General features: G+C 38.7%; 1 protein-coding gene across 1 annotated transcript; it reads right to left on the bottom strand.

Moving 5' to 3' along the window:
- Positions 1 to 17,246: 17,246 nt before the first annotated feature.
- LOC146000498 (uncharacterized) lies at positions 17,247 to 40,675 on the bottom strand. The gene is made up of 3 exons (XM_083138227.1): positions 40,586 to 40,675; positions 21,725 to 22,942; positions 17,247 to 17,694 (listed from the first exon to the last, which is right to left on the bottom strand). Exons 1-3 carry the CDS (start codon positions 40,634 to 40,636, stop codon positions 17,419 to 17,421), a joined length of 1,545 nt encoding a protein of 514 aa, XP_082994353.1. The 5' UTR covers positions 40,637 to 40,675; the 3' UTR covers positions 17,247 to 17,418.
- Between the last annotated feature and the right edge of the window lie 31,414 nt (positions 40,676 to 72,089).

Raw genomic sequence — 72,089 nt, 5'->3', positions numbered from 1 at the left:
TAAACGCACAAGAACAAGAAACACCCTCAAACTGAGTGATTCTGCCTATTTCAGAGCAGAATCCTGCGTAATTTCCGACCTGTTGTGTGCGAAGTTTCTGTGTGCAAAAGTTCTGTACGTAATATGTTGGAAGATATGCATTGGGCCCCTTATAAGGGGTGTCAAATGAGAACTGGATGGGCCCTGGCCCCTCTGCCCCTCTCCTTCGGTTTCGGCACCGTTGGTGATGTAATATATATATATGACATTATTTTCTCACACCTGTAGAATGATACATTTGTTACAATCATGCAGTCAAAAACTGTTTCCTAATTTAAGGTAGCTAGGTTGAAGAAACCTTCACCACAGCATTTCTCGTGAAATTGTAGTCTGATTTGATCTAAGGTCGGAATTTTTCCAGCTTTCTCCCAGCAAAAAGCTGATCCAGGGTTCACCCAGCATCAAATCAAATTGTATCCTTTAGGGGTTTAGGGGGGGATGCGGTCGGAGCGTGGTGCTGATCACATCACCTCCAAGATGTCCGGCATCGAAAATATGTAGGGCCCTGCCTCCTCATATCCTAAATGTGCCTTCATGGCACTGTGCTACATGCACAGGGAACTTTAACTTTACCTTTACCCGTGTATATTGTATTCGTTCCTGTATCTCTGAGTAACTACGTTTATTTTTTGTATGCGCATATACGAACCCTCTACTATGTAAATGGCTGAGGGTCCCCCTAAAGGCTTACTTGTCTCTGGGCCACCCCGCACTGCGGGGTTTTGCGGGTTGTAGATCCGGCACTGTGTGGGACCCTAACCCCACACCTCCTATACGCCTTCATGGCGTGGTGCATAGCACAGGGAGCACTTTTATAAAACGGGACAAATTGTGGCTTTTTAATAATATGGACGGGACGACCAGGACACACTTCTGAAACGGGACTGTCCCGGTCAAAACGGGACGTATGGTCACCCTAATTATCACTTGACTTTCCATCCAGAGCAGAATGGTCCACCATCCTTTTACCACCCGAAGCAAAGTGGGAGGGACGAAGCAGAGCGTGCAAAGGGCTGCTTGCTTTTTTGCAACCGCCCGCGATCGAACCTTCCCCCGCGGCTGAAATGCAACATGATTTCATAACAATATCGTGTCAAATGTTAAACGGCTTCGCAACACCCGAATTGGAAAGCGTATCGTACCGCTGTGGAGAGTTTTCGCACGAAACGAGAAACGCTGATTATGATAACGAGGTCGTGAGCAGGGCTGGACGGTTGCTTCGCTTCTTTTTTCTCTGTTTGCTCCTTTGCATTTCTTATTAGGAGAACTTTTGTTGTTTGCCATTCTTACTTTGGAACGCTGGCTACGAAAACAAGGTAATGAATTTACCTTGAACAAGTGAGGAACACTATCCCCGTAAGAAAGCTGCCTGTTTGAGCCAGTGGCGGCTCGTGGTCTGACTTTATGGGTGTGCACTTCAGCATCGTGTCCAGAAGAAGTGTTTTATAACCCTCTCAAATACTAGCTTTTTTCCCCGTCCATAATGATACTAAATGTATTGGTAACCCAAGTTATGAACACCTTTTACTGAAAAATAAGGCTATAGGAGAATTTTATTTCATAAAAAAATATTCATTTTTACAAATTTGAAATACCGCAGCGAATTTTCTGTCGATCACGAAAAGAGCGATGCTATTGGATAATGCACATTAGGTTGGGCGAGGGGGAACAGTTGCCCCCACTTTTTGCCAATATTGTCCAGCACTATGCTAAACCTTATCTACCAAGGGAAAGTAAACTGTCCTTTCAACCCCCCCCCCCCCTTTTTGGCACCTTGCCCCTCCAGTTTTGGAACCAATTGCCGCCACTGGGTCGAGCAGCGGATGTTGTAGATGTGGAATAGAAGTATCTCCTGTTTCCAGTTGTTGAACAAGTGTGAGTATTCCTTCGTATTTTTTTTTTAAATTGACAACAATTTTCTGCTAAGCAAACACAATATGCGAAAGATTCCCGCCATTGATCGAAATAGAAATATTTTATACACAATTGTTACACTCCATTGCCTACATTTTATGTTTTCTGAATAGTTTATGCTTGGAAGAGAGTAGAGGAATTGGTTGAAATATTTTCAGTAGATACAAACTGCAGAGCACTGCTTTTAACAAAGGACCTCTTAACGTACCCGTAACTTAGCAACATGTTAGATGTTAGGAAAGCCACAGTGTGTGGTTTATCCAGTGCAGATAAAGCGCATTGGTTCCTATCGTAAGTTCATTTCTATTATCCCAATGAATGGAGGGGGAGCACTGCATCATGAGATCAAAAGCATTAGAATTAATAAAGTCTTAATTTTAATCCTAATAGTATTTGCATCTTTCCAAAAGTAATAATTCGCTGTTCCTTTTCCAATCGGTAGGACGTTCGGTTATTACACTGGAGAGCTGGTTTCGATTCCCAGCTTGGTATATCTCGAAATATAGGATATTCCATCGAAATATCGCTCGTCCTCTCATAAATGTATACATGAGAGCGACTCCGTGGTGGTAAAGTTGGCCTACGAGCGTGGAACGGATTCCACTTCTTTCAGTATGGTGGAGATGTAAAATGTGTGTACCCCTCTCTACACCTACACGTCTGTCCTTCACGGAACGGTGCAAGGCGGATGGAAGAATTTTACTAAGGTAAGTCGCAATGACATTCCCATTTTTTTTAATTTAATTTTTTTTGCAACACAGGTAAACACAAGAAGCAGTGTTTTTTTTTAAGTAAATGTACAAAATTAGTAGAAATTACATTACAATGTGTTTTCCACGATTAACTTGTCACACATCAAGTTGTTACATTCCTCGGTTTATTCTCAATGGATCTACTTACTTTTATTCCTCTACGGCGAGCATGAGACTTATCAGCCTACTATGAAGCCCTCAGGTTGTGGGAAATTAGATAAGGATATGTTTACTTAAACCTTACTAACTCTCGCACACAAAAAATATATATAGATGTCAGTTAATGATAATATATTACACTTGCACTCGCAATTAAAATCCTTATTACAAACAAAATTGTATTAAGATCATAATTGTTCTTGATTACACAAATTAACACATTCACATTTCCAAAATCACTTTCATTATCCAGCAATATTCATAATATCTCTCACCTCACAACCAAGGTTATTAGAAGTATAGGTTGGGCCAATCCGTTGTTTACTCGTGATGACGAAACGACGGTAAGAGGTGAATTTATCCATGAAATAAATTCCAAATCTATGTGCTAATAGAATCCATCCGAGATTAAACGTAACGATGGACCTTTTAATTGACATTAATGTTTTTTTTTATTCCTTATCGAGGGGTGACGCTATTGTTAATTAATCAAGCGCCACGTGTCGGAGGTGGAGGAGGAGATGAGTCATCGATGACTCATGCACACGTGTGAGTTTGGAATTAATGGTTTTCCATTAGTGCACAAAAGATACTATTATGTATCTCGTTATTACCCTAACCTAACCCTATTATTGTACTTTATATATGCGTTACAGCCGGATATGAGTTATGGACGATTCAGGCTTCCGTGGGAGTTTGGAATTAATGGTTTTTAATTAATGTACAAAAGACACTATTATGGAGTTCGTTTTTTACCCTAACCTAACGCTATTGTTGTACTTTATATATGTGTTTCAGCCGGATATGAGTCACGGATGATTTATACAGATGTGGAGCTTGGTTTTAAGGGTTTTCCAATAATGTACAAAATACACTATTATGGTACCCGGTTCCGCCCTATTCTAACCCAAGGAACTCAGTTCCGGCCTATTCTAAGCCAGTTTATTCTTTTCTTATACTCGTTACGCCAGGATATGAGTCACGGATGATTTATACAGTCGGGGTACTTGAAGTTAATGCGTTTTCAGGACACGTTTTTTGGCCATTCTAAGCCAATTGATGGCGTCAGGCAAGGTTTCCAGGCGTCAATGACGTCATGTGGCGACGGTGCTAGATCATATTAGCTATAATTAAGAATCTGGATTTATCCGAATTCAATCGGTCCCGATGCGATCGGAGGTAAAAGATATTATAACACAATGTATGGCGTTAGCCTATTGAACGATGTAGCCTATATGAAAACGAAGTATACGGGCAGAATGCATGTTATTAATAATAATTGCTCTTAAAAAAAGGGAAGAATACCTTGACCGCAAGAAAACGCTACGAGGTTGCGAACGAAATTTGCACCAGAAAAGAAGAATACTTCATCCATCGTCACCCCAAACCGCGAGCGATCATTGACGGCCAAAGGGGGAGAAAATACTAAATTGTTATGTTCCCACATCGGTCTTCTTCCGGAGCTGAATGGAAGTCAGGTGCCGCCAATATTTTAACACGTTTGTATTGATTTTATTTGAGCTTCCAATTTTATTTTGTGGAAGTAATTTACGCGGCTTTTTTTCTTCCCCCTTTCGTAACATTGCAAAGACTATTTGACCTAAAGCTTAAGGAATTTGGCTGAACTAGGAACAATCAGTTCCAGTATATACAGGTTAAAGTGGATGCGATCCACTATTTGCCCTTATTTCTAGGTTGCGATCCACGGACCCTTTGATTATTGCCTTATAAACATCAGGATTCACGTAAAATTGACCAGATTTTTTACTGTTAGGGCCAATATTTCACATTTTTCGCGCATATTTACTCAGAAAACGCAATTTGAACGATTCAAGCAAGAGTTTGCATGGCAATTTATACACACAAACTGTGTTTCTTCAACTTTAGTTGAAGTTTAGGTTTATTTTTACTCTAATATCACAATTTCATCTATTCAGGCAACATTTTTTATTAAATTTTGGACTCACAAAGACATTTTTTCAACTTTTAACTTGTTATTTTAAAAGTTTATTTCCATTTTTTACTCAAATAACACAATTTAAGCTATTCTGGCAGGAGTGTTTATTACATTTTGCACTTACAAAGAGATTTTTTCAACTTTTAACTCATTATTCACAAGTCTATGCTTATTTTTTACTCTAATATCACAATTTCATCTATTCAGGCTACATTTTTATTGCAGTTTAGACTCGCAAAGATAATTTTTTCAGCTTCTTTTATTAATTTTTCTATTTATTGCCTTTTGTATCTTATAGTTATTAATTTTTAACTTTGAGTTTTGTTTTTTATTTTAAAAAAATCACTAATCACTAAGGAAGAAGTACTTTTAAGTAAAACTTTAGCCACAAACTTTATTATTACTTGGTGCGTACTGAAAGTCGTGATCAACTTTTTACTTCAGACGTAAATGTTCACGTAGAGCGATGCGCTGTATAAGACAGTTAGAACCATCTATTGTGACAACATACACTTGAAAGTGGGGTGATCGGCGCAGTACGTATGCGCATTAGCGAGTAGCGAGTAATGGCTCCGTTTGATACGTCGTTTCGCCAGCGTGCAGTAATTGAATTTCTGTTGAAGGAAGGTGCATCGGCATCAGATATCCACCGCCGATTGCAGGAAGTGTATGGTGATCAGTGTATGGCTGCCAGTAGCATCAGGCGATGGATAAAACATTTTAGAGGTGGAAACACAGACATCAGTAATCTCCCTCGCACAGGCCGCCCGAGAACTGCCTCGAACAACAGGAACGTGGCTCGCGTCCAGGAAATCATCCAGGGGAACAGGCGTGTTTCGGTTAGGGAACTTTGAGAAAACTTCGTCGTGCTATTCGTGAAAAACGTCCTGGCAGGGATAGTGTTATCCTCCAACACGACAATGCCAAGCCGCACACAGCACAGCTAACGAGGGATGAAGTTGCCAGATTTGGGTGGGAACTCCTTCGACATCCTCCCTACAGTCCAGATCTGGCTCCTTCTGACTTTCACTTGTTTTCGTTTCTGAAAGAATACATGCGGGAAAACAGATATGACACCAACAAGGAAGTGGAACTTGCCGTTAGGAGAATACTCAGACGTGCCCGAACGGAGTTCTACAACAGAGGAATTTTCAAACTTCCAGAACGTTGGCAAAAATGTGTCGATTTAGATGGTGATTATGTTGAAGACTAATAAAGGTATGTACTTTAACAGGCATATATTAGATTCTTTTTTGTACAGTTTACTTCCTTCTTGTAACATGTTGATCACGACTTTCAGTACGCACGATACTATTATTATTATAATTATTATTATTGTTTTTTTTATGTAGTTGTTGAATGTTGTTGTTGTTAGGGTTTATTGACTTACACTAAGCTATTTTTGGTTTGCTTCGTAGGAAAGTTTGTTTATTTTAGAGTTTCATCGGTATATTTTTACTGTTAGGGTTGGTATTGTTTCCTAAATATATGAGTAGGGTTCCATATATTTTTGTTCTTGCATGTTTTTCATATGATGTGATCAGCACGACTCTCCAAGTGTTTTTTTACTCTATTTTTCCATTTTATTGAGGCTTAGTGATTCCTTGAGCCACTTTATGCATGAGAGAAAGCTTGAAAATTTCGATCTCAGATAACCGTCAACCTTATGTGAGAGTATTTGCGAGTATATTTTAGACTTATTAGGTGCCACTAGAATATCTCTGCTTGCTTAATTTTTAAGTATGTTGCGCAGTTATTGTATTTTTTTCTTTTGCTTACTAGATAAACTGCACGAAATGTTTAATATTTATGCTTTTTTGCACTTATAAGAGGCCAAACTTTTACTGTAACTAAAATTATTATGTGTCTAAGGACTGAAACCCCTTTACCAAGAGAACTATAACTGGCCGTTTATTAATATTGTTTCTTTCTTCCCTTAAATATAACAATATAATGACAAATCACAGGCCAAGTCGATGTTAGCAGACGACTACGTGGCTTTTAAGTCCACCTGCCAAACTTTTTTATCCTAGAAGAAATATTTACCCTTATAGTCTTTTATTCAGGATACTTTTCAAGTATTACTGACTTTTTGGAGTGATAGACTTAATATCATGGGTTATTTGTATCTGTTATATTATGCGAGTCTTATTTTTGCTACAATCAGGACTAAATTCCACTGAATGAAGCTTAAAGCTTAGGCTCTATAGCACGTTGAATGGTTAATCACAGCTCAATATGAACTTTACAGAGGCTTGTAGGAGGCATAGGAACACTCGCCAGAGCCTTATTAGAGTGCAAGAATCACTTTCAGGGAGTACTACGAGGAAACGAAGTACAGGGTGGCTCAATAAGTCACTTAACACCCCCAGTACAAGGCCACTGCAGCGCGCAACATGGAAATGGTGATGACCAATCGTTATCAGGCCAAGGGGGAACCACATTGATGCCACCCACACGGTCGGCGGCCATCTTGATGTCCGCCCTCTTGAATGCAACTTCAGAATTTTAAATGGGAAGGGGGTCGTGTGACATATCAAAATGGGCTAGAATTTCACGAGAAATGCAATGGTGAAGGTTTTTTCGACGTATCTTTAACCAGTAAAACGTTATGACTGAATTCTTGTACCAATTTGCTCCTTTTCGAGGTGTTAGAAAAATGCCTTTAAATTTGTTTAGCGCTTTGGTAATGCATCGAGATCAAAGTGACGTCTATGGAGAGACGTTCGCATGCCATTGCACATTATTTTAATCGGATACATCCATGAAGAGCTGTGCATTATGAATGGTTGTCGCGAACAATTTACAGTGTGACGCTTCCATTGAATTAAAAGTCCTTCACAGTGACAAGGCTAATGTTTATGTTCATAAGGAAGTTTATAAACAGAATATTCGATGATTTTTATCTGATAACCCATTTTTGACAGATCAAAGCTGAATGGTTAGTGTTGGTAAGTTAATGGTGTGGCGTGCTGTGTGGAACACGATTGGTTAGTCAATTTTCCATCAACGGAACCTTAAATGCTTAGGGCTACTTGGATTTGTTAAATAAACAGTTTTTTCAGCCTTGCTTATGGAAGAAGGTACTTTTTACAGAGTTTTTTCAATAGGGAAGAACACCAGAACACTTATGGGAACGTTATGAACCAGTTTTTGTCCAAAGTTAGTTATCAGATGACAAGGGTCACATATTCTGTTTATACACTTCTTTATGAACATAAACATTAGCCTGCTGATGTTGTTAATTTCCTATTCGCAGGTGCTATGTATGATGTAGCTTATTTGGGTAATTATAATTCTGTACTGTAAATAGTCTTGGCTGTCCCTTTTTTTCCTATGTTGTTGAGTTTCTCCATAAGCATGCCCTGTTTTACTCTATTCTATGCCTTGTTGTGGCTCGATATCTGAGGTATGTTGCTGGTTGATATCTGACTTAGCTTGTTTGACTGCCTTTTATTTTTGCTATGGCTGTGGCTATTGATGTCCCTTTCTGAATTCCATGTTTGTTTCTGTTTATCCTTGTTGCTGCTTGTTATCTGAGTTAGCTTGTTTGACTACCTATTATTTTTGCTATGGCTGTGGTTATTGATGTCCCTTTCTGAATTCCATGTTGGTTTATATTTATCCTTGTTGCTGCTTGTTATATGAGTTAGGTTGTTTGACTTCAGTGCTATCCTTTTTTAACTTTATTGTTGATTGCTTTTTGTTTATTTCCTTATATGTTTTTATTTGTTTAATGAATCTATTTGTTTTGTGCCTTGTAATATTATTTACTATAGTAACAAAATTATTTTTAAAAATTGATATTTATCAACAAGCTTGTAAATTTCTTGTTCAGTATTGTCATAGTTAACTTATTTTGACTGCTATCTTTAGCAAGTAGCACTATTTTAGATTTTAATATATAAATTCATGAAAATTTACTGCAATTTTATATCAACTAATATATTTATTTTAACAACAATACCAAAATTGTACAAAAGTTCAAATAGCAGAAAAATTGTACTCTTAAAATATTAACTTCGAAAGAATTGTACTTTTAAAACTTTAACTTTGAAAGAATTGTACTCTTAAAATATTAACTTTGAAAAAATTGTACTTTTGAAACATTCACTTTTAAAAAATTGTACTCTTAAATAATTAACTTTGAAAAAATTGTACTCTTAAATTATTAACTTTGAAAAAAATTGTACTTTTAAAACATTCACTTTGAAAAAATTGTACTCTTAAATTATTAACTTTGAAAAAATTGTACTCTTAAAACATTTACTTAAAAATAATTTTGTTACTATAGTAAATAATATTACAAGACACAAAACAAACAGATTCATTAAACAAATAAAAACAGATAAAGAAATAAACAAAAAGCAATCAACAATAAAGTTAAAAATAGAATTTTTCGAATTACCGCACACCACTTGTTATTATTATTTATTTTAGTTCAGCACAAGATACATCTTCCAAGTACGTTGAACATAATATACTGTGCATACCAGAAAAGAAAAGTTCAAATGAGCATATATGTACGCTATATTTACACTAGGTTTGGTTTGAGTTGTTGTTTTAAGTCCAATTTATGCACAGTAAGGCTAATCGGGACTGGACCTACAGTTTAAAGTGGGATCCGAACCACTTGTGCCTCCACTGGGTATCGAACCCAAGACCCCTTGATTATATTTACACTAGGCTATGCACTTGTATTTTTTCTTCAGTGCACAACATGTTTCCGCGAATATATCAAAGTTTGCCTAACATGAAATTAGAATTAGAATTAGAATTAGAATTAGAATTTCTTTATTCATGGGCGAAGTTCAGCCTGTGGCTGCTCTACCACTTAACCCTCAAAATCTAGTACACTAAAACAAACAGAATACAATTACTACTATAACATAAAAATTCCATTACATTTTACTTCTAACTATTTCAGTAATTAACACACTAAAAAGATAAAAAGATAAAAAGATGAGATAAAAAGATAAAGATAAAAACAATTTTTCTCATTCACACACATCAAAATGTTCATCTTGGGTTCAAATCTGCTCATTTTTTGTTTAGATTTCAACGTAAGCATGCTGAATCTAGTCATGTGTACTGAGACTCTGTCCTTGCTCATATAGAAGTATTTTTGTTATATGCAGAAGCAGCTTTGAAGGATGACAGGAATATGGATTTTGAGAATCTGTCCAGAGTAAGTTTCTTAGAGTGTCGAGTCGTGTAGTTGTGTATGTCGTGTAGTTGTGTATGTCGTGTCTAAATTGGAGTCTGTCGTATAAGTATGTCGGTGTTTTTGTTTGCAGAATTTTGAATATGGTGCAAGCCAGATGTAGTTTTCTGCGTCGTGTCATATTCAGCCAATTAACGTCATTTAAGTAAGGCAGTATGTGATCCCTTCGTTTCAAGCTAAATGCAAAACGTATACAAGAATTCTGTACTTTTTTGTGCAATTTTAGCATTCTTTTTTGTTGAATTAACACCGTAAACAACGTCACAGTAATCGAAAATGGGAAGAACGAGAGCTTGAATAAGACGCAATTTAACATCAGTCGAAAGTAAATGCGATGATTTATAGAGTGATCTAAGTATACCATAAGCTTTTGAACTCTGAGACGTTACGTGGTTTTGCCAGTCAAGTTTCTGATTAAATATCACACCTAAGTTCTTAACAGTTGTGCAGTGTGGGACCCTCACATCATTAATATTAATTGATAACCCATTTATTTGAATTTTATTTAAGGCAGCGCTAGAACCAATTAATGTAAAGCAGCATTTACAGGGGTTAATTACAAGACCATTAAGTTTACACCATTTATAAATAGCATCAAGGTCACGGTTCAGGAGACCAATTGCTGGTTTTGAATTTTTGGGGTCTACTGGCATCATCAGCTGCGTGTCATCTGCATAACAATGAGGTACACTGCGTCGTACATTTAGGGGTAGGTCGGCGGTGAAGAGGGAATATAGAAAAGGGCCTAGAATACTTCCTTGCGCAACCCCTGAGGGTATCGTAAGGGGAGTCGATGTAGCTCCTGAGGGAAGCGTCACCGATTGCACTCGCCCAGTAAGGTAAGACTGGAACCATTTTATTGCTCCCGGCGAAAAACCGTAGTAACTCATTTTCGAAAGGAGTAGCTGATGAGATACAAGATTAAACGCCTTGGACAAGTCAAGCAAAACCAAGACTGCAGCCTTACTTTCGTTTAGCGTTTGTAAAATGCCGTCTGTTACTTTCATGAGCGCCGTTGCAGTGCTGTGGGAAGGTCGGAAACCAGACTGTACTGCAGGCAATATTTGATTTTTGGTAACAAAACTTTCTATCTGCTTGTACACTGCTTTCTCGATAACTTTTGATAAGATAGGTAATATACTAATTGGTCGTAAGTCGTTCATGTCGGTCACGTGTCGTTTCTTCGGCAAGGGCAGGATTCTAGCCTCCTTCCATGCAAGGGGAAAGGTGTTCTTATCTAACGAGAAATTTATCAAGTGAGTCAGAGGTGAAATAATGTGTGGAAGAATTAGCTTTATCATTTTTAGGTTTATGCCGTCTGTGCCACAGAAATTGGAACGGATTTTGGACACGAGTTGTCCAATTTCTACTTCTTTGACGGGTCGAAAGAAGAAGGTGTCGCCGTTTTCAGTAAATGTAGTTGTAAGGAAGCGTTCGCACTCTTCGAGGATGAGATCGGTTTCTTGGTTAGAGGGACTGGCGCTGTCAATAAAGTGGGTGTTTAACAGATGCGGATCATTTAAAAAGTGTGGGACACTCGGCTCCACCTTTCCGTAAATACCACATTTCTTTATCTCTTTACACATTAATTTCGAATCATGGACGTTTCTATTGATGTGGAACGAGAGGTAGGCTTTCTTCTCCTGTCTTATGACCGACGTGGTGAAATTCCGCAGTTCTTTATAATAATCCCAATGTGACGAATTGTTCGTCAGTTTATATTTTCTGAGAGCATTATTTCTAAGTTTCATTAATAGTTTGGTATTGTCGGTTACCCACGGTACTTTTTTCTTGGCTATTCGTGCAGTACGTATAGGGGCATGCTTATCGAAAATAGTCTTAATACCATTATTAAGAAAGTTTACTTTTTTTTTACTTTTTGTCAATACTCTCGAAATGCTTAATATTGTCCCAGTGAAAATGTTTAGCGTCAGTTTCAAAACTCTCCATATCGAACGATGAGTAGTTTCTGTACGAAATTATTTTGAAACGTTTGTCGGGTTTCTCAAGAAGGACCGTGATGTAAGTCAAACAATGATCTGAATTGCTGATCGGCACCGTTACTGTTCAACTTTGCTTTCACGCAAACTTGGCATGAAGTAATATTTCATTCTCTTAGGCAGTGGCGTGCCCAATGGGGAGTAGGTGGGAGTTATAACCCCCCATTTGGCCCAGTATTCCTAAAGAGAAAGAACGTCAAATGTAGGAAAAGATGGCAAAATGAGGGATGACTACAAAAAATTGTGTACGTAACCCCTCCCTTTCGAAAATCCTGGGCACCCCACTGCAGTCTCAGGTTAACATGCAAAGGCACGTTCGACGATGAGGATGAACGATGATTTGATTAAATACATTTCACAGCAAAGACAAATTCACTGTGCCATGTTTGTTTGTTTTTATTTTAACATATGATGATACTTGCATTCCACTTATGTTTCTGACAAACTGTTAATTCGTGAAAATAAGCAATAAATTTGATATTTCATAACTTGAACATTTGAAGCATTGATTGTATCATTCATTTGCATGTCAGAAGTTAAGTTTAAGATGATACAAGGTATATTTATTTAAAGTCATCCTCATACCTATGTGGGAATTATGTAGAAATTAATGAAAATAAACAGTAGTGTTAATCGTGACAATATATAGTGTGAAGAATTTGTGATATGAAGCCTCGCAGCAGTGGTCCTTACCAATCATATGAAATATGAATTGGAGAAAGGTGGAGGAATTGTGCGCTCCTAAGGATAATTACTCATGACCGGGCATGTAATGGAGTTAATCGAATTGTAAAGACACATAAATTTTGACTGGAATACTTTCAATCCGTCAATACTTTTTCCTTCAGGGCAGAAATATACATAGTTTTCTTGAAACATTAATTTAAAACAAAATCCAACTACAAATATTAATTCCTTGATTTCCATTCACTTGATCATACAAGTATACATTTCACTATGATATGGGATATGTCAATAATATTAATGTCTAATTTTGAATACAAGTAAATTAACCTATAGTCTAGTTATATCTATTAAATTAGTAAAAACAATTTTGTAATAATAAGAAAAAGTTTTAAAGTTAATGTCCATTAATGGAAAATGTGACCCAAATAATCTTCTATAAAACAAATGTTACATTAGCAAGCTCTTTACTGTGGTTCTAAATTTAGATGTATTTTTATTCTTGAATAGATAGATAATAGTAGGCAAATTGTCCATCGCTATTTTTTTTTCTACATCCTGTGTTGTTTTAAATAATGGAAAGCAGATGTTGTCCTCTGCTTTTTTCAATTTGTGATCACCAGATTTGGGAAAACAGACTGGAGGAAAATGGTGATGGGCAATTCACCTACCATTTCTTTTGCCATTGGTGTACAATTCTCTCTCGCTTTTCCCTACATATTCACATAAAGCAATAAAAATACAAACTGCTAAATTTTCATTCTATTTTGGTTATTTATTAAACGGTACGTGTTTGTATTTATATTTGATAAATTTACTATGCTCTTCTGGCCATTTAAGTCAATTGAGATGATGAAAAAGTGATAAAATAGATGAATGACCAATCACAGTTCCCCTTACTTATAAAGCGACCACAAGAAAAAAAACCTTCGTCGAAAAGTCCCCGCGCACCTTTCTTCTCTTCCCTTCCACTCGGACTATAAGAGAGCATGCTCCACTCTCCCCCTCCCCTCCACAATGGAGTACGGTGCACAGGAGTCGCGAGTCTTAGCAGGTTTCTTTGCTTGTGGTACCACTATAATAGTACGCGTAATATAAAATTATATACTCACCTCACTTAGTTCCCCGGCAATTCAATCTATAGGTGTACGTACACTGTATATAACACACCTTATTACTGACTTCCTTGACCCTGGATGTACAGGGTCAAGGAAAACAAAGAAATGAGCATAATTTTCTCTTCGGAGAAGATGTTGAACCTAAACCAAATAGAACGCAAATAATGAATTCGACAATGTAAATTGATAAGATTTAGTAAATCATTTGATGAAGTGAACTAATTATGAGTGGACTAATCGCAAAGGACATAATCAGCTCAGATCCTATTACTTCTTCATGGTATGTGACGTAAAGTTCCCGCCCAACCGTTTGACGGCGTTAGTGGCTATCGTATCTCCTTTTCCACAGCCTGTAGTACACATCCTCATCTAGACATTGTTCTTGTCCTGGTGTTTAATATCTATATACTGCAACACTGTCGTTCTGTCATTTCACGTGACTTCACATTGAAGTGATGCATTCACTTGGCCGGTTATACGTCATCGGACACAAAAACTTCAACCGTTACCATGGATATGGGCCAGGGCTGAGAAGTATCTCACAACCCCACAATCAAATGTTTTAAGGTTAGTCCATAACCATAACAGACTACCCAATTGAACAAAACAAATTACGGCATCATAGAATTTAACATATTAAACATATTAAACACTTAAAATAATACAATAAGTGGGTGCGTATCAAAGTCGTTAATCACACTCCATCCAACTCTTCGCAGCATGTGGGAGTCAGTTTCCATTATGGCTGCTTTGGTGACAGTAACACCGCATGGACTGTGCTTGCACATCATAACAGAGTAGCTAGTGTTAGTCAGTAATTCACACTTGCTACAAGGAGTTTTATTACCGCCTTATTGTGTGTTATACAGTGGCATATTCTCCCATGTTATCTGGTTTACGGCACGGTAAACCAACTTTTATCACATATATAGATATTGCCACACATTTTGAAGTTGTCGGACTTCTGTTTATGTTTGACTTGCAAGACTGCATTGGTGTTTTATTTCAATAAATATATACAATAAATAAGAATTGTAGCAATAAACCAGGTCAAATTTTCAGAATACACCACGATTAAGTGGAGAGCGTACACTGAATCAAAATTGTTTGAAATGTCCTAACAAGTATACGAAACTTACAAAGTTTGCTAAGAAAGTAAGTTTACTCAGAAATCTGTGTTTCATAAAATTTGAGTAAGATGCATTGTACTCAGGAAAATTATTTTTGAGTCACTATGTAAAGATTTGTGTTGTACTATATTGGTAGCAAGTACTAAATTGTGAATAATTAAACATATTTAAATTAATAGGATTTTTATCTCGACAACAAGACATTACAATTAAGGCAATTACATTTCTTGACCCTTTAAAATCGCGATTTCTCTCAGGAAGATCATCATATTGATTATTCAAACATGAAATTATGCGAATCAATTACTTCAATAATCAGTTCACCAGGATAACAAACACGACAATTATTTGGTGCACTCGAGTTCTACACCCTTATAAATGTTAGTGCCACTGAACCGAACCATTTTATAGGCCACAAGTTACATTTTATTGAAGACTGTAGAGGCTTGCATGAGATGCACCTTGGGTGAAAAATGTACACTTACTCTGAGGAAAGATTTTAATTTTTATTTTGAATTTAAAATTTTGGGTGCGTCAGCACTTAGGCTATTTTGCACCCGTCACTTTATACGGAGTCCATCCCCTTACCTGAGCTAAAATGTAACTAATAACACATATGTAACTTTGGAAGACTAAAATATTCTGACTTAGGTTAACATAACTAAAATAAACATAACTAATGTCGTGTCGTAACTAAAATATTCTGACTTTGGTTAAAAGCTGAGTAAAGGGGCACTCAGCACACATAAGGACAACACACAGGACAACACACAGAATTATACTGGCCAGGGCCAGTCGCCAGAGCCTCGTTCGTCTGCAGAATGCAGTCCAGGGTGTACTACGTGGAAGTGACGTTGACAATTGGGCATGGAAGACCGCCCTTTACACCCCCCTCCCCCGAGGGAAGAGAAATCGCCATAACCAAGACGTAGTAAATAAAACATTATTAATCTTTATTCTTTCCCTTCTTCACCTTTTGAGTACATGTGGTTATCCTTTTGACTGAGGACGAAATCAACACGACATTAAATTAGGGTATTCCTTCCTTTTTACCACCTTGTAACCATTCCACTGTTTGGTTCCAAAACTGAAGTTCGTGAGCAGTGGAAATTTGACAAGTGAACCTGACCCACTAGAAATTGTAAATGAAATAATATTTGAATATAAAAAAATATGTTAAAAGATGCATTATTGCTTGAGACTATTTATTAAAACATCTTGTATTAACTTGATATTTTGTATAATTTTAAATATGTTATGTGTACGTACACATATACAGGGTGGGCACAAAGTCGCTTTCCCCAATAAATGTATTTCTTCATTTATTGGGGAAAGAGACTTCGTGCCCACCTTGTACGTACACACATACACACTATGCTCCCTCACCACTGTATAGTGTTCAAATTGAAAATAAAAGTTCTGCAATTGAGCGTTCTGATATTTTTGCAGTGGGATAATATTGAGATATCTTGATTATGCATTTTTGTTTACCGGACGACTAATAAATACTCCACAACCAAGAACGTATTTACGGGATGTCATGGGGGTCCGGACTCCCACCAAAAGACTTACCAAATAATAAAATTAAATAATGAAAATATACTTGTTTAGCCTTTGTTATATAATCAATGGTTATTTATTCCCTCTGAACTTATTGGAAGGCAAGTATTATATTGGGATCATAACAGTACCAAAGATTTGTGCACACTGCTACGTATGATAAAAAAATGAATATTTATTGAGCAACAAAAAATCCAGTTGACGAAAAGTAAAGTTCCTGATTAATATCTTATGCATATAATGCATATCTATTTGACATTACTTTCCTTGCCAGCCCATATTAACTACACATAAGCTAGATAATGAATACCTGCTGTTATATTATTATCCTTTTTTATCTATTTGTATAAATTTAATAATAACAATATAATACTATTTGCATATTTGAATTAATATTATTTTTATTTAATAGTATAATTATTTCAAGTTCAACATTATTATTATTATTTCTGGTTCTCTTGGTTTGAAACCCTCGCCCCCGAAATACATTTCTAGATACGTGTCCGTCCACAACTACATATGAAATTGCATCTTTGAAGTAACAATGGCAAATAAAGGACTTTTACGGTCGGCCTTGATAATGGCCTGCCTGTCTTCATGGCGCGGAAATGATTTTTGTCACGACTTCATTAACCGTTCTAATTCTGGAAATGCAAGGCGATCCGGACGAATGGTTAGGATAAAATTACTTAATAAGCATTGCATTAGAATTTACATAACATTATATTTATTGTACATTACAAAAATAATATAGGTACACATCGTATACAAGATGTATGAAATAATACAAAACTAATGCCAACGAAAATAAATGAATCACATATCATTCTTTATAAAAGAATACATAAATATTTACAAGATGGAACAATGACGATGGATATTTAACCATGATAAGCAGCGCCAACAGCAATGGCTGGCTTGGCAACAACGGCCGGAGCTGCTGCCACCTTGTGGACGGATGGACCGCTCCTCCCAACCACAGCGTTGAAGCCATTATGCTCGTCGGCAGCGTAGTCAACTGTTCGAACGTTGCCATCGGGCTCCACGAGGCTGTAGCGGCCCTTCACGACGCCCCCGTCCCTCGTCTCCCATTGGTCTTTGATGTCTCCTGTGGAAAGGTCCTTCACGCCGTAGTCGAATGCGTATCGTGGGTAAGACTGGAACAACACGGAGAAGAAATGTTTAAATGAACGAATCTGTCGCATAATTTTAACAGGGAAACAGTACAATGCTACCACAATCTAAAACTTTCAAGAATGTTCATGTCCCAGTAGCTATCGTGCAATTATAATAATTTAAAATTCTGAATTTCCGACTGCGAGAAATATAGTAGCTTTCGAATGGGGCTGTTCAGGCAATGCTAATTGTAGATGGCAGCACGATAGTTGTGTCGTTGCGCTTGCGACAGATAATTGTTCTCCTATCAAATTACACGGGAAATTGCATGCAAGATGTGCTGTTCTTACAGTACATTACACGTTATATGTGATTTTAAATTGAGAAATTATGTCACAACATAATTGCTTTAGAACTAGAATTTTTAAAACTATATGTGATCGCAAACAACAAGGAAAATATAGGAACTCAAAGAAAGAAACGTTAATATTTCTATAGTATTTGTTCTTGTTAATTACAAATTTCTAAATTTAAGTGCTTGAGTTAGTATAATTCATAATTATTCATTGCTACTGTATTTTTCCATAGCTGTTGTCAATAATTGACTTTCTTAAGAATAAGTTTTATTTCTTGACATGAGTAGTGAAAATGTTGCTGCCTTTTACACATAAATTTATTGAGAGGAATAGATATTTACAAAGAATCTTATCTTCTGTTTCACGTCCCGTAACCTCTAAGCCGTTGTTATTTACAGGATTTTGAAAGTGCAGCAGACAAAGAAAAGGGAGAAGGTAAAGTACAGAAGAAAATATTTTTATTAGATTGTTTGTATCTTTCGTATTTGAGAAATTTATCCCATTCCAACACACACAGATGAATTTCACATACTTGCAAATCAGTTTACTAGTGTTTGGAACGAACCAAATGACATAAAGTTTACAAGTTCATTGCTCTTTGTGCATCAACATAGGCTATTTATCTCATCCGAGCTACCATGACTTTGCGCTTTAATATACAGGGTGTACAGATGAACCTCCGAACCTGAACACAATGTTAAAAATCAGAATATCAAGTTACGACAATCCAGTATTTTGTATTTGGTTACATATACGCTCAAGTTTGTGTATGTGTGTGTGTGTTTTTTTTACCTCGCACGCGTCATGCTTTGCAGCGCTATCGTCACTTTTGTGAAAATTGCGTCTTCTCAAGTGAAAACACACGCTGTGGTCTGGTTTGCGGAGTCAAAATCAATTGTTACGTTGCAGCGTAAGTCTTTAACAAAACGCCGCCAATGGACAAGAGCATCATTGCATGGTACAGAAGTTTTCTGAAAACGGGGAGTGTGTTGAAGAAGCCAGGGGGGCGGGGAGACACCACTTTTCCAGATCGTTGGGTCGGGCGAGGGGGCCCTATCCCCTGGCCACCACGTAGCCCAGATATCACTACTTGGACTTCTTCCTCTGGGGGTATGTTAAGAACTCAGTTTACTCAACGAAGGTGCGAAACGTGAATGCTTTGCGTGTTCGAATTGTTGCTGCCCTTGATACCATCCCTGACGACGTGCTGTTCCGGGAAGTACTGTAGAATACCGGCTGGTCATTCTTCGTGTCACTAAAGGTGCTCACATAGAAGTGTGTAATTTTTTGTAAGAAACTTTTTAAGTTGCTACTTGTAATAAAATTACCAAAAAAGTTGCAGGTGTGTTCGTTTTAATTTCCCATCACTTCAAAACCCCGGAGATTCATCGTGTACACCCTGTATTATTTCCTTGCTTCATAAGAAACGTATTGACACGCTACATTCTGTTGTTAGGCGAGAAGCGATTCACTTCTGTGAAAAGAAGATTTTAATAGCACTCAGTGAATTAAATTATTTTCGGACGCAAGTACGCTCACTCTCTTACAATATTTGAACAGTCGAAGTCAAATATAGAATACAAATTGTCTATTTTCATTTTCATTCGCTTTTGTTTTGCACCCTATACATGCACAGGGGATGGTTTGCACATATGTTGGAGAGGATTTTTTGTTGACAATTTCTTCTCTCCCCATCCCCTGAAAATCAACATTACCCCAAAGAAATTGAATGATATATTATTGGTGGACAATTTGGGAACACAAATCTTCGAACCTTCTACTATAGTGGACACTAGACATTATTTATTTCTCGTCAATTTTCAGTATTGGAACTTAATTTTAGGGTTCAAAATTGATAGTTGAAGTCTAAAATTGGCAAGTGCCACAATAATTCAAAAACTGTTTTTCACGTTAAACTGTGAAATGTGCCATGCTTTATAATGTGGTAAACGTGAAAAGTGGCTGGTAGCCCTCTAAGTAGTTCAAAGGGCGTGTAAAGAGGTCACTAGTGTGCACATTCTTACGGGCTGATGTGCGGAACGATGCGATTTCCCAACACTTTCGCTTTTGGCACTTACAACGTTTATAACTTTTAGTCCTCAATTATATTATTCATCTGTCAAATGTTTGCAAAAGTAATGTAAATTCTGGATCTGTAAGTTATACAATATTGTATTTAAAAAATGAAATTGTCTTAGGCTTTAAATAACGTCATCATCCATGTTGCTACAGTCACCTTTGGCGTTGGTCTCGCGTCATTTCTCTTTTCCTTCGCCTCTTACTTCGAACTGTCCACTTTCAGCAGTTCTTTTGCTGCATTCCACATGCTGTCTTCCCATCTATGTCATGCATGTCCAGAGGTCGATCTACGAACATCTATCCTTCCAAAGCTTCCTTGGAATACTTGTATTTATTCCGATTGCTTGTCCTGCTTGTTGTAACTTCTTAAGTTTGACGTCTGATGCTACATCTACAGTATATCGTATTTTTGGTGGATTTCTACAGAATAGCTCATTTACCATTCATGTCCTCCTCCTAACAGTTCAAAGGGCCTCCCCGATGGCGCAGTGGTAGCGTCGTCGCCTTGTAATCAAAGGATCAAGGGTTCGATACCCGGTGGAGGCACAAGTGGTTCGGATCCCACTTTAAACTGTAGGTCCAGTCCCGATTAGCCTTACTGTGCATGAAGTGTACTTAAAACAACCAATCTATTAATCTTAACATTTTTTCCGCTCAAATGCACTTATTTTGTTCTCATTACTTTATGTGAGTCCAGGTTTCATATTTTAAGTCGGTATTCGTTTCACCATTGTTTTGTGCAATTTTAACAGGACCTCCTGGGACCACACACTGTTTCGTTTTAACATCATTTTTAATGCACAATTTTCAAATACAAATTCTGGTCGAATAACGCGAGTATTGGATGTAATATTTAGTGGTAATCGATGAAATCAAATAATTTGATAAAGTTACATACACTATGATAAGCAGATCAACGGTTATCTCGAGTACATAATCAACCCATACTTATTTGCTGGTTTAAATGCATGGGGACATTTAGATTAATAGTGATTTTTTATTGATATTGAAAGTTAAATATCTTCTTGATTTCCGTGAATTGTATATTGACTATTGTAATTCAAAAATTTTAAATTAACTTAATGCAACGTCATATTCTAGAAATAACCGTTAGATTTCTTATCATAATGTATCTAAATTTATCAAGTATTCAATTTCATTGACAATCATCCTATATTTCAATTCCAAAAAAACACATTTCAATATACGAAATTTTGAAAGTTGAAAACGTAAGATATATAGGCGGTATAATGTTAAACTTACCAGTCTGCACTTTCTTATGAAACTGCACATTCGTAGTGAGCATTTTTTTTATGATAATGATGATGATGAAGAGATGGGTTAGAGACAAGGTGAGTTCTACAAAATATTTCAATTTCAGTTAACGTCACTCTCATGTTCACCGCAGCTAACAAACTGACGTCACTTGAGTCTTTGAGAACTAAAATTAAGCGATCACACCCTGAAGCAACTTCTACAACTAACAAACCTACTAAGGGACAAGCTAAAAGATAATCCATCCACCCTCCACGAGAAAGGATCGTTAATTTTCTTCTGTACTAGTTTCGTCAATGCAGCACGGGACATGACTGTAGGGGACTACCTTATAAGCTATATGTATGAATCGTATACTTACATAATAATCTATCTGCTTAGTAACAACTGCTGGAGCTTTGGCAACAGTTGCCACAGCGACTGGGGCCTTAAGAACGGGTGCAGCAGCTGCATATGTGGCAATAGCTGGGGCTGCTGCAGCATACCTGGCTACTGGAGCTGCTGCTGCGTATGTTGAAAATACAGGTGAGGCTGCAGCATACTTAAGAGCTGGTGCGGCTGCGTATGTTGAAACTGCAGGAGCTGCAGCAGCATACTTAAGAGCTGGTGCTGCTGCGTATGTTGAAACTACAGGAGCAGCTGCAGCATACTTAAGAGCTGGTGCGGCTGCGTATGTTGAAACTACAGGAGCGGCAGCATACTTAAGAGCTGGTGCGGCTGCGTATGTTGAAACTACAGGAGCAGCTGCAGCATACTTAAGAGCTGGTGCGGCTGCGTATGTTGAAACTACAGGAGCGGCAGCATACTTAAGAGCTGGTGCGGCTGCGTATGTTGAAACTACAGGAGCAGCTCCAGCATACTTAAGAGATGGTGCGGCTGCGTATGTTGAAACTACAGGAGCAGCTGCAGCATACTTAAGAGCTGGTGCGGCTGCGTATGTTGAAACTACAGGCGCTGCAGCTGCATATTTGGCTACTGGTGCACTAATACTATATGAAAAGGCTGGAGAGGTAGCCGCGTACTTAATAGCTGGTGCAGCAGCATATGTTGAAACTACAGGAGCTGCAGCTGCATATTTTACAGCTGGTGCAGCCGCGTAAGCCGAAACTACCGGAGTTGCAGATGTGTATTTGGCAACAGGTGCACTAATACTATACGAAATAGCAGGAGCAGCTGCTGCATATTTAACGGCAGGTGCAGCTGCATATGTTGAAAGTACAGGAGCAGCTGCTGCGTACTTAACGGCAGGTGCAGCTGCATAGGTTGAAAGTACAGGAGCAGCTGCAGCGTAATTGATGGCAGGTGCAGCTGCGTAGGTTGAAAGTACAGGAGCAGCTGTCGCGTACTTAACAGCAGGTGCAGCTGCATAGGTTGAAACTACAGGAGCTGCTGCTGCATATTTCACTGCAGGTGCAGCGATACCGTACGAGAGGGCTGGAGCAGATGCAGCATAGGGTACTGCGGGTGCAGCAGCGTAGGAGGAGAACAGTGGACCAGATGCAGGGAATCCAAATGCAGGGCCATGGTTCAAGTGGGCTTCCGTTGCAGTGACTGCTAGAAGCACCACAAGAAATGCTACCTGCAAGATAGAAGAAAAAGAAAAGTAAATTTTCGTAACGTATAATGGTAATACATACACTAATGTAAACAGTTATGAGGATGCAGGTAACTTACAATACGAAAAACAAAGCAATATTAGCAATTCTTTTTTATCTGAAAGTGAAGAGTGGTGGTAAGAAATACAACTTGAACGCACGATGGTGGCCAAATCCGGAGTGATACAGGGGTGCAAAATTAATATGTTGTTAAGAATCCTTTTAGGAAGATAATAAAATTTGTTCCAGCTTTCCCTGCTTTTTCTTCCTTATTGGACCCCAAAATCATCCCTTGTTGACTGGCCTGCCTATACCTATACGTTACTTAGTTGGAATGTTGAGTTTGTTAATTTTTAATTTCGTCAACTATTTAGAGTTCCACAGACAACTAATATTAGAAGGACAAATAGACTAACCTGTAGATGTCAACCTTGCAACGAAATTTTAAAAACTGATAAATTTTTCAACTAAATAGCCACATGTCAGAGGGGGCCACTCCGCAACTTGCACGTTATTGGCTAGAGCTTGTGACGTCACCAAGCGGACACGAGCGGAAGAAAGCTATGCTGAGAATGTAGCAAATGGCCCATGAAACGCTGTGTTTTCATGCATCTTTTGATATTATACACCAAAGCTGTTAATTTAATTTGACAACAAGAGATCAAATACGCGATAGAAAAATACATTTATTCCGAAACAATGCATAGTTTATTTTCAGACATTATTATGCGTGATATCTTGTCCCTGTAGGCTGTAGTCCACTGCTGGCTTTTTTTCCAGCTAACCTATTGCATTTATTTTAAATGTCTAATTCTAAGGAAAGTTCTTGTCAGGGTATATTCTGATACGACTTTTTACTGAATATCCTGGAATTTCCCTTTAATATTTTTTACGTTACATTTCAGATTCTCCAGTTGATCGCCAGGATCAATTTTTTTGAGGATATAGTTTTATTTGTATTTTCGTTATTTAGCGTCTTCTTTCACTTCTGGCTAATCGCGACGAACAGGATGAGTGATGATTAGTTTAAATTGATGAAGCGACACTCGCAGGAGTCGAATCAAGCACGTGTCCAAGGTGGGAATCAGGGGGCTTCAGCATCCCTTTCAGGAAATTTTTCAGTTTACGCTACATAAAATTGGGTTCATGGCTTCTTGAATAATGTATGATAATTTGAGAGAAATAATTATCGAGACAAGACACAGAATGTTCTATAACCCTGTTATTGTCAATAACGCCAAGGTGGAGATCAGGTGGCTCGAGCCCCCCCCCCCCCCAAAGGATATTTTTCAGATTACACCAGATAAAATTAGGATTTTGGCTTCTTGAATAATGTGCCGATAATATAAGCAGAGAAATACTTACCAAGGTGACACGGAATATGTTCTATAACCCTGTTGTTGATAATATTGCATTAAAACTTTTCTTGCACTTTCGGTGTTGTCGCAGCACTATGTAAAGACTTGTCAGCATTTGGAAGCTGCAAACGTAGTGCCACACGTAGGGCGATTCATTGTAATTTTTTAATCTCTGGAAAGCTCGAGAGGGAACGTTCTTGAATAAGAGAGGGAGTCCAACTACTGGCAACATTAACGAATCGTTTTATCTGCGGAACGTTCTAGAATATAATAAGGTTAAAATACGCGGCTTCAATTTCCAGGTTGATCTGTACAACAGAATCTGTTAGTGAGAATTCAGAGGTAAGTGTGACAGTTCATACAGTCGATTAGTGATCAGTCAGTGTCCATTGGTGGCTTTATAAGATCTAGTGATTCGAAAATGAAAAGGACTAAATACCGTAAAGTAACGAAGTCTACTACTAGGTCCAGTTCGGGTCCGAAGCTGAAGATATTGACGACAGCGGAACTTCCGGAGCATCAGTGAAGTGCTAGTTCGGTTCGTGGGCCGAAGAGATGAAAGGTCTCTCTCTAAAGTGAATATTTCAGCAATACCGGGTATTGGAGCAGTTTATTATTATATATATACTCGTATAATACCAACAACAACAAGTACAATAATGGCATTGATATTATTATTATTTCTACTACTACTAGTGGTAGTAGTTGTATCAAAGACGTTATTATCCTCTTAAATTACGCAAAAAGGGGGTAGATGTGTGTGCTAAAGCATTTATGCGGAACAAACTATTGGAAATATTTTTTCAACACCAGCAACTTTACATTAGCTAATAATGGAAAACAAGCACACAAACTGTATTTTTGAATAGCAGATAATGCATTCCGAAGATATTTTTTGTACGTATAACAAGTATAACTTTCATGTACAACATATGTTTTACACATATACAACATGGAGCGACATAAAATAAGAAAATACATATGCAAAATGATAACACTAAATTATGTACGTATTCAAAGTTTATGCAATACATATATACAAAACATATTATTTAAATACATTACATTACAGAAAACAATTACATTGCGAGAAAAGCGAGAAAGAAATTTTTTAGATACAATTTTTGCAATTGAAAACAATATTGATTTAATAGGGAGCAAATAATATCACATGGCGCCAAGGCATTCTCTCTTTCACAACTTTTTTAAATTTAGATCATTTGGCGCCCATGGCCGACTCCCACCGCCCCTTATCTACGGCTCTGAACTTGACGAGACTGAGAAAAGTAGGCATTGCAAGCGAAGCGAGCAAGAAAATATTACGAAATGTATTTTTATTTGTATAAAATTTGAAATAGAAGGGGGCAATTGCTCCTCTGTGCTCCTTGCAGGTGCCCTTGGTCATCAATGTTTGCCCCTCCTAGAATTAACTTCCGTCGAAGGTTGGGGGCAATGTCCCCCGCGCCCCATGTGGTTGCACCTCTGAGTAAGTCCGAAATTTGGAGGAACGAATTGAATCAATCCTGCTGCAGAAACTTGTTTTTTGGGAAGGGATGGTTATTTTATTCCAGGCGATTTTCTTCTATTATTATTGCACATGGGAAGAGCACAAACAGGGCGATTTGTAGTCATTCTACCGGCATTCAAGAAAAGGTGTGTATAAGTAAAAATCGACCCATTTATCTCAAGCTTCCGTATACGCTAACGAAACAAATTCCATTCTGTCCTCTTAATGACGTCATAGCGCGCATAGGATCATGGAAAATAATCTCGGAACCTCGGGAATGGCCTACCTAATAAAAGTACCTTGGCCACATGTGCTGTAAGTCCTATAAATCATTGTTGAGTGGAGTTGAGATTTTTCAACAGTCTCACAATATCTATAGCAACAAGATAATGGAAGTAGGAAGAATGATTGATTGATATGCTTTATTTTATTTCGCTTTTTGTGCCACGTTTGGATAATATGCGAAGATGGGGGATGAGTGATGATATAATGAAATTGGAAGTAGGAAGAAATCTGGAATAATTGCGATGAGGATCATAGGCAGACCCTCTGATTAGGTCAATGCAAAAGACTTGATGAAAGTTTAGTCGGAAAAGAAAAACCTCATTTTATCTCACTCTTTTAGTTTTATTGCATTGATGGGTATATATATATATATATATGTATGTATGTATGTGTGTGTGTGTGTGTGTGTGTGTGTGCGTGCGTGTGTGTGTGTTTGTGTTTATATATATAACATATTATTTTAATACATTACATAATCAATTCATCCGCCCCATAACAAACTAACAGCAAAAATGATTAAATTGTTTCTGAAATGTGCGCGCTCCTTTTCCTCCAAACCAAACTGTTATAGCAGCAATTGTCTGAGTTAGTTGTTTTTACTTCTGCCTCTGGTAATTTACAATGCATTACAGAAAAGAAAGAAATTTACGAGTGAAGCGAGCAACAAAATTTTTCGATCCAAATTGTATTGATTTAATAGGGCGCAAAAAATGTCATGGAATGCCATGACATTCTCTTTTACAATTTATCTCATTCACATCGTTTGACGCCCAACGAGAACTCTCGCCGCCCCCTAGCTACGGCTGTGAACTTGACAAAACTGTAAGAAAGGCAGATATCGCGAGCGAAGCGAGCAATAAAATTTTCAGGAAATGTTGGTTTTATTTGTCTAAAAATTGAAGTCGAGAGTGCAATGGCCCCTCTGTGCCCCCCCTGCAGGTGCTCCTGGCCGTCTGGAAGAAATAATGCAAGGAAGACGTGAAAACCCCTGAGAGCCTGCTATGCCCCCCCTGTGGAAAATACAGAACATATTCCTACCTGGAATTCTCACTAATCTTTACAATTATATCATGTGTTACTTACTCTAGCAACATAACAAAAACACTTATTGATTTTGCGATTTATTAAGGTGTGTGGGATTCCGAATAATGTCGTAATAGGATTAGGGGGAGAAAATCCCTTCCTGATTCAGACTGAAGTTTGAACTGCTTAATCTTTAGTTTCCGAAGTCTACCTGTTGGTAATAGTGATTCATGTGGTAGAGAGAGGGAATGGATATTTGATTTTTGTTACTTAGCGTTGCCTTTCTGCCACTTCGAGCTAATCCTGACAATGAGTGATGACGTGAAATTAATGAAGAGAGACTCACAAACAGTGCTGCAACCACAGCAGGGGAAGGGGCATTATCCCCCCTCCCAATTTTGGTAGGAAGTCCAATCTAGGGGGGGCAAACATTGAAGTAAAGAAACATGACTAGCAGAATCTAAGAATAGCCGTACAAATGATCTCAAGATGGAATTAGTTTTCAAGTTTTTCTTGAATTTTTATTCCAGACGGCCAAGGGCAGTTGCAGGGGGAACAGAAGGGCTATTGCCCCCATCGCTTTCAAATTTTATACAAATAAAAGTACATTTCGTAAAATTTTCTTGCTCGCTTCGATCGCAAGTGCAAGTTACGCTGTTCTTATAGTCCAAAGCCCTGGGAGTCAAAACAATCTAAATGAAAAAAAAAAATGTTAAGGAGAATGCCATGGCACCTCGTGAAATTATTTGCGCCCTATTAAATCAATATTGTTTTCAGTTTGCAAATATTTGGATCTAAGGATTTTCCTGCTCGCTTCGATCCCAATATGATTCTTCACTGTAATGCATTCTAAATTACCCGAGAGAGAAGTAAGGCCAGATATATACTTCAGATTGTTGCTGCTTAAATGCACGAACAAATCTTTTAAGGAAAAGGAGCGCGCACATTTGAGAGACAATTTGGAGTATGAATTGATCATGTAATGTATTTAAATATTAAAGAAACTTTAAATACGTACACAATTTAGCGTTAGCATGTTGCATATGTATTTTCTTATTTTACGTTGATCCATGTTGCATATGTGTAAAATATATGTTGTACATGAAAGTTATACGTGTCATATGTACAAAAAAATAAATTCGTCATGCATATTCTGTCTTTCAAAAATACAGTTTGTGTGCTTGTTTTCCATTATTAGCTAATATGAAATTGAACATGTTGGCAAAGTACCGGGTGATCCGTTTCAGATGTCAGAAAAGTAAACCCTTATACACAAAAGGTTAATGTACGTATCTCCGAGCAAGTTGTTGTAATAAGCAGAAAGGATGTAAGTTTCGAATTCAGCCACATGGCGGCGCTAATGTGCATGGTAACAAAGGCAGGCGCGTCGCCTGATAATGTTCGCATGAGCACGTGAACACTCATGTATATGTCTTAAATTACGTACATATTAAATACACACACACATACGTATATTAATTCGAAGAAATACTATGTTTGATGTACAAGTATATACACACAATTTACTCTGACACGACATCTTTCACGTCTGATAACTGTTCTAGATAGTTGGTAACACTGACTCCCATGGTGTTCCACAGAGGGTGTTGAACACAATTGCTGTGCGTGTTGCATAGAGCTGACAGCTAAGGGGCTGTTGGCCACTATACCCCGAAGATGTTCACTTCGCTGTGCGAACACTGATGCAAGCGGCAATACTTCTTACGTTCGACACCAATGTCTAGGGGTACTCGAAAAGGTCTGTGTTACATAGTTGCAAACTTTAGCGAGAATTCTCTAAACCTGGTGGATTTTAAGGGGGAGGGGGACAATTTCCCTGGGTCCTTCTTGTTTTACTTCAAATATACCGTAATTTTGGGGGGAAATTGTTGAAAATAAATTGAACTTTTACTCTCATTTTTTCAATTGAAGATGAAGTTACAAGGAAGAGGAGTAAATCTGCATTCAGTACAAAAACAGTATTGTAAACACTGGTATGCGAACTGCACGCGACGCCACTGAACAAAGGTGGTGATCACGTCACAACAGCGCACACAGTATGTCGTATGGTATGCGAAATTTTCTAGTATTACATGCATGCTACTGCCGCCACGCAGCTGAAATCCGTAAACCTCTACTTATTCGAAACTTACATCCTTTCTGCTTATATTACAACAAGCTGCTTAACCTCTTGTAATACAAAAATGTATTACAAATTTTTACACAATTCATCAAAGTGTAGATGTAATGTAATCATTATTATTTAATTAATTCGATTTTTCTTCCAAAACCCAACACAATGGTGGTGTTGGATTCTCGTTAGATTCCTTTGTACTTAAAAATCTTGCATACTGGAAACAAGAGCACGATTATGATTTATGATTTAATCAGTTCTGCAGAGAAGTCCAAAACTATTGGTACATATTAATCGTCTATTAACCTTTTCGACCTGTAAATATAAAGTAGATACAGTCGCTATTTATGTTAAACTTTATTTTTGTATTCTTTGGTATTCCGAAATATTGTTATTTGATGTTGCTCGAACTTTGTTTTTCATTGGAGTTTCAAGATATCATCCCTTTCCTGTTACATATCACTTTTGGAGGAGAGGACAAGTGCCCCTCTCTACCCTGCTATATCTGCCAATGCAACACAATATATTAAAAATTTGCCCCCTCTAGGATTGACTTTGCCTCCCCTAATAAGAAGTCCTGGCTACGGGCCTGCTTTCATTTACTTCAATGTTTGCCTCCCCTACAATTGATTTCCGTCCAAGGTTGGGAAAAGGCAATGCCCCCTTGTGGTTGCGCCACTGCACTTCCTTCCCTCGTAGTTGTTTTGAACTTACATCGGCTTGAAAATATTTCATTTTCTTTAAGAGTATAATATCGTTTATTAACAGAGATAAGATTCCTCTACACTAAATTTCTAGGTGAAAGTATAATAATGTAGGGGCATGGAACTTCTGAAGGGGGACAAGGATGGCCACACCTCCCATTCGAAAACGAATGTCAACATAAAAGTATTATATTTCACACGTATAATTTGATTTCAGTCATAGTAATTTTTATTAATTATTATGTAATGGGGACGCAGGAATAATTTCAAATTCAAGTAGTGTTTCTTGAGGGGGCAACACTATTATCGGGATAATATGCCCCATGGAAAAATATATTGCTTGTCCCTTCGTGGGAAAAAATGTGCGAATGTCCGTGATTTGAAGGGGGGCAATTGCCCCCCTTGCCCCCCCCCCGTGCGCACGCCTATGATGAGGATAATTAAGTTTCTAAATTATTGTAAGTGTGTACAAGAAGAATAACATTTAGTTTAGTTTAGTATACCACGATTAGTATTTTGCTCTCAACATGGGAGCGTAAGGTAAATTTCTTGTGTGGAAGCGGAGGTACGTAACAACCAACACCATAAGAGAATGAAGTAAGTAATCAATCTAGATACTCGTATATGAAGATTTACGTATCTACTCTACTTAAAAAAATATATCTACTTCAAGAAAGTTGAGACCAAAGAATCCACCAATCCTCATTTGACATGTTTCAAGTATTTTGTACAGCAATTCTAAACCTTTAATTTACCACTAAAACCTTTTGTTGTTAATTGAATATTTATTTATTTAAAGTTGTCCATTAAGAGTATTTTATTACAAACATACAATGCAATTTATTGCAATATTAACTTGTACTTTGTTATGTAGAAATCTCAGCAAAAAATGCAGGCTCGACTAGGACTCGAATCTTGGTCTCGCAGAAATTTAAGGTAATCATATTTTGTTGTGTGTTGACCTAATAGTACTTTAATGAGAATGTTCGTGCTACATTTCACTTACAAGTCTCTCAGACAGACCACACTGTACTTGCCTCATTAACGATATACAAATGCGGTTTTTATATTAATATTAATAAGTTTTGTAATGTAAACAGTCTCTAATATTAATACCTTATCTATAGCCAGCCGTGACACATATTTAATTTTCAAATGGTTCATGTAATAACTGAGAGTCTATTATATCTCGAACCTTCGCGAGAAGTATGATAGCTCGTTGTCGAGTTGTTAGTTGAGTTGGTGTTTTAAAGTCCACTTTATGCACAGTAAGGCTAATCGGGACTGGACCTACCGTTTAAAGTGGGATCCGAGCCACTGTGCCATGTGCCTCTACCGGGCATCGAACCCTGGACCCCTTGAGTACAAGGCGGCGACGCTACTACTGCCCTATATGGCAGCTCGTAAAAGTTGTTTAAAAAACAGCTAAAAAGTGCTTTTACGCTTAGCTTAGTCTATAAATGTTTCATGTCGGGAATAATTCCGTAAAAGCTGAATTTTGGTCAGTTGTCAGACCACTATAGTGGAACCAGAAGCACAAGAACCTGCGCAGAAGAGCGTCTCATGTGCATCGTACTCGCGCATGGAGGGTAAGATAGTGTGTGCCAGGCTTTCCTGTTGAACGGATGGAGGTAAAGATTGCGCGAAGGCGTGTGGCCGAAAGGTCTTTTGTTTGTGGTCGCTCTATACTAGAAGCATGGGCGCCCGCAAGGGGGAGCCGGGAGGGCACTTGCCCCACCTACAGGGGTTTCTGAGAAAAGACAAAGTAATTTGAGTGGTGGTATATTATTATAAATAATAGTACTGCTTTCTGTGACTTGCAGATTGTAACTTACGGTATTTACTGCCATGTCGAACAAAACAAGGAAATAACATTTTCACCGCGAGCATTAGGATCATCTTGACTTCCGTAACTAGGGATGTCCAGGACAAAAATTTGCGGTCGGGAGGGGATTGAGAAAGGAAATTTTTATCATCCCGTTATTCGGAACTGAAAAAATCACCATTTCCGGACCAGTTTCGGGACTGAAAACCTTCTAAATTTACGGATGCGGTGAAAATCTCGAATTCTACACGCTATTCACCCCCCCCCCCAATCCGTTTAGAATTACTTTTTTTATATACAGTAGCCTTTAGTACGTGTAAAAACATGGATCATAGGTGCCATGATTAAAATATGGGTAGCAACAAGCCGAATCCAGTTTCAATTTAAATAGTGCCAAGGTATTTTCACTCAATTTCAATTTTATGATTTGTAAAATAATAATTATTATACAATAATAAAAGGCAAAATACAAGTTCTATGACTGAGGGGTTAGATATGAAATTTTACTCTAACCTCCCCCCTCCCGAGAAAAGTCCTGCGGGCGCCCTTGTCTAGAAGTGCAAAATCCCAAAAGTCCCCAGAGCCCCCCCCCCCCACTAAAACCTCAGATTTGCAGAGTAGAATGGTCGAAACAGATAATCTTTGTTTAGTATTGATTCCATTTAGATTCGCCAAAAAAAAGTTCTGTTTGATTTTTCACTAATGGCAGTGGTTTTGCCGTAATGTGAAACAAATATCATATGACAAAAGATTTCGGGATTGATAGGCATTAAAATACTGACTTCCGTTGTGACCTTATACCGAAGATCAAGAAAGATGTGAGCGAAAGAGAGTGGGGGAGAGAGTGTGCGAGAGAAAGAAGGAAGGAGGTAGTGAAAGAGATGTGAAGTAATGACTTCCGTCACACTCGCAGTCAACATTTTATGCGTATTTGTACATACATTTCGTTTCAAAGCGATGCTTATGTGCAGCAACAGGAATAGCTTTCTATATTCTTTAGTTCGCCATTGAAAACGTACGTAAAACAGGTTTATGCCTTTTGTTCCCCCTCCCACACTTCCAATCGATTCTGGCTTCATTCTTCGGGTCAGAAGAAGGAACAGGTTATCCTGCTCTCGTTACAGTACCTCTGCGATCGTAAAGCTTCCTGCTCCGATGCCTTGTAGATCGGTTTGCACGCACTCTGCTAATCACGGTGACTATTTATGCAAATGACTTTCATTTTATGGTGTGCGGCGTAAAAAAAAAGTGAAACCAGTATGCAATGTTAATTACGTATTATATCTATTGTCTTGTTTTGTTTTGAGACAGTACCGTCTCAGTGGCAGAGTGGTCGGCGCAGGGCCGGTTTTACCGGCCGGCGGGGCATATAATTAAAATTTATCAGAAAATTTATCAGATTTTAAAAATTTGTCACTACATTTAATTTATATATATTTCGTCTAGGAGCAATAAGCAGAATGTTGATGGTTAAAACTTATAATTATGAGAGACTAATAAAAGTTTCAAAATTATTGTTTAATTTCAATTCTGGTGTACCCCTAGTGTGACGTTCATTATATTTAATTACGAAACTCGGGTCTGTTCAATATTAATCTGTTATTTTAACTATAAATTCGTAATATTTAATCATATCCAATGACATAATTCTCTGTTTCTCTTTTCTTGGAATTTTAACGCTGTAGTGAATTTACATTGTTTCTTATAAAATAATATTTTCACATTATGATTTCATTCTATAGTAAATAAAGGAACGACATATTAACTATTTTTCATACAAATATTTGAAAACTATATTTTAAGTAGTACTCTGTTTAGAATATGATTTCAATAATTTTGTATATGTTTAAGTATGTCAGAATAATACACGAATGCAGGCTACATCAGATTAATTACTTAATTAGAAGCATCAGCGTCCAATGAACTTGTAAAGAACCGCACAGAAACAATAATTTTAATCCAGCGCCCCGGAAGCGTGAGGCCTCGGGCGCTTGTCCGCGTTTCCACCCCTTGGGGCCAGAGTAATGTACTACGTAGCCAGGGGTCTCAGATTCTACATCCACTTTATCACATCACCATACATTGTCCAAATTACCCAATAAGTAGAAAAGTGACTTCAAATAACCAAAATAGAAATATATAGTTGTTTTTTCTTCTACTTTAATATGACAAGGATTCGAAACTATAGGCTCTTAGGATTATTGTAGTTCTATGTAGGGTTCAGCGTTGTGTCCAGGAATTTCGTCATGTTGGGATATGACCGTAATTTTATGGATATCTTATTGAGTGGTGAGCCATCTGAGATGGCGACGGGGGTTACGCGACCCACACCACCTCAGGATACGCAACTGAGAAAATTTCACCTTACCGTACAAATGTTTCGTTTTGGTTATGTACATTTGTACATTTGTGTAGCGCAGTCATTATTACAATGTGTAAAGCATATATTTAAATTGAGTTCTATCCTTGCTATTACTACTACTACTACTACTACTAATAATAATAATAATAATAATGATAATATTTAAGTTTTCCTATGTTGGCAACGTTATTCTGGTCGTTGGCTTCTCGTTAGAATTCTAACGTGTAGAAACCTTACTTGCTGGACATTACAGGGACAACTGAGAAACTGGAAGTGTATAGGACAGCTTAGAAAGTTCTGTAGGGTGAGATGAGGGAATAGACTCTACATTTGAATTCGCAGCAGGGTTAAATAGGAGAAGGAAAACAGTTCACCTGGAGACGAAAGAAGAGGCGTGCCTCGAAAAACATGTTCAGTCACACTCAAAACTTATTTAAATCAAGGGCTACACCATTAATATTATTTTACTTCCATAGAAACCTAATGTAGAATTATTGTTGTCGTTTAATAATTGCGAGTCCTTACAAGAATCAGTTTTGTATTATTAAGTCTAATACTAACGCAGTTTCTTCATGAAGCGAATAACTGTAATAACTGCACATATGATACTACTTTGGAAGTAACGTTACTTTTAAAATTAATTAATTACATCTCAGCTACTATTAAACATCTCTGTAGCGAATCCACTATACTTTAAGAAAATAAAGTGCCTCCCACACAGGTTTGAAAATGTCTAGAGAAATAAAAATGTGAAATATAGTGTGTGTGTTAAGCTCAAAATCGAAAACGTTGACATCCTGGCTGCTTTTAAAGAGTCAGATAAATATTTGTTATTATGCAGAATTCGTATTGTGGCTGTTGAAGAACATGGCCAGAACTCGTTCCAGCATTACGAAAATACCAAAACGCTTCGCGTAGGGTCACAACTTTATGCGAGACACCTTTCAACCTGGTCTAAACATTATTTTAAGAGTTTGTCAAAGTTCGTTTCAAGCCCAATTTATGCTCAGTATGCTCATCGGGACTAGACCTCGAATGGAACTCGGGACCCCTTGAATATAAGACCATAGAGTTGCCACTAAGGCCAGTGGCGCATGAAGGGAGGTCCAATGATTATTTTAGATTAGGTTAGGTCAGTAGTCCGTCGCAGCAGGCTACGCTTACACTCCGCCATAGTTAACCCTAAGCTACACCTACCTAACCTAATCTTAGATTCTTCGATAGCAGTACTTCTAATGAAGGATGTTATATTGGCGACAATTTACTTTTAGATATTAGTTCAGAAGCAGACAAAAAATCAGAGCAAAAGAAGGTGGTATGATAAGCTTTGTCTTCTCTACTCTTTACAGGTTTACACCATAGGCGGAGTACTGGAGGGGCGAGGGGAAGCCTGGCCCCCCAGCTTAAAAAAGACCAAAAAATAACACATAATTAAGTTCAGTTACTACATTTTTCTTATGAAGCCATATCGGAAATCTTGACGTTTTGCATGATGGCATGTGCGGTAATTGCGCCGCAATAGCGGGTCTTAGACGATTTGATTGATGTGTACAGTTTGAAGAAAGAAAAACGTAAAATGGCTTTGTGTTGAGTCAACAGTTACTGATGAGGCATCAAAAGAACTTTTCAATTTAATTTTTCTATTACTATTTATTGTACCGTAACGTTTTTAAAGTAATACGAGTATTGTATCAATAAAAAATTAATGAAATGCAAAATGCAATAATCGTACTGTTTTGCTTCTTTTAAAACTGACAACCAATATACTAATTAATATTTGTTTACTTAAGCGAGGAAATTTAACATTTTCAAATCTAAAAGGCCTAGAACTCGGTGTTTTTAAGTTGTTGTTTTTCAATTTCCGGGGGAAGGTCTCCGGACCCCTTATAAGCTAGGGGATATTCAACAACCCTCACTTACATCATATGCTTCTCCCAGAGTCTGGCCACCCAAAGCAAAAGCTCAAACTCCGCCCATGGTTTACACCCTCAACAACATTCATTCTATAATCTGCATCTACTGGAAGGATGAACGTGGAGATTGAAAAGCATTATATTGATATATACTTTAGGTAGATAAAGTAGAAATACACACAAATGATATAATTTCACAAAGTGCAGCGTAGGAAGAGACGCAAATGAAGTTGTATTTGTGACTGAGCTGGTGTTCGTTCATGCTGGGAGAGGCGTAATACCCTCAAGTCGTGATTTAAATTAAAAGCGCTTCAACTCGCATTCCATCACGTACTTGCAGGTGAACTGAAATTAGCGGAAGTATATAACTTACGCAAACTTTTTGTCCCATTTTCGAGTTATTGTACAGGTGGATTTTGATAGCCTTTTGATGTCATTCTACTGATTGTTTGCGAATTGATTTATGCATTTGGGTGTCGCTTTGTTGAAATTATGTACGATATCAATCTTATCCCACTCTTTTCCATTATTAGAAGTTGACACTTTCTTCAGGGCAGGAAATGCTATCCTTGTATCATTCTGAGTAATTAACAAGTAAAGTAAAACCTTGTTAATCCGGACTAATGAGGGGGGGGGGATAAGTTGACCGGTTTAACGAAGTCCAGATTAAGTGAAATAACCTAAAAGAACAGTAGAAAGTGCATTAAAACTCCGTTTATAGCAACAAGACACGTTTATTATGATGTATTTAAATGGCATAGGCCTAAATGCACTATACAGTACAGTGCAAAGTCTGCGGGAAACAGAATTTCATCAGTGGTTGACTGCCTTTTCTTTGGGAAGTTCTCTTGTTGACTTCTAGCCACATTTAAAACCTTGCATTCTGCTTTTTTTTCCTTTTGCCTTTAGCCTGTCCGGATTAAGTGAAGTCCGGCTTTTCGAGGTACGGATTAACGAGGTTTTACTGTATTGAGTGGTATTATTTTTTGAATCGAATAGCCAAATGAAGTTTCGGAACACCAAATAACATGTTGTAGCTCATATCTTGGTTGTTGAGATTGGATTATTTGACCTATGCAGAGATTATCTTTATGGTCAATGCTACACGATCGAATTTTATGTTCTCATATCTAGAAGTTTCTGTGTAATTTATATGTATTGGTATGTACAGACACGGCCAATAAAAAATAGGGATCTCCCCGATGGCACAGTGGTAGCGTCGTCGCCTTGTAATCAAGGGGTCCAGGGTCCGCTATCCGGTTGAGGCACATAGTGGTTCGGATCCCACTTTAAACTGTAGATTAAGTCACGATTAGCCTTTCTGTGCATGAAGTGGACTTAAAACCACAATTGAATCAATAAAAATGAGACACCCAGATCCTGAAATAATCTCTTTGCAGCAAGGCGTTATGTGTGTTGCCTAAATCTACGGGGATAAGTGGATTTTAATAGCAAATTTTGAATGGTAACTTCTACCACCGACGTAGAGTTAGGCAACACATAACACCTTACAGGGAAGCGAGTATTTCAGGATCTGGGTGTCCCATTATTATTGCCGGTCACTGTACTTCTGAGTAATTGATATGTGTATAGGCTAATTTTGTTTATTGACTACAACTATATAAGGAAGGTCCAATCGAGAATATAAATAGGGTGTCGTGTCGTTTGTGCCGAGTCATTTGCGCCGAGGGTTCTTATCGGTTCATTTCCGCCGCGACATATGTCAAGACCTTCCTAGGCTGGTTTTCCCACAATCCAGAGTGTCATCACAGCCGCGCGCACGTGTGTTTATGGGCACATGGTGCATAGTGCATACATTGGACTTAAAACATGACGTTGCACAGCTGTGTTTACACTTAAATGTTAAACCTATCCAGAGAGTCAAATATGACTTTACTTATTTCAAAAGACGTTACACAGGAACACTTGTATCAACTTTATTCCACAACACAAAATACATAAATCAGCCTATTAACTATTAATCATTTATACACTACATAAAATCCTCGAAGATCGCCCGAGCTTCTATATTTCGAAAGAACACACTCAACACGTTTGTCCTTTTGATGTAGCGCAGGTTGTAATCAAGGGGTCCCGGGTTCGATACCCGGTGGAGGTACAAGTGGTTCGGATCCCACTTTAAACTGTAGGTCCAGTCCCGATTAGCCTTACTGTGCATAAAGTGGACTTAAAACACCAAATCAACCAACCAACCAATCCTTTTGATGTATTGATATTTTCTTCTCTTCCCAGCCTATAGACCCAATTCTGCCATCTCATTTGCAGACGAGTTTCTCTTTGTTTCCGTATTTAAGGCTTCAAACAGCACGTAAACATTGGGTTACCTTTTCCCGATGACTTTGTTAAGCTTTGAATGCCATAACTCAACGGCATTATTTGTCTTGTGTCTTTGGTTGCAACAGTTCCACACAGATATTGGAACATGTTCGTTCTCCAACCACGAAGTAGTCATTAAACACTGGACCTTTTGATCTTGTGGAGAACTGTCCATGATGAGTAGGAATCCCTCTTCTACTTCTGATTCAGGGGTCAATTCTCCAAATTGCTTGTTTGAATCCAGAAATGTAAATAAGGGATGGCTTTCCCGTGCGTTGTCTCTATCATTTCAATATTCTCAGCCATCTCGTCGTCTCTCTCAAGTCTCAGTTTTACATTAATACTAATTTCCCAATGTAGATCCCTCATATATACTTTCATCTTACATTCATTTACCAATCACCTTCCTTTTCAATCGAAGATAAACAGCCGCAGCTAGGCAACGTCATAAACACAGGTGCCTGGATGGATCATTTAGTGTATCGTACCTTGTTTGTAGCCTATAGAGAAATGACCTTTATTCTAAGGATAGCCTTGAGGCTCTTGTGTAAAAGAAGTTGTTGCATTTCCTCGAGAATATTTTTTAAAGGTCTGAATAAAGTTCACTTATGTTCATGATAGACTGATCGGAATTTAACTTACATTTTAAGTTTGGATCCGAACCACTGTGCGTGCAATACGCCTCAAAAGGAGAACAAACCCGAGACCCTTAAAGAAAACAAGTTGTTGTGTTTTGTTTATTTACTTTAGTCCTCGTATGTAATCGTTCAGTTTACCGTGGCAATGGGAAGAATTATGATAACGACATGCAACAATAACTAACCATATATTCAGGCCCTGGACTCCTATTTATGCAAGATAATACTTCTCTAGAACGTAGAAGACAGTTTGGTTCCTGTTTACAGTATGTTATATTGTTTACATAATGTAGTGCAAGTATACGCTAGAACCGATTCTCAGTGAGGTGAGAGTGAAATTCGGCTCTCCAAACTGTAACTTCTGGATCCGCTTTAATAAATAAGTTTCGGTGTACAGTATTGGCCAAATTATTGTAATCGTTGTAAAAAGAAGAAGCACATTTCCTCGTTTTGAAAGTGTTCTAACTAAATATATTTGACGATTGTTATAACTTTTTATGGGATTAAACGGTTTGTCTGCTTCGATATAATCTTGTTTCTCACAATCCTTTCATTTACTGTGTCCCATGAATAGGTGGTAACATGATTTTTTGCACATTCGCAATAATGCCTGGAACAATACGTACACTATTTACTGTGTCATTTATGCTATTTGTTTGGTCATAACAAAGGAAATAATATTAATTATGATTGTTGTAAGGGTGTTCTTTATTTGTATCTCCGGAGAAACATGTAATTTCATAAACCACATGCTTTGAAGTTTAGAAATAAGAGTGATAAAGGAACTGTACAGAAACAGTGATTAAAATGGGCTCGAAATGAGCCGAAGGTGGTCACACGAAGTACTGACAGTACTTGAGTGTGTATAACAATGCAATGTGTATCACCAAACATGAAATCTGTCAAATTTCTATGCATAAAGTGACTTTATCTGTGTTTCATTTTTTCAACTAATGAGTGCAATAATTTGGCCAATACTGTAGTTTAAATTGCTTTGTTTTAAAGGGTTAATTACCTCAATATTGTAAAAAGCACTTCCAATTCGAAACGAGACTAAGGCTCTAACAAGTCTCGATCTCATCCCTGCAGGCAGAGGCGTAACTTGGGCCCTAACTTGGGGGGGGGGGGTGTCAGAATCGATCTTGGAGCTTAACTTGGGGCTTAATCAAAAAGTTGTCAAGCTCATAAAAATATAATCCAAGACTCTTTTGTTAAATAACCGTTACATTTGTAAAAATCATAAATCACTTTCTGCCTCCCCCAAATTCAATTAGGACAGATTTTATATAGTGGTTCGGATCCCACTTTAAACTTTAGTTCCAGTCCCGATTAGCCTTACTATGTATAAAATTGACTTAAAACACCAACTCAATCAATCAATCGAAACGTCCATCCAACAAAGCAACACCGGAACTCGAATCAGGAACTTTCACGTACATCCATAAACAATGTTGCTTTACTACCGTCCTTGTACAGAAACAGCATTGTTCTTGTAAATTTCCCAGTCTATATCTATTCGCAGCCACTCCACTCTCTCTTACCTTAATTTCAACCATCGGCAACGACCCCAGCCTTCCTAGTCCAGCAGCCATGAAAGAAACAAGGAGTTGGCAACAATTAGAAAGCGAGTACAGTGCCGACAGTGTGTGCCAGCGCACATATATATAGATTCATACCTTTCGCTCGTTCGCCATCGGGAGTTTGGCTCTCCAGTTTTTTAAAAATCCCCATCCACGGTATTCGCAACCGGTGCTGGATTGGTCGCTCCATTTTGGGTGTGGTTCTCTCTCTCTCTCAACAGAAGATGCGGGGTTTCCTGCTGCTCCAAGAGGCAATAGCACTTTCACTGATTCGCACGGGCAGTGGTTGCTGTTCGGAGGCAAGTGCAATGTCAGTCGCTGGGTCACGTAACAGTGGAAAGGGGGGCGCCAGACCAGACGCGCCCTCCACGTGTTGTTAAAGGTCCAGGAATTTTAAATAAATTCAATTCCGGTCCAGGAAAGAAAATCAGCAGGCTTAAATTGGTTCTGGACCGTAAAGAACCTTTTTATATGTAATGTATTTCAATTCGGTCCAGGATCCTTTTTCCGGATCAATTAAATACAGTCCACAAACCTTTTTTCCGGCTGAATTTAAATGCGGTCCAGGGACTTTTTTTCCGGATCAGTTTAAATAGGGTCCAAGATTTGTATTGAAATGAAACAATACACAACTTGGACCGAATTTAATTTGTGCGAGAAATAAGGTTCCGGTCCAATTACAGAACCCAATAGAACCCATTAGAATGTATGAATTCCTGGATCTTTAAAACTCCAAGGAATTGTAAATAAATTCAATCCCCGTCCGGGAGAGAAAATAAGCCAGTGTAAATGGGTTCTGGACCGCAGGGGGTAAACATCCTCCCAAAAAATCATGTCCTACATCCCCCCAAATCATATCATGCTTCCTCCCTCCCCCCCAGATCATATCATTCGCGCCCTCAAACCATATCGTAATCCATACAGAGTATTTAATTACGACAGCGTGTCTACCGAAAGTAACTTTTTCCTTAGTCTGACTGAACACTATACTTGATCTGCCCCTCCTCCATAAACAGGTGCCCATCACTCAAGACCGCCCCTAAAATCGGTTATCATAATTCCCCCAAAATAGTTTGGATGAATACGTAATATTTGATGTCTATTTGAATGAAATACCATGTTAAACTGTCCATATTTTTTAATTGTTCGATTTTCGAAAAACGTTAAAGCCATGATATTGCGAGCGAAGCGATAAAAAAAAAATACATCCATTTCTTTGCAGGCTTTCAAGAATATTAATTTAATGGGGTGTCAATACTTTCTTCGGAACCCGAAATATTTACTCTTTTTCAGCTTCTCTTTTGGCACGTTCGGGGTTGAAAACGTGTGGATACCATATTGCTAAATACAATCTCCAAACTCGAACTCTCTCTCCACTACAGAAATCCCTTGAGAATCTAAGATTAAACATTTAATCAAGAGCTACAAATCTCACACCTTAAATTTAATACTCAATCCTACCACCAAATTTTACATGACAATTTTAGACTTACTGTGGATATTGCCTCCTCCAAAAAAATAATTCTCAGTCTGCACACCAGGATTTCCGCAACAGTCTAAGACAATAATAATACACATGAATAATACCCCTCAATTTTATGTTCAATCCCCCTGTAACTAAAATACCCCCATAATCAAAGACTTAGAGTTGGATACTGTCCCCCCACAACGTTTAATTCAGAATCCCCCCAGAACAATTAAGGCCTAATATGTAAGAGTTGGATATTTCTCCCACACCCTTTTCGATAATACCCTTCAACACTTTCTTTTCTTCATCTAATGGATTAATTATGGTTCATTTAAGGCCTAAAATTTTTACATATATTTTAGAAGAATATATAAATGTTGAAGTTCATATTATTTAAAGGTAAAAAATCTCCCCCCCCCCAAAAAAAATATCGATGGCGCAACCTACGCCACACTCTACCCCTGTGGGAACCCTGCTGGACCGTAAGGAACATTTTTATGTTTAAAGTATTTAATTCGGTCCAGGAACTTTTCTTCCGGCTGAATTTAAAAACGGTCCAGGAACCTTTTTTTTTCAGATCAATTTAAATACGGTACCGTCCAAGAACCTTTTTTCAATGAAACAATACGCAACTTGTACCGAATTTAAATTGTGCGAGATGAAATGTTTCGATCCTGCAGAAAATTGTAATCGGTACTGGGTCAATTTGAAATTGAAATGTGTCCCACTAAAAATCAAATCCGAGACATTTTGATTACAGGTCAATGTTATTAACATACAAATACCATTAATACAAAACTAACAGAAACGATGACAGCGATACCAGTTTCGGGCGCCCCTTTAGAACTGATTAAGGATGTCCTATATAAAACAAGTCCCATAATATCAAATTTTTGACAAAGCAACCTCACCATCATAAGTCCTACAATCTACACACAATATAGGTCAAAGGGAGCCAAGAAGACATATCCACAAAATGTCTTGATTCATAAGAATATGCAACTAAATGTAACATCACATACTATCAATTAATTAAGTATCTCCATGTAGCTTTAGTATATCGGGTCTACACCTGTGTATATCTGACTTTGTTATGCAATGCATGTATTAGGGATTGTCTTATATACGTGTTGCTTAATAACCTGGCCGTGTATCATAGGGGAAAATTATCTAGTAGCACGACAGTTTTGTGGAAGAAGGGACTTATCAAGAATTCCAAAATTCATAACTCGAAGGCAAGGCATGAAATATACTGAAACTTCAATCCCAATTAAAACGCCATCAGGGTCATTCCAAGATTTTGTGACACTTGCATTGATTTTTCATGTTCATGGAACCCTATCATGTTATATATCGTTGTAAAGCTTATATTCTGAAATTTCTGAATATGGTAACATTGTTCCATTCAAGATTGCGACATTCATGTGCAATGAGGTTGAAATAAGCCCATCTGATTTTACGGCACTTTGGACGAAGAAAAATATAAGGAAAAAGAAAATAATGTTTAAAATGTATTGCTGGCCAAATAATATAACATGTATGGAGTGTGTAAATGTCTTAATGGAAGAAATATTGTGCTGCTAACTGTTAGTTTGAGAGTTCTGAATGTGCCTCGTATAGATGTTATGTTAGTCACGGAAAAGGCATATTTTAAAGTTTTTAGAAGAAATAAAGAAAAACGGAGCAAAACTCTTACACCAAAGTAAGAGCCTAAATATAACTAATAAATGACCTCATAAAGTGTATTTGGAATTATTGTTCCGAAGCACCTATAAAAACTGTGACTAACGTAACCTAAGTAGATATGCCGTACAACATTATTATGTTAAGACATATTTGCTGGCACCATGTTTAGAAAAGTGATCTAACTGCTGTCACAAGTATATATTAAACACTACAGTAAAGATGTAGCTCACAGTTGTGACATTTTTATGCCTAAATTATATGATTTCTTTATAAATATCCCACTTCTTAGTGCCATTCAACAAGTCCGCTGTGTAAGGGCATGCTTATCGAAACAGAGGGGATCAAATATCAATCCGTGGGATCTTATAACTTACTACAGAACAATTATAAGTGGGCAATGCAAGTAGTAGAGGTTCTGCCATAAATCTGATGCATATTTTAAATCCTGGTGACTGGTGTGTTCTGCCACATGATGATAAAGGTATCCAGGGGAGGTGGTGACTATGATATAGTCCAGAATGACATAGAAGTCTCCGTTATGAGCAGAGCTGGCTCATACTTTGAGTGTCCTCTGCCAAGTGACCACATTTTTTTCATAAGGATTCTGATATTGTGAAAAATATCAGTTCTCCAGTCATGGTCAATGACAGAGGACATTTTACATTGAATGATTTTGGTGTGTGATGTAAGTTTTCTCATTCAGATTTGTAATGTAAGGAATAGCACATTGTTATCAACCTTATATGTGTTCCTACAGTATGTAACATTGTTATTCGTACACATAGAATTTCCGAGGAAAAAATGTCATATCTACTTGTAAATATAATCATTTTCATATCTACCTGGAAATTAATGTTAATGAAGGTTTCACCAACAAATGTCAATAAAAATGTATGTTCAAAGTATACAAACAAAGCATATAATTTGTGTGAAAAGAGAAAAACACGCTGTTCATGCAACATTGTTATTCGTACAGGCAAGAGTTTCAATCTTCCTCGCATACAGCGCCACCTCTATTCGGGCGATTTCGTGCAGTTTGCAACTTCGTAACAAGTTTGAACATGCAGGCGCGCTCCCCGTCAAGCGGAATGCTGGCGTAGGTATTGTTGTAGGCCTATCGTCTATTTATCAGCGTGTTCGAAATGGGCAAGGTAAATGAACATAGTTCAGATCTGAAGGATGTTATTATAAATTTGGCCCTTAGAGGTTATTCGTTAAGAATAATTGGACAAACAGTCAATAAATCACACTCCACAGTTCAATACATAGTAAACAAATTTAGAGAGGAAGGTTCAACACAGAATGTGCCGAGAAAACCAAAAGAGAGACGGTTGAATAAACGTGATGAACGCTTTATTTAAAAAAAAAAAACAGTGTTCCTCAGTTACTACCGTTAGTGGAAAATGTTGCCTGCAAGATGATGTCAGATCAAACTGTCCGACGAGCCTTGTGGAAGCATGGATATCATGGCAGAATACCACGAAAGAGGCCGTATGTAAATAAGGTGAATCGCAGGAATAGACTTTCATTCGCGAAAGAGCACATCCACAAGGACCAGGAATTTTGGGATAGTGTCATATGTATGGTTATATATTTGCTAATTGTATGTTTTTTTATATTTCTGCCTTCTGTAATTGGAGGTTTACTTCTGTTGAGGGCAGTAAATAAATAAATAATAAATAAATAAATAAATAAATATGGTCAGACGAGTCCAAGATTAATATATACGGTTCAGATGGGATAAATAGGGTCTGGAGAAAATCAAATAAGGACAATGATCACATTAACACAGTTCCAACAGTTAAACACGGTGGTGGGTCATTAATGATTTGGGTTTGTATGTTGTCCAAAGGTGTTTGTACCATCCAGTTTATTGATGGTATCATGGATGCATATGTTTATTTGGACATATTGAAGAACAATGTAAAGCAGAGTGCCCAAGAAATGGACATGCCGCCTATCTACAGATTCCAACAAGACAATGACAGTAAGCATAAGGCGCGAGTTAACATGAATTGGCTAATATGGAATGTGCCCAATCTACTACAAACACCAGCTCAAAGTCCAGACTTAAATCCCATTGCGCATTTATGGGTAATTTTGAAGAGGCGAGTCCATAAAGCAGGCGTCAAGTCCAAACAAGAGTTGAAAACTGTTGTGCAAGCCGAGTGGAATAAAATAAGCTCTGAAACATATCGGAAACTGGTTAATTCTATGAAGAACAGGTGTCAAGCAGTAATTAAAGCCAAAGGATACGCATCGAAGTATTAGAACTGTCAGTCAATTTGCTCTGAATATACATTTTATTTTATATTATTAAGTGTACGAATAGAAAAGTTGTACAAAAAATTACATATTTCTCTTTCAGTTTCATTTAATTTATTATTGTCATTGGTTATACAGAATTTGGGTAAGATTTTATGTTTCTAATGATATTAGTTATTGAATGATAAAGAAAAAAATTCAAAAGAGTGTATTTCCTTTCAGATATTAAATAATTTTCTTTGAAAATCCATGTGTACGAATAAGAATGTTACATACTGTATGTTACGTTAGTCACATCATTTGTATGTGTGCAAAAATTTATTACAATAATTTGCTGAATTTCTAGAACATGAAACTTTGCCATTTCACTTTTCAGTTGTTCAGTACACTGCAGAAAAATATTTATTAGATTGTAGAACAGGCAACATTGTTTGTCTCGCATTGACGTATTTTGTTTCACTATGTGTGGCAAAAAAATGTGTCGTTGAGTTACATTAAATAAACTAAGGATTTACAAAATGAGTGAACATTATATTTTAGTTATGATACACCTCACACCAAACACCATGCCCAACACTTGCCATGAGCTATCTACTTGTCTGAACTTTTCATATTCAAACTGTGAATATGCCCTAATGTACTGATCGGGTACCTTCGTTGTTACGTTAGGCACTGTAGAATGACCCATTATAGTCTTGATCTTGGTCTTCCATACAGTTTCGAGTACGCTAGACATTTGCACATAACTAACGAGATTTCAGTAACACCATTGATATGAAAGAAAAACTGTATGCCATGTCGAATAAATATGATTACATTTTACTTACCTTGCGATGAATACTATGAAAATCTTAAGGTTGAAATTTTTGTACAACGATAAAACATGTGTCGGAGTCTATTTTGAACCTTGTTTGGTAAGGAAGACTGTTGCACTACTATCTATAAATGTTGTCTTTGTTACGTAGATCATTTTGAAAACTATTGTGGCTATTGTTAGCATTGTATTATTATTTTAATGGTCAAAATCATTTGACACTCAACAAACAAATAGGAATCCCTCTAGTAATGAACGATTTCTTCAATTACAATATCATTAATGTTTCACATTAATTTTCATGTTTGTTTCATAGATGGAAATTTTCTATATTTTGGAACAAAAGTTCATTAATGACTGTGGTATGAAACCAACTGATCAAGGAGGACTCTTTCTCCCCCCCCCCCCGTACCGTGGGATCTGCGGAGTCCTTATGACACTGTGCAGAAGCATACAACATCGTATTAGTATTTTCTTAACACCAGGGTGTTCTGCAACTGTCAGTCACATAATGGCTTACGATTAATCAATATAAATAGTACGAGGTTCATCCAGAAAAAAATATCGTTTTGGTATAAAACACAAACGACAAATGATGTGTACAAAAAAAATTATGCTGCAGAAACTACATATCTTACTCTACTTTTCCACACACCCATTCAAGCACTTTGTCATAGCGTGATACCAGTGTGTTGATACCGTCATTGTACTAGGTTGCCGCCAGTGTATTCAACCATGTGTGACAGTGTCTTTGACTTCGTCAGCCGTGGCAAAGTGCTTTCCGGAAAGAAGAAACGTTCGACTGTAGCTCATAGCACACTCCACATAGGAGTCATTCCATGCGAAATCAACACAGCTTCCGACCTGACCATCTCCGATTTTCATGAAATTTGGAGAGTTAAAAATATGCATGGAACTTAGTAACTATGAAAATTTTTAGTTTCGTGCGTCTTGTAATTGTTAAATTATTCAAGGTCAAAGTTAGCAGAAATTGCCCTTTTTGAGCCCGCTTGGCTATACTAAATGTGCTGTAACTCCGCCTCTATTTTGCCTAGGAAGCTCAAATAAAGCTTATTGTACAGGGAATTAAACAAGCTTTCCAGTGATATATAACAAGTACACCTTTCGATAAAAATATAATTTTGTCACGTGACCTTGACCTTTGACCTTGAATATCTCAAAACATGTCATCACCAAAAATCGTGAAAAAAATATATTTGGTCCCTCATTCCATACTATAAAACATATCAAAAAATCATTCTGGGACTGCAATGGGATCAGAAGATACAAAATAGTACATGTAACTATGTGACCGATAAAAGCCTCATTACATGAACTATGACGAGTCAAATGTCCCTTAACACCCTTTACAAAATGTAAAGGAGTTATCATGGTCATGAAAGAAATAGGTTAGACACAGGGAGATCCCTAGCTATGTGCGTCAAGCGCAAGTCCGGCACATTGTTGACCCCCATATTGAATTCAACGCAAAAATTTCAAAGGGTAGGGTGTGAAGTGATATATCAAATCAGGCTAGAACTTCACGAGAAATGAAATGGTTAAGATTTTTCTAACTTATTTTTAGGCAGCAAAACGTTATACGCATATCTTTCACTTACGATATATGCACATTATAGTGTTGTCAATATTCCTGTGAGCACACTCATTGACGTCTCTCACACTCACATAGAAAATTTGGCAATGTAGCAGGTGCAACATCATCTCAAGCAGCAACTATGCCTTCTCTCAGATGGTCAATATCACGGACTTTTACTGCATGCACCATTCTCTTCAAATGTTTCTGAAGGTAAAAGTCCTCCTAAGATGTTAGATCTGGGGAATGTGCAGGCCTTTTAATACATCCCCGTCTGCCCATCAATCTACCTAAAAATTTACCATGAAGAAATTGCCAAAATGTTCACATAGTGTGGTCACACACTGTCCTGTTTCAAAACTTTGGAAAAGTGCCATGTCCCGTAAGCAAGGATGAAAAACCTGTTCACTTAACACATCCAAGAAGCCCGCATCATTTAAGGTTCCGTTGTTGAATATGGATCAACGATTCCCGTTCTCCATACACTATACCACATCATTAGCTTACCAGCAACAACCATTCGGCTGGGATCTGTCTACTGTAGATTATCAAATCACAGGTATTGCATATAATTATTATTAACTTTACCGTGAACATAAAAATTAGCCTCGTCACTGAAGAATTTTTAATTCCAAAGGAAGTGTCACGTAATTGTTTGAGATACTTTTCCCAATATTCTCTCCACTAATCAAGTTTTTGGTGAATGTCGCTGATTAAAATCATATGCAATGGTGCGTATACTTCTTTCTCTCCCAAGATGTCAGCATGATCTCGACGAGTTCCTAACACGTTAGGAGCATTCTTAAAACTTTGTTTTTAACACCTCGAAAAGGAGAAAATGGTTACAAGCATGCAGTAATAACTTTTTGTTGGTTAAAGATAATTTGGATAAACCTTCGTTGCTTCATTTCTCGTGAAGTTCTAGCCTGATTTGATATATCACATCATCCCCTTTCCTTTGAAATTTTTGCGTTGAATTCAATATGGCGGTCAAAAATGTGCTGGACCTGCGCTTGACACACATAGCTAGGGATCTCCCTGTGTCTAACCTATTTCTTTCATGACCAGGATTACTCCTTTACATTTTGTAGGGGGTTTTAAAAGACTTTTGACTCGTCATAGTTCATGTAATGAGACTTTTATCAGTCGCATAGTTACACATATTATTTTGTATCATCTGATCCCATTGCAGTCCCAGAATGATTTTTTGATATGTTTTATAGTATGGAATGAGGGACCAAATATATTTTTTTCACGATTTTTGGTGATGACATGTTTTGAGATATTCAAGGTCAAAGGTCAAGGTCACGTGACAAAATTATATTTTTATCGAAAGGTGTACTTGTTATATATCACTGGAAAGCTTGTTTAATTCCCTGTACAATAAGCTTTATTTGAGCTTCCTAGGCAAAATAGAGGCGGAGTTACAGCACATTTAGTATAGCCAAGCGGGCTCAAAAAGGGCAATTTCTGCTAACTTTGACCTTGAATAATTTAACAATTACAAGACAAATGAAACTAAAAATTTTCACAGTTACTAAGTTCCATGTATTGTTTCAATTCCCCAAATTTCATGAAAATCGGAGATGGTCAGGTTAAAAATTGCACATATCTGTGTTGATTTGGCATGGAATGACTCATACACCCCTTCAGTTTGAGTGAAGCAGCGAGACGGTGCGCCAGTCTGAAATAAGTGGCGTGTTGCAGTTTTCGGAGTCAAATTCTCGGGGGCTAACTAATAGTGACTACAAGGTATTTAATTAATACTTTACTACGGTATATTTTTACCAGTGACATATTTTACAGTCAGAACCAAAGATAAATCACTGATATTGTATTTTCTTCCATCATATACAAACGTACTTTTAGGTACGAATTTTTTATGAGTATAAAATAAAGTGCAACAATTATACTGTTTTCTTTTCCTAAGCCATTATTTAATGGAATAATATCACAGACTTGCTACACCATAGAAACTACACTCATTTTCAACTCGCTGAATATACTAATAAATACTACACGTAACACTATTTCTAAGTTGTGAGTACTTCTTTGCTAAAATGAGAAAAAGACACGTCTGTTTTTATGAACAGCTGCAACCTTGTTTAAATCCAAAGAAAAAGCACTCAACCTATCTTTACCAATTCGATTACGAAGGTAACATTTGATTTGCTGAAATTCTAGCCGGATTTGATATTTCACATCACACCCTTTCCTTTGAAATTTTTGCGTTGAATTCAATATTGCGGTCAACAATATGCCGGACCTGCGCTTGACACACAAAGCTAGAGATCTTCCTGTGCCTAACATATTTCTTTCATGACCAGCATAACTCCTTTACATTTTGTAGGGGGTGTTAAAGGACTTTTGACTCGTCATAGTTCATGTAATGAGGCTTTTATCAGTCACATAGTTAAACATATTATTTTGTATCTTCTGATCCCATTGCAGTCCCAGAATGATTTTTTGATATGTTTTAGAGTATGGCATGAGGGACCAAATATATTTTTTTCACGATTTTTGGTGATGACATGTTTTGAGATATTCAAGGTCAAAAGTCAAGGTCACGTGACAAAATTATATTTTTATCGAAATGTGGGCTTGTTATATATCACTGGAAAGCTTTTTTAATTCCCTGTACAATAAGCTTTGTTTGAGCTTTCTAGGCGAAATAGTGGCGGAGTTACAGCACATTTAGTACAGCTAAGCGGGCTCAAAAAGGGCAATTTCTGCTAACTTTGACCTTGAATAATTTAACAATTACAAGACGCACGAGACTAAAAATTTTCATAGTTACTAAGTTCCATGCGTAGTTTCAACTCCCCAAATTTCATGAAAATTGGAGATGGTCAGGTTGGAATTTGCACATATCTGTGTTGATTTGGCATGGAATGACTCATAAGCTAATAGCGGAAGTGTACGGTAACGACGTAATGAATGCCACTTTATCACTGCTAGTGAACTTTATATATTTTATGTAAATTTTATGTACGATTTTTTTCCATACTTCAATCGTTTGTAATTTAAACATTTCCCTATTTTTGTTTTATTAACAGTTACTATCAATAATAATAATAATATTGATGATGGTATGCAGAATAGATCAGAATTATTTTGATTTAAATTATATTTTTTCTTATTCATTGGTGTCCTACCGTTGGCTGGGCATTCGTTTAAGTTACATAAGAGAATTGTGTTAAATCTATTATTTACAAAATGCCCTCCATTAAGTTTTAGTAGCTTGAAGCAATATGAAGAAGGTGGGAGTTAAGAGTGCAATTTACGATCAGTATCAAGCTTGCCACGTTTAATAAACAATCATTATTGGTAATCGTGCAACAATTAATTGCATTTTTACAGTTGGTTGGTTATTTATCTTATCAATATTGTTATTATGTATAGCTAGGTAGACCAGTTGGGGGAAACAATAGTTCCTACAATTTCTTGTCAACGTGCTGCTTGCAAGTTATATTTTCCCTTCGAATAAGGTAGCTGTTTGGGCAACATTGCACCGTACTGGTCAGAGATGTTCGGATCTTGTCGCAGTTCCTGTTATGGCGAAGCAACAACAAATCATTTCATGCTTGTTTGCTTCGCTCCTTTTGTGAGTTCACCTTTAATGAAACACTTTCCAAGAATTTGTTTCGTGGGACTTCGATCATGCCCCACCCACACTGAATGAGCTCCTGATACAACTCACAAACACGCTCAGAGACTAAATGTAGGTGAAAGGTTGTTTTTTTTATTATTATGAATCAGAACAGGTTTAAGCAATTGAGCAAGAGAGTTGGGGAAGAGAGATGACAGGCACAGGCGACACCCAGAATCTATCAAAATGGAAATATTTGTTTTTCGTGTTCCTCTGTGCTGCAAGTCTTTACACCTTGGAGGTTTTTAAAATTTAATTCCACGACAGAGGTCACCACCGTTGATGTAATGAATTCAAATACAAGTGAGGTAGCAGCAGGGTTGTTACAGGTGCAGGAACCACATACATTCTAATTAGTCTATGGGCCAGCCAAGAATTCGGTATAATTTGGGGGTACTAATTTTCCTTTATGCCACAGTTATATGGGTGTGTAAGGATACCAGAAATCCATGCTTGCCATCTCAAAGTGGTAGCTAATACAAATAGCGGCCAATCCAAGATGGCGGACGTTGACATTTGAAAAAATGACTATATCTCTGAAATCAACCGCCCGATCTCAACGAACTTTTTTACAATGAAAGCTTAATATATGTTCTATATTTAATGTTATCTTTAGTTTTTCGATAGGAGCAACCGTTAAGTAGTTAATTAATCACGGATTAGTAAATAAATTCGTAGTTTTTACTATTAATTTTATATTTATTATTAATTTATTAATAATCTAGGCATATGAGAAGAAAATGTTCGAAACAAACATTGTAGCGTAAACGCTTATCTTTAATTTGACATATTACACTTATTGGTTTTCACCTTAGAATTCATATAAAACAAATGAATTATGTAGTGTGTGCATCGAATTCTTCTAGCAGCATGTTTCCTTAGTCCTATTTAATTACACGTATTGTAGCTGGTACTGACTATTGAATAGTATATTATTGTTATATACATGCAATAAAATTTAATAATTATAATAATAATTTATATTAGTATTGTTACTATTATTATTAATAATAATAATAGTTGTTTTTGTTGTTATAGTATTAACTAGCCATTAATTTTGTTTAATTGTTACCGATGTTCATGGAAGAATGTTATTGATTGATTCAAATTAAAATTGTGTATGTGTCAGTACTTAGGCTATTTTCACCCGTCATATTATATGAGGCCAAGTCCCTTACAATGTATAAAAAATCACCATGCTTGTCTCTAAAATCTCCTTAACCAGGGTAAAAACCGAGGCGGTACTGGAGCACTCAGAACATATATTCCTTCGAGCAATACACAGGAGACCATGCATACAACCATACAAAGGTAGCCTCCCAGATGGCTTAGTGTAACGCCGTCGCCTTGTGATCAAAGGGACCCGGGTTTGATACCCTGTGGAGGCACAAAGTGGTTCGGATCCCACTTTAAACTGTAGGTCCACTCCGGATTTTCCTATCTGTGCATAAAGTGTACTTAAAAAGAAAATCTCAAATAAAACAACACTACAAAGGATTGTGCTGGTAGGTTCAGACGCCAGAGCCTCGTTGGTCTCCAAGACAGCAGTTGCTGAGGTGAAGTACGTGGAAATGAGGTTAACATTTGGGAGTGTTTAGGAGAACATCATAACATACGTGTATACTCGTTATTAGTTATTACAGCCAAAATGTCTGCTTTCAAGAAAGTGAAAATCTGTAAAAACAGAAGACGGACCAGAGAAGTTATATTATATGTGGGCGAAATGCATTCACCAAAAGACATAGACAGTTTTGTACAGTGCTGCCGTGAGCAGAAATATTGATTGAGAATAAAGATGCATGATTTATCGCATGTGTCGAGCCAATTTTACTAATATCAAGTCCTTAAGAAGACTAGAAACAGATGCTTCATCCTCCCATTTGTTTTCTGAAAGTCGTGCTTGCTCATCAAAGCATGCTGAGAAACCCTTTAAACGCGTATTGTTTCATTGAAAAAGGTTCCTGGACAGCATTTAAATTGATCCAGAAAAGAAGGTTCCTGGACCGTATTTAAATTCAGCAGGAAAAATGTTACTATACCTAATTGAAATAGCCTACTTTACAGATAAAAAGGTTCTTTACGGTCCATTTACGATTGCTGATTTTCTCTCCTCGACCGGAATTGAACTTATTTAAAATTCCTGGACCTTTAACAACCCTTTAGTACCCTTGGTACTCGTACGTGGAGACCCGCGGCTACCAACACCATGATATTCCTTACATATTTCACTTATGTCAAATAGTTAATTTATTGTTTATGCACACACGCGTTATTTTTGGCCTTTTTCAAAGCAATGTTTTCTCCACTGGAATGCTCTTTGTAGATGGAGGTCCAGGCTGTAGCCTCGAAAGACCCCTTAAATCCGGAGCTGACCCTTGGTAGTACCTTAATCTCTTCGGTGGTGTATTATTTACATATCCCATTGTGCTCCAGAGGTAAACTAGTTTGATGCCTGGTGGAGATTTAATAATTCGGATAGTACTAGTTCCAGAATTAATCATTACAAATGCCCAATGCCAATAGATCGTTTTCTTCAATGATACACTTTGTCAGTAAACGTAGATTTCACACTTAGTTTATTTATTTAATTCGATTCGACTGCTGAAAAGAATCCAAGATGTTTTTACACTTAATTAAAAGTCCATGTACGCGAGCTTAAAAGTAAGACACACAATATTCACTGCTTGACAGTGTGATGGATATACTTTTTTACATTATATCTTTAAATTATGATTCTTAATATCTCAGATAGCACGAAAGTTTGTGGCAAGCTTGACAGCTTCAAACTTGATATAATCATGATGCAAACTTGTTTCAAGTAGGCAGATTTATGTGACAAGCTTGGTGCAAAATTGTAATTTCAAACTTGCTGCAATTTTGACACGCAGTAACTACTTGGCTTGTTTCAAGCCTGATGCAAATTTACAGTTTATGCTTGCAGTAGGCTAATCTTCTTCACTTTACATAAAAAGCTGTTTCAAGCTTGAAGCAAGCTTACTGTGCTATCTGGATATATCCTAGTTCTTAAAATTGTTATGAAAGGAATTTAAATATTACTTACATTTTTTGCGTGGTTTCGTGAACAATAAAAGTAGTAAATTCTTTTAGTTTTGCTATATTGAAAATTTCGAGCTAACAATCACCATTGCATGTAATTAGTTAGCCTTATCTATGAAATTAAGTTGATATTTTGTCAGCTTAACAATTTAAATTTAAAATCATTTATAATATTAGATGTGTAAAAATTTAGAATGGTTGTATTTAAAAACCGTTATGTTTGATTTTGCATTTAATATTGTAACTAATGAATTAACACACGAGCATGTAGAGAAAGAAGGTTGTAGTCAGTGTGTAAATCAAACATTTCGATTGGGGGGGGGGGTGGAGCGTTGATAAGAAATCCGCTCTCTTTTCGGAGCATATAAATTCATCACATTGTTATTATCACTATTATTATTATTATTGTAGTAGTAGTTACTGGTAGTATAACAACGATAATTACAGGAAAGCATTAAAATAATTAACTATGTAGTCAAACAGTTCATTTTCTTACACTAATCTTTCATCCAAACTTCCAAACATTCACTCTTCATTCATTTATTTTTCATCCATTATAATTGTATTTAAAAAATAGCCTGAAGGCACCGTTATACATGAAAGTTAGCTGTTTTTATTGAAGTAATGTTTAAATTCCTTGAATATTTTTTGGAGCCCGACATATTAACTTCTAATAATAACGGTTTGTTAAGTGTTTCTTGACAATACTCTTAAGTTGCGTGTATAGCCTACTGCAAGTATCACAATATTTGTTACCTGTATGAACAAATTTACATTTGTGAAGTATTGCTCTTACAAATGTGATTATTAGGGGAGGGGAATCATCCCTGACAGAGATGAACATTGCTGCTGGAAACACTTAGTTCTTTTGGGGAGGATCCCTCTTATTTCGGATTCCGTCGTTGCGGTATACTCAATTAAGGAAAACTTTGTTCCACATTTTGTTCACTTCTTAGAAAGGAGGCAAGATTTCTTGGAATCATTTTTTCTGTATGAAAAAGGAGGAAAAAGTACAAGGACGCTTGAAAAGTGCCAGAAACCACATACGAAAGGGAGGTTATTCTGCGAAGCAAATGACTGGAGGTAGTGTCACTCGGGGCTGTGTGTCACCATTCAACTTGTTTCCATTTCGAACTTCATTCGTGCTTACGTGCAGGACAAAAAACCGCGCAAGCAAAGCTCGCGGGTAAGTGTCCTCCCACTGGACGCAACACGCACAAATAATAACCCGAGGCTTTCGGACAGATATATTAATTAGAGGGTGAGCTAATTGCCTTAATTGCTTTAGTAGCATCTTACCCGTTGGCATTCTGCAGTTTCCGAGCACGTTCGAATTGCTCAACGCCTTCTCGTGACTGAGAAATTTAATTAATCTTTCGAGGGAGGGGGAAACGTTATGAAGACACCTGCAATTAAGGCTCATTTTAGTTCAAAAGACATCTGTAATTCCGACTCTGTGAAATCATTCCCTAATGGCTCCTTTATTGCGTCCGTGAACATAGTTGCCAAGTCAATTATATCCTTGTTCAAGAACAGTTATACGACCAAGGTAGTAGTTTCTTGATTATTTAAAGCTGTATATTCATGTTTAAAAGACTTATCTTCGTGTGATACGATCATGCTATGGCTGAGAATAATTCTATACTGTAGGCCAGTGGCGTATACTGAGTCCAAGATCTGGGCAATCTCACTATGTCACGTGGTCCTAGGCTATGAATAGAAATAAGTTTACCAACTCCAAAGAAATCAGGTTGCTAACTCATAAGAAATCAGGTTGCAAACTCATAAGAAATCAGGTTGCCAACTCATAGGAAATCAGGTTACCAACTCATAGGAAATCAGGTTGCAAACTGATAGGAAATCAGGTTGCCAACTCACAAGAAATCAGGTTGCCAACTCCAGAATCACCATCGTCATTTTACTGATATGAATAATATTATTTACAATTTCTGATCGATTTTTCTCCTGTATTTTATTCTCTAGAATTCAGGCTTCGTAGATAGGCTAGCTAGCATAGAATATACGCTCCTGCTGTAGGCCTATAATTGAGTCAGTCAGGTCGGTGTATAAGGCTACCATTAGTCACAAGGGACACTCAGAAATAGTATTCACACTTATTATTTCAATTAGGTATAAGGTACACTATAAGTCTATGTGCGTTGCGAACGAATAATCTACACAACTTTATATGACATTTTACAGTCAAATTAGTCTATACGTATCAGTAACGTAACTATCAGTTTCTGAGGGACCCCCCCCCCCCAACCTTCAGTAATGCACCTCTATTTGTTTAAAAATAACATTATTTTCTAATATATTAATTCACACCTACATTTACTAATATTAAGTACATACAAATACGAAAAATGTGTACTAAAAAAAAAAAAGAATGCATCTTAGAATACGATTTTGTTTTTTCTATCTCTTTCAGAAATCTACACCTGGACGTTTGAATTTAAACCTTTTACTTCACTAACAATAACAATTACAAAAGTAACTTAACGACATACACACGGGAGCAGCGTGGCCTGTAAAGTAAAACGGGGAAGGGTGAAAGTCAGCGTTGCCAGCTCATTTTCTTGTCTTCCCATCGTCTATCCTTCGGTGGTGACGTAATCAATGACTGTGCGAACTATTCAGTTAGTTTTCTACTAATATTGTGCTTCGTTTTCTAATTTTCTAGTGATTTTCACATTCTGCTTGCTATGATAAATGTTGTATAGTTTCTCGTTGTAAAATAGTTCATGAAATATTACTGAGAGATATGTAGCAAAAATATTTTAAAAGTAGCAATAAAACTGAGTCACAGGAGTAACTATTTATATCTCTACTACGTATATAATATAAATTGCGAAACGGAGATGAGAAAAAAGACAAATTGTAGTATTTATTAACTTTTCTTATTTTCAGTAATTTTATTCAAATTAAAGTTGCTAGTGCACGAGAGATAAGTAATGGTACAAGTTACTGGAAAAACGTGATTTACAGTTTCTTGTCCACGATTTCAATTTCATTTCCTTAACTGAAATGTTTGCTTTAAGTCCACTTCATATGCTCAGATAGGCTAATCGAGACTGGACCTACATTTTAAGTGGGATCCGAACTACCACTGTATGTGCCTCCTACGGGGTCGAACCTGGGATCCCTTGATTTCAAGTCTTTCCTCGGAGACACAGACAATTTAAATATGTAATTTTGTTTATTTGAAATGATCGAGTTTCATATGTTCAACTGATGCATTTTAGAACATCGTACGAAACAGACAGGCGCGGATCCAAGGGGAGGGCGTTGGGGGTGATTGCTCCTCCCAAATGCCTAAACTAGTTTCTTGCATACATTATATTTAGTCTATATTTTATTGGTATCTCAGTATTGTATGTGTAAGCTATTATCTATTTCATTGGTGTAAAATATTATGGATGGTTATAATCAGGGCTCGAAAAATTCCGGTCGCCAGGTTGCCATGGCGACTAAAAATTTCACCCTGGCGACTGTGATCTTTGCTGTAATATGTACGAAAAGTTGATGATTCTAAGTTCAAATTGCAGCACAGCGTAAGTTAGCATTTTTTTTTTTTATCAACGTTCTGAACATTCCATAGAGCGAGTAACAATTTCTTACCCTTTGTCCCCCAACACCCCATTTCCTGCTTTCTCAAATAATTTAGCGATGTTTTGAATACCGTGATGTTCAGCATTTTATACAGAGTGTTTCAAAAGTCGCACAACCCAAATTTGGAAATGTATATCATGAAAACCATAAGAGATATTTACACCGGGTTTTCTGCATTATAAAGCCTCATCCATTGAGATATTTTTCAATGCTTAAAATTATCAGTTCAATCCGTACAGAAAATTATATAAGTTAATAAGTAGTGCAGGTGCCCGGGTTCTGAAACCGAAAATGAGGCTCGGTGAGGCTCGCCTTAATGGATTTCTCTCGTAAGGCATGAGCCTCATTTTCTCGCAGTGTTGCCAGCTCACCCCAAGAATATTTCACCATGTGATATTTTACAGGCGAAGCTAACCTACAAATGGGAGTTGGCAACACTGGCAACATCAATTGCGGTTTAGTGTTGCCAACTCACCTCAAGAATATTTCACTATGTGATATTTTACAGGCGAAGCTAACTTATAGTAGTAGGTGGAACGGTACGTTCTGGAAGGGTCTTTTGACCTACTTTCTCACCTTAATGAATTTCTCTCGTAAGGCATGAGCAGTGTTGCCAACTCCTCACTCGAAAAAATCACCAAGGTTTTTTTTTGGGTATAACCTAACCTCAAGCAAGGAGCTGGCAACGCTTGAGGCTTTCTCGCAGTGTTGCCAACTCACCCCAAGAATATTTCACCATGTGATATTTTACAAGCGAAGATAACCTACGAATGGGAGTTGGCAACACTGGCAACATCAATTGCGGTTCAGTGTTGCCAACTCACCTCAAGAATATTTCACCATGTGATATTTTACAGACGAAGCTAACCTACGAATGGGAGTTGGCAACACTGGCAACATCAATTGGCGATCAGTGTTGCCAAATCACCTCAAGAATATTTCACCATGTGATATTTGACAGGCGAAGCTAACCTACGAATGGGAGTTGGCAACACTGACTAGTGGAGGTAGCCGGGTTCACCAGCATCAATTGGCGATCAGTGTTGCTAACTCACCCCAAGAATATTTCACCATGTGATATTTTACAAGCGAAGCTAACCTACGAATGGGAGTTAGCAACACTAGCAACATCAATTGCGGTTCAGTGTTGCCAACTCACCCTAAGAATATTTCACCATGTGATATTTTACAAGCGAAGCTAACCTACGAATAAGAGTTAGCAACACTGATTAGTGTAATCAGCTCAGTTGAGCGCCATCAATTGGCGATCAGTGTTGCCAACTCACCCCAAGAATATTTCACCATATGATATTTTACAAGCAAAGATAACCTACGAATGGGAGTTGGCAATATTTACTAGTGGAGGTGCACGGGTTCACCACCATCAATTGCGGTTCAGTGTTGCCAACTCACCCCAAGAATATTCCACCATGTGATATTTTACAGACGAAGCTAACCTACAAATGGGAGTTGGCAACACTGACTAGTGTAATCAACTCGGTTCTGCGCCATCAATTGCGGTTCAGTGTTGCCAACTCACCCCAAGAATATTTTACCATATGATATTTTATTTCCAAGTCCCGGGGACACCAATGTATATCGTGACTTTTGTAAACCTCTCTCGGGAACGATGTGCCACACACACGCGCGCGCGCCTATCGGCAGATTACGTTTCGCGTATTTATTTGTTGCGCTGACACAGCGTGATGAGTAAATAATGCATTTTCTCATTTCTGAAGTACGAATGCACTTTATCGTAATCTTCCAAGTCCCGGGGGACACTAATGTTTGTATATCGTGACCTTTGTAAACCTCTCTCGGGAACGATGTGCCACACGCACGCGCGTGCTGGCGCCTCTTATTATTTTTGTATTGTGACTCAAGCAAACAAACAAATAATTTTTTTTATTTTTTTAGGATTCCTAGCCTCTAACCTCGCCAGGGTGCGTGGTGCTCAACCCAAAAAGGTTCTAACGGCTGTGGTTATGGATAACCACACCTCTGTAGAGTTTTCATGTGTTTTTTTTCTCTCAAACTTCCATGAAACTCTACAGAGGACCTCCGTAATGCATGCAACGTGTACTAACGACTCTAGTGTTATTTGATGTTGTAATATTTTTGGATATAGAGTTTTATTGTGAGATATGTTTATTATAATATTTTTGATGAAGATGGAGAATGTGTGTGTTATAAAAACTAAAGTTGCATGCTTTTTTTTTTCTAGTGTGTGTGTGTGCTTGATGTTCGACAGCATCTGTAACGATAAAAAAGAATTTTATTGTTAATTTTCTCATGTAAAAACAACAAAATTTTGTGCAAATTCTGATTGTCTCGTGCTATAGTGCAAAAAAACTGATGAAAAAAAGATATTGTAACTGATAATTGGTGAAATTGACATTGTAACTGATCTGAACTAGAGAAATTCGTATTATTATTGTGCTAGCACAAAATTTTTATTGTAACTGATTGTGCAAGAAAAAGATGTTAAACCTGTTAAAACTGCTCTGTGACCCTCTCGTTCTTCACGTCGTACGCGAAAGACTTCTCTGCAATCAGGATGACGCTGCACACGGTGTCATCGGGCAAGGCTTCGTGGAACTCGCAGACGATTTTGATGTTGGTGCGATCGTTGACCACCACCTGCTTCCTCTTCGTCGTGTTGATGACGAACATCGGCCTGCGGATTTTGAATTCGCTGGGCGTGTAGTACATGTCCACGTTTCCCTCGGTCACGCGCTTGTAAGCTGTGTAAGCTTCGTAAAGTTTGAGGTAATCGTCTTTGGTCATGTCGAGGTTGTAATTCTCGCGCGGGAACACTTCGTTGCGTCCATTCTTCAGATAAATGTTCTTGATCTTGCAGTCGTCGAACTTGCTGGAATCTTTTTCCTGGTTGTTATCGCGCCCGGTCTGAAAGAGTACCACGACGAAATCTGGCATGTCGAACTGTATGTTGTTGAACTGAGTCGTCACGTCGAATTCCATGTGACTTCCCGACGCCAACTTCTGTACGCACTGGTAACCGTGAAAGTGAATCGGCACCTGCGGACTCTTCAAGATCTCCGCTTTGTACTTGAGGGCGTAGTTCGTCTCGTATTCCACGATCGGCATTCTCAATTCCATGCTTCGGATGACGCACTTGGCTGCTTCGGGTAATGTGTTGGCTATCGGCGTGCCGTCGGCGTTCAAGTTGGTGTATCGCATCAGTGCGCCGTTGTCGTTGGCCGCTCTTCGAAACGTGACGCGCAATCCTCCCTTCCACATGATCTCTTTGTAGTCGGAGAAGAATCCCGGCAGCAGACGCATGGGAAAGAGCACCGTGTGACTTCTCGTCGATATTTTTGTTCCCGCTTCGAATCCTCCCGCTTGATAGTATGCCGCGTCTGTTTTGGATAATTTCAATGTTCCCACTGCCGTCGACGTGATACCTGGATAATCGATTCTGTCGATGACGGTGTTGTGTTTCCTCACCTCCACCTGCGAGAACAGGTGAGGCACGAAGTTGTCCACGAGTTTCAAATTTGCATTGGGTGGAAACGCTTCTCCGCTTTCTTTCTTCACTACGTCGAATTGAAGGTAGAGGTCCGCTCTGTGAGGATGAACAAACCCGTCCCCTACGTCCACGTCGTATTCGATCTCCCTGTTCGCTTCGTTGAGATTAGCGAACGTGCGACGGTTCGGAGGGAAAGATTGCAATTCGTAACTTTCGATTTGTTCCATTTTTACTATGTATGGTTATTTATTATACGTTGATCTCCACGATGGCCGTCGTAGTGGCACCTGCGAAATCCACCACCTCGTCTTTCTCGTTCGTCACTACCAACTCTATGTCGTCTATGCGGTTGCGACATACTGGAAAATAGATCGGCGAAGAGGGCGTGTAGATGATCGGTTCCATGAATTCGGAATTGGGTTTGAATGTGGCGATGATTCCCGTCTGCTTGTGACTTCCCAGCAACTCCCCGTCCGAAGATTTAGTGATCATGCCTTCCGCCACGTTACAGTGAACGTTCAGAGTCTCTATGGCCAGAAATTTAGGAATGTTTGCTGCCGTGTGCTTGATGCCAGCTTCGAGTTTTGTGTTGTTCTCGAAACCTAAAAGTTCTCCCATGGTGCCCAGGTCCACGGTCTCCGTCGCCGACACGATTTCCACTCTGTGCGTGACCGAATTTTGAGAAAGGTACGTGCCTTTGGGTAATTGAGCTTGCAAAGTGGAAAGATTGTATTGACCTGGCGTGACGACGATGTGTTCGCTTCCGACGCTAATTTTGTTGTTGTGATGCGTGACGTTAGGTATGAGGTACATGCTGTAGAATGCACGCAAAGCTACGGATTTAGGATAGACGATGTCGTCGTGCAGCGTGAGTTTCAAGATTGAAGATTCGCTCGTGAGATGGAACACGCCCATCGTGTTTAAGATTCCACAATGCTTTCTGAAAATGTTCCACCGACGGGTTATTTATTTTAGACATGTATGCGAGAACAGAAAGGCAAAGGTGGCCGCAGTTAACATCGGTGAAACCCTGGATGCGTTTGTCATTGTAGTAGAAGTTGGCAACACTGAGATACTTCACCAACCTGGCAGGTGGTGTGCCACCGAACGAATCGAAAACAAATGCATTGTTATCGTTAATTTTGAGGTAGCATATCCAATGTGTACCAGGATTTTTGTAATTGTCCAGGTTGACCACGCCATACTCCTTTTTCTTCACAGCAGAGGGTAGAGAATCGGACATGAAAACACCCCTGAAGTTTCTTATTCCCAACAGTTCGATTAGAGATTCAATATCGAAGTTGGACAGGGCTTCTTCTTTTTTTTATATTTTTTCAAAGCATCGAGGTTGCTTTTTTGCTTTTTGGTTATACCTTTCCCCTTCTTCTCCATAGCCAGATTGTGACGTTTTTGTTCTTCCAGTTCCGCCTTGTTCTTCTTCGAGTCGATGACGGTTTTCGCGATGGCGGCGCTTCCGCCGGCCAAACTTCCAACGGCCCCCAATGCTGCCAGGATGGCCGGGATGCTGAATATGAAACCTCCGATTTTTTGCTGTTTCCGCGAACGCTGCAAGCGTCTCAATTGAGGTGTGCTGAGAAGTAATTTCATTCCGTGTCCTTTCGTCAAGCAAGAACGTTTCTTCTCGCGTTGTTTCTTGGTGAGTAACCCATCGAGGGCACCTAGATTTTTCAGATTGGAGTATGGTATCTGGTACACGACACCCTTGGGCTTCATGTTGATGCTCTATATGTTATCTTCACGGTATGTTATTTATATATATGTTCTGAGATTTTTTTTGTTTTGTGTAATTTTTTTCGGTATGTTATTTATATATAAATGTTCTGAGATTTTTTTTGTTCCGTGTAATTTTTTTTTCAAGGATATACTCCGCGCAGAGCCCTTACACAAATTCTATTACGTGCTTTGTTTTCTTACCAAGAAGTTCCTTTGTACCCTTGTACACGATTTGAGTTTTGTTCTCGATTAAAATAGCTAGCTTCTCGTCGGATAACATGTTAGCGTATCGATCTGGTAAAAATAGACTGTATTGTGCGTTGAGCAACAGACGCGCCTTGGGACCATACTGGGTAGAAACAATTGAACCGGAAGTTATCGTGTAAGGTTTGTCCACTTCCAATTCCTGAATTTTTACATACTCTACTGACAAATTTAGCATTTGTTTTAATGCTTGGAGGTCACTCATTTTTTCAGTCGTCATATTGAAAAGAAATTTTCAGTGTGTGTGTTAGAGAAATTTAATTTTTTTTCACAATGTGTGTTATTTATATATACACTGAAGATTATTTTTTTTCACGATGTGTGTTATTTTATATATATTTTTTTTTCACGAGATTTTTGTATCGAAGATTTTTTTTGTCTGTGTTAGAGGAAGAAAGTTTGTGCTTCGGAAAATGCGATGATGTGCGTGATGATATCTTCCGTCTCTTGTTTCGACTTATGCCAATCATCTGTGAATCGTCTTCTCCCCTGCCTCGCCTCATGCAGTTCATCTAACCTATTGTTTAATTTTTCCCCTGCGGCCGAAAAAAGAGTGTCGAGATCGTCGCACCTCATGCCGCTAATTTCCCGAAGATAATCCTTGACAGCCATTTCACAAGGGATGCGAAATTCCGGCGTTGATCTCGCTATGATCAAAAATTTTCATATATCCTCACAATCTCCGTTTACTGCATGTTTGAATATTTTACACAGTAGTTCGTGTGGCAAGTCGGTTATACCAGACATGATGTTTTTTTTTTTTACTGTATGTTATTTATATACCCCACCCAAGTTTTTGTTTTGTGTTCATGGCTATGGTGGTGCCCAGTGCCGCAACTCTTTCTCCCAGCGATGCGTCTCTGCTGACGAATCTTTCGAAAGCTGCGTGCTCTAATTTTCTGTCTGCTTCGTGACGTGCATCTAGATCGGTGCGAGTGGTGTTGTAGGCGATGTCGTGATCTTTGCATGCGGCGTCCAACGGATTTACACCCTTGTCTCCTCTCTCCAATCTTTTCTCGAGTTTGGTACCCGGTCCGCAGTACTGGTAGCCGGGTAAATGCATCTCGAAAGGTAACTTGTTGATGATGTCGTTCACGAGTCCCTTTCCTTCGACCATGTTCCAGAATCTCGGAGGCAGCGTGTTGATAATTTTAATGAGGTAACCTATGCCCTTGTCGTCGTTCACGATGAAGTTGGAAAGTTTGGCGCTGATCATGTCCACAATTCCTACCTTCTCGTTGTAGAAATTACGATTGCCTGCATTCTCCTCTCCTGCAATAACCAACAATCGGTCTATGAGCTTGCGCACGTCGTCCACCCACACAAACTCTTTGGGCAGGGTGTTGTAGAGTTTGACGCCGCTGCCTGTTTTGACCTGGTTCCATATCGGCTTGATGAGATTTCTGTACTTCTCGCCGCTGCTCGATTTCACCCTATTCTGCGAGGCGTCGTTGTTCTGGTACAAGGCATCCGTCATGATCAAAATTTCTTTGTAACTCTGGTAATCTTCGTCGGTGTAATCTTTCGGCTGCTTTTTGGCAACGAGTTCCCACAGTCCCACCGTACCCGGATACCTGTTCCAACTATTCTTCTCGCCTAAATTAACTTTAATGTCGTTGCCTTCGAAGGTCACCTTCGATTTTCCAATCTTCCAAACCACACCGCCGCCCTCGTTGCTCTCCATGCTCGGATACAATCCGAACACTTCATCCTTGTCGAATTTCCCCGTGCTCAGGTAGTCTCGTGCCAAAGGTCCCAACTCGATCTTATCCAAAGACGACGACGTGCTACCTATGGCTTGACGTCGTGCCGGTACGTCCTTCAGTTCGAACGGCGTCGAAGGAATGCTCGAAATAGGCGTGGGTACGGCGTAACTTTTAGCTGCAAGTGGTACGAGTTCGTTGATCAAATTTTTATTTTGTTCCGTGACGCCTTTAATTTCTTTACCTAGATCGCTGATGGCGTCGATCACAGGTTGATCTTGACGTTTCTTCTCTTCGTAGAATCCGCGATTCTCGGATTTCCAACCTTTGAAGCGTTTCGCGAGGTAATCGCGGAGCTTGAGATTTTCGTCTTCGATTTTTCGTTTCGTCATAACGTTATTTATACACGTCGTTTCTCACAACGTTGCAACGTTTAGAAAGTCGTTGATTTTGTTTCTGTATTTTCCGTCGTTGGGTTTCCTTGTCATGTCGATCGTTGCGAATCCGAAATCGTCACTGTTCCAACAGTGGGAGCAGCAGCGTTCCGAAAATTGATTGTAGTTCATGTCTCCGCCTACGTAGTCATCGTACGCGTGCTTGAGGTTGGTGTGATCTTGACGAAACAAACATATGAAATTAGCGTTGTCGCGTACTAACTGTTTTGGAATTTTGGAAAATGTTTGAGCTAGGAAGAAGCAATCCATTCCTTTGTGACGACCTTGCGTGAAAAAGTTGCGAATTTCATTTTGATTTTCCAGGATGACATCGTCGAACACAACGACTGAATTTTCACGACAATCGTCGAGTGGTTTTATTTCCGAAGAGAACGTTGCAATGTCCAGACCATCGTACAGTTTCATCAGTTGCTGGTATTTGGATTGCTCCAAACTTTTCGAGAACACGTACAGGTGCCTGTTCTTCCAATCTAACCAATTCGGTGCGAGGAGAAAATTGTCCACGAGCAGTGTCGTTTTCCCACACCCTGAAGGACCTACGATCAGACAGCGGATGCTGTCGGGAAGCAACTCGCCGTTCCTTTTCTTCTTTCGATTTTCCGAATCAGGTAGACGTTTCACGACATTCCACGCACTCATAGAATCACTTCGTTTGAATCGATCCAACTCGTGTCCGGAAGTCCCAGCCATTTCACCAAAAGTTTGTCGCCTCTCTTACGCAAAACTTTTTCGATAAGGTACGTGTCGGGGTATTTAGTTTTAGAGAGTTCCTCCTCGTAGAAGCGCCCCAATAAAATTTCACCGCCACTGTCCTTTATTATATACGTGTGACGGTTTCCGGGTAGAACTCGAACCACGGTAAAAAGTTCCGTGCTCCAGTTTCGTGTGAAACCCCTGTCGAACGTTTGCTTCAATTTACTGACCCTCACCTCGTCTCCAATTTTGTATTTAGGTTTTTTTGTCGTGGGTGTGTACTTTGGACAGTAAACGCTGGAAATTAATCGCTGCTCGTCGGACTTGGTAACGTCAGCTGGCTTCATGCCTATCGTTCCGTGCACCGTATTATTATAGGTATAGACGAGTTCCGGCAGAATGTCGACCCATTTGTAATTTCCCCGAAGCGTGAATCGTTTCCACATGTGTGTTTTCAAGGTTCGATTAAATCTTTCCACGATGCTGGCTTTGATGTGACTGAAAGTCGAATAATGTCGAATGTCATGTTTTTGAATAAACTTTTGGAATACGGCATTGTAAAATTCTTTACCGTTGTCTGTTTGCAAAAACCGTGGTCGTCTGCCGCCGCTTTCGCGAAAAATTGTCTTGAATGCTTCCGTGACGCACGTCCCCGTTTTCGCCTTCAAAGGTAGAGCCCATGCGAATTTCGAAAATGTGTCTATGACTGTGAGGAGGTACTTGTTGCCCTTGTTCAATTTATGTACGTTTTTTAGATTGCCGCTGCTCATCTCCACGAGGTCACTTTGCCAGAGGTCATCGATGCCCTTGGTTACCACCGCCAAACGTTCGTAGTTGCGGCGTGCAGGTTTATGCAATTCTTGGACGATGGCTTGCCTAGACATTTTTTTAGAGATTACGTTTGAAGAGAAGCACCAGCGTGATGGGATTCAAAGAGGGTGGCACCTCACCTGTGTTTTGAACGATCAGCTTATCGCCGGCACTCACGTCGAAAACGGTAAGATCTTCGTCTTCGTGTATTTCATATACGTTGCGCGTTTCGTTCCAACGTGCCAGAGGAATGTTTCCTGCTTTCTGAACACCACGATTCGATATTAAGGTCATGGTGGGAACGCTAGCTTTTCTGCCGTGAGACCAGTACGAAAATTCGTTTATCTGAATCGTGCCATCGAGGAGAAACTTGTAGTACGGATGATAAGGATGCAACATGTACAGTTTGTTACCTTCGACGAACGTGGAGATTCTCTGTTGATTGGGTACGCTGTTGATTTCGATGGCTTGCAGAGAATGCAGTTTAGCGAATTTAGTATCGACGCTAACGAGGTTGCTGTGAAGCTGTCCCAGTGTATTTTGTACGGGCAACAAATGCTCGACTATGGTATCCGTTACGGTAGAAAATGACGGTTTGATTTTCACTTCCACGTTCAACTGCTTGTAGTTTTCGTTAAGTTCTTGTAACTTGGCACCGAAAGAGGCCAGCGTCGATTCCTGCGTGGATTCCAGCACTCCAACTTGATCCCTGATGTTGACGACAATACTCTGAAGGTTCTCGACTTGATTCAATTTCGAACTTTTCTCGGTGAGATCGTTCACGATGCTTCGCATCTCGGTAAACTGCGTGTGAAGGTCTGCGACGCTCTGCGAAGTGGGCAGCGTCGACACCAGCGAAGCAAGTTCGTCTCGAATCTGTTCCACGTTCGCCGTTTCCGTTTCTAGTCGTTTCAGCATACGTGATATGTTCCTTTTTAAAGCGTGTAATTCTTTGGAGGTGGGGAGATTGGCCACCCTACTCTCGAGATCGCTCAACGAACTTTTGATGTCGTTCGATTCGGATAGTGCCGTCACCGCCGTTTTCAATTTTTCCAAATCTTCGCTCGAAGGTACGCTCGTCCGTAACGATTCCAAGTCACCCTGTATGTTGTCCAGCACGTGATGAAAATGAGCAAGATTGGATTCGACGTTCAAATTTTCTAAATATTCGATCTTCTGCTGAACCGTGCTTAACGTGTCTTGAATGCTCGTTAACGCGTTCGCTTCAGCGTGAATATTTTTAATTTCTTCGTTGATCAACTCCAGAGATGCCTGAAGCGTAGCGATGGTGGTTTGAATGTGTTCGAAATCTTGATAAGCCTCCAATTGAATTTTTATGTTCGCAACGCTTTTGCCGATGACCTGCAGTTCGTCTGACGATGGTAGGTTCGTCATTGTATCTTCCAAAGTCTGTAACTTGGATTTAATTTCTTCCAACGTGCCGGTGAATTCTTCTTGTAATTTGGAAACAACGACATGCAAGCGTTCTACATCAATATCCTTCACGACAGTTTGAAGTTCAGAGAAATTCTTTTCGATTGCGGAAGTTCGTTCTTCGATTTCGAGTTTCAATTTTTCCAAATCTTCATTTTTCGATTGAAATTGCTGTAATTTGGCCAAATCATTTTGAAGCGAATCCACGCTCAACTGTATATTTTGAACGCTGTCATAAGAAGGTACGTGGACATAATTTTTTATGAGCGTTTTTAGTTCGGAATCGATTTTTAGAATAGGGTCGAGACATTGCGTTTGGAGCGTAGCGATCTCGGACTCTAAACTTTTGTTTAAGGTCTCCTGCAAAGCGATCAAATCGCTCCTCAACTTTTTAATTCGGACGTCCAACATGAGAATCTCTTCTGCGTGGTCTACACGCTTGGTGTTGCCGAAAATATCGTTAGGCATTTTGGTTAACGGTTATTTATAATAGGATAGACGATTCGTAATTCTACGAAGAGAGGAATGAGTTTGTCGTAATCTCCCAGGAGTTGAACGTAAAGATAATCTCCTGCGGAAACATCGTACGTAATGTTAGAAAGCATCTTGTCGTGCTTGATTCGAAAAATGTTTTTGCCGGTAGATATTTTGATTTCGCCTACGTTTTCCGGATTCACGGTGATTTGAAGTTTCCCACCGATCGGAATTTCGTAAAAATGTAAATTGTTGTTGAAGATGTAAAAAGTTTTGCCGACGTCTTCATCCAATTTCGTCCAAATGCTGTTGAGATGAATGATCAACAGACCGTTGAGTTTAGGTAACACGGAAGGTAAGACTTCATGATCTGGTATGGACGGTGCAGTTTCCATGATGATTTTTTTTTGAAACCGAACAAGTTCATAGGCATGCTGGTTTATTTGCAATGTGTGCAATTCTTATTTATTTCTAAACGACGATGTCCCCAAGGCAATGTGTGGATTCCACACTCGAGGACGCACCTCTTGTCGTCGTTGGGATCCAGGGCAATCTTCCTCACCTTGTTGGTGGTCAACACATGGTCGACGCTCTGGATGCGCTGTTCTGCTCTTAGAATCGACGACCTGGTTTTGAGGCAATCCACGAAGTCCTCGAATGTGAGATGCTCCCGAACCACCTGTCTGCCGACACCCTTGGCCTTTTTGGTAACGCTGCCCTCGGCTTTGATGGTATAGGCCTTGGCGCGAAGACCTGCAAACTCAAGAATCACGTCTCCGTCCTTCTCATCTTTGAGTTTGCCAGGCTCTTTTTTGTTGCGGGCCAGGATGCCGTACTGGTTCGGCTGGGGATAGCCCGAGGTGTCGAAGAGGTTAACCAAAGATGGAACTGTGGCTATATTCTCGTATGCGTCGGCTGTGCGAACGTGGTACACCAAGCTGTCCGTGTCCGTGTAGAGAAGCGAGATGTTGTGGCCGTAGTGTGGACGTAATATATCGTAGTACGTCTCGAACATGTGGAGCTTGCTCAGATCCAGAACAGTGGCTCCAACGTAGATGGGCTTGGTGAGCCTCACCTCACCTTGCTTCATGTGAATCAGAGCCAGCTGCTCGTTATAGATTGTTCGAGACTTGAACAATAGACTTGCGACAAGCTGACGACATCGCTCTTTCCTCGTCACCAATTTTATGTCCACGCGATTCCGTACATTCTCCATGGTTTTGCCAAACACCGCATTATTCATGAGTTTGAAAAAATCCTTATCAAACTCGGACGTGGCTGCGGTGCGGTGTTTGGTGTTGACTTCGATATATGGGCGCAACCACGGAGAATGCTCGAACTTGAGGATGTGGTGAACTGCGTGGACCGTGACCCCTTGCTGCATCAACCACCGGAGATTCTGGTAGTGCAGGATGTAATTCTTCTTGGGTTCGAAATCCATGACCAGCTTCTTCTGGTTGGAAACGGGTGGACACTTGAACTCGGGTGCAGGGGGGAGATCGCAGAACAAATCCTGCAGCTTCTCGGAGAACTCAAGGTCCACCTCGGCGAAGAACCCATGTTCCGAATCGTCGAAGCTTTCGATGTCGAATTTGGAAGGATCGGCCCACTCGAACCCTCTAAAAGGGAGTGGCTGCATCATGGAGTGCCCGTACAAGTTATTCACATCCGTGTGCATGATGTAGCTCGACGGTTGGGTGGAGTCGTAGCCAGTAGCCATGTGATGGTTGTTGGCGCGCGCGTGCCGTTGCGACACCTGGACCATTCCACCCCGCACGGCGCGTTCCACAAACAGCACCATGTCTACGTCCGAAAGAAGCTCCAGCTTGATTTTTGTCACCAGAAACATGGCTGACCACGCCAGTCCGGGGAGACTATAGAAGTAGGCGGGGTCCAGCTTGTAGATGGTCTTCGCAGTTGCACGAAACGCCTGGAACACATCGGCGAGGAGCGTCACATCAAGTCTGAGGTAGGCGTCGTGGTAGTCTCCGAGAGTTCGACAACCTAGCTCGCGCCACATGGACTGGGCGTGATGATATTCTTCGTTGGTAATGTTCGAGCCTCGTAGCTGACTGTAGAACTACGCCTGGGGAGGTAGCGACGTCTCCGCAAACTTGGTAGAGTCGGTGACGTATTCGTAGGGGTAGACCCCCTTACGCCTGAAGAGACCGGCGTCCAAGTTCGGAAAATTCGCAGAGGTAATAAGCATTTGTTCGTTGCTCAGCTTCCCTGCAAGAGCATCGAGGCTGGCCGGGAGAAACCT

This window comes from Lepisma saccharinum, chromosome 16, assembly GCF_977018435.1.
Source record: "Lepisma saccharinum chromosome 16, izLepSacc3.1, whole genome shotgun sequence".
Classification (NCBI taxonomy): Eukaryota; Metazoa; Arthropoda; class Insecta; order Zygentoma; family Lepismatidae; genus Lepisma; species Lepisma saccharinum.
This window is presented reverse-complemented; position numbering and strand designations above follow the sequence as displayed.

Excerpts from the sequence above, each read along its gene's own strand:
- LOC146000498 (XM_083138227.1), bottom strand. The coding sequence starts at position 40,636 with ATGGCTGCTGGACTAGGAAGGCTGGGGTCGTTGCCGATGGTTGAAATT. Across the intron at positions 22,943-40,585 it reads TGCCGATGGTTGAAATTAAG|GTAGCATTTCTTGTGGTGCT; the intron begins GTAAGAGAGAGT and ends TCTATCTTGCAG. Across the intron at positions 17,695-21,724 it reads CTAAGCAGATAGATTATTAT|TCTTACCCACGATACGCATT; the intron begins GTAAGTATACGA and ends GTGTTGTTCCAG.